At 47.8% G+C, this 71,522-nt stretch overlaps 1 protein-coding gene across 1 annotated transcript; it reads left to right on the forward strand.

Annotated features, from left to right (window-relative positions):
• The first annotated feature begins 34,651 nt into the window (after positions 1-34,651).
• On the forward strand, positions 34,652-39,213 carry NPPC (natriuretic peptide C). The gene is made up of 3 exons (XM_010354569.2): positions 34,652-34,883; positions 35,332-35,642; positions 38,708-39,213. Exons 1-2 carry the CDS (start codon positions 34,794-34,796, stop codon positions 35,620-35,622), a joined length of 381 nt encoding a protein of 126 aa, XP_010352871.1. The 5' UTR covers positions 34,652-34,793; the 3' UTR covers positions 35,623-35,642; positions 38,708-39,213.
• The last annotated feature ends 32,309 nt before the right edge of the window (positions 39,214-71,522 follow it).

The raw sequence follows: 71,522 nt of genomic DNA on the forward strand, positions 1-71,522 counted from the left end.
GGAAGACCCAGAAGAGGAAAAGAACAAAGGTTTGAAATAAAATCTGCGGCTGGACGAAGTGGCTCACGCCTATAGACGAAGTGGCTCACACCTATAATCCCAGCACTTTGGGAGGCCAAGGCGGGCTGATCACTGGAGGTCAGGAGTTTGAGACCAGCCTGGCCAACATGGTGAAACGCTGTCTCGACTAAAGATACAAAAAATTAGCCAGGCATGGTGATGGGTGCCTGTAGTCTCAGCTACTCGGGAGACTGAGGTAGGAGAATTGCTTGAACCTGGGAGGTGGAGATTGCAGTGAGCCTAGATTGGGCCACTGCACTCCAGCCTGGGTGACAGAGCAACATTCCGTCTCAAAAAATAAACGAAATGAAAATCTGAGATTTCAGGACTAGAAATAGGAGGTAAAGCCAAGGAAACCAAAAATAATTAAAAGTAGGAATAGAGGAGCAAGGACACGAGCAGAGGAAGTAGGGCTGAGACCATTATTTTACTTAAGTTCAACGGACAAATCTCATTTTGATTGGTCATTTGTCAAAGTGTGATGCCTGCCTGTGTATAGGCTACAGGTCTAGGGTGGACATATCACTGTGCCCTCATTTTTTTTTGTTGTTGGGGGTGGGGGTACGAAGTCTCACTCTGTCGCCAGGCTGGAGTGCAGTGGTGTAATCTCGGCTCACTGCAACATTTGCCTCCCAGGTTCAAGCGATTCTCCTGCCTCAGCCTCCCAAGTAGCTGGGACTACAGGCACATGCCACCACGCCCAGCTAATTTTTGCATTTTTAGTAGAGACGGGGTTTCACAATGTTGGCTGGGATGGTCTTGATCTCTTGACCTCGTGATCCGCCCACCTCGGGGTCCCAAAGTGCTGGAGTTACAGGCCTGAGCCACAGCACCCAGTGCACTGTGCCCTCTTAAGTGATGTGAGCCCTGGCTTCCTCACGTGGGCTAAAGGAAGATCACAACATACTCTGGAGTACACTTGGGGCAGGAGGCTTGTCCCACTAGCATTCGTTCAGTCCATTACTTCAGTATGTTCCTATTATAGCAGGTATTACAATAAGTTCCCTGAAAAGAGATAGAAGTAATGCTCTCTGAAAGACAATAGATCTCTCCATAACAAATGTGACAGGTTATCTGTGTCAGCAAACCGATAAATTCAAAATGTATGGCTGAAGAATTTAGAAACACCCAAATATGGGACAAGGGAGTTATCTTGGTCCTTTGGGAGTGCTATAACACAATACCATGGATTGAGTGACTTATGAACAACAGAAATTTGTTTATCATGGTTCTGAAGGCTGTGAAGTCCAAGATCAAGACACTAGCTGATTCCATCTCTGGTGAACCATTTCCTGGTTCATAGATGACCTTCTTGGCCTGTTGTAGCATAACAGGAAGAGGGCTAGCTGACTGGTCTCTCACAGGCCTCTTCTTAGGAGAGCACTAATCCCATTAGTAAGAGCTCCACTCTTATGACCCAAGTACTTCCCAAAGTCCCCACCTCCAAATACCATCACACTGGGATTAGGGTTTCAACATGTGAACTTTGAAAGAACACAGACATTCAGTCCATAACAGTCTGTTATGAAGTCCAAGGCTTTCTGGAAGTTTAGGGCTTATACACAGTTATGGTTGCCCCAGAACCTCTCAGTCCCAGTCTGACCTGAATTCCTAACCACCACCACCCCAACCCAGTCTTCTGGACTAACATCTACCCAGTCACAAAAGCAGACACCATGGGGTCATCCCTGACTCCACTTTCACTCATCACCATGCCCACACCCTAACAATCCAGTCCCTGAGCAGGTTCTGAGGATTGTCTCCTCCCCACCCAATTCCACTGCCACCAAGGACGGTGAAAGAAGCAAACAACCAAGCAACTCAGGGTCAATAACAAGTGTTGCAACCTCAGAGATGAGTCAAGGTGATAAAGGTGGGGTGTGTGTGTGTGAAAGTGTAATAACCAAATCAAACACCAAAACTCCAAGGAGATAAGATAGAATACATTCATTCAACATATTTTAGTTGCCTTTCACATGATAATTTTATCATAAAGGCAGTAAAAGATAATGAAAGGACTATTAAAAAGGGTAAAGAAAAACTAAGAATCAAACACATTCCAAGAACCAAAGTGAAGCAGGATTTGCTGGCCTTTTCAAGTCCCCGGTTCTGTTGAAGGATATGTTAAAGTGCCAGGAGCCTGGCCTTCACCATGGCTGAGAGTGCCATGGCAAATAGAAAAGGTGTCTCATCATTCCCATATCCACTTGTTTTTGGCGTCCTCAACTACAACAACTACACCCACCCAGACCACTAATTCCAACGTAAATTTTGGTCTGATTAAAATCTATTTTTGCTCTTCTCTCAATTTAAACGTAATGTTTAAAAAAAATACATTTTCTTTTTTCTCTGTATAGTGTTCCTTTTTCTCTTAAAATTTTTTTTTCTTTTTTGAGACGGAGTCTTGCCCTGTCACCAGGCTAGAGTGCAGTGGCGTGATCTCAGCTCACTGCAACCTCTACCTCCCGGGTTCAAGCTATTCTCCTGCATCAGCCTCCCAAGTAGCTGGGACTACAGGTGTGCACCACCATGCCCAGCTAATTTTTGTATTTTTAGTAGAGACAGGGTTTCACCATGTTGGCCAGGATGGTCTGGATCTCTTGATCTCGTGATCCGCCTGCCCCAGCCTCCCAAAGTACTGGGACTACAGGCATGAGCCACTGCGCCCAGCCTTAACTTTTAAAATCTAAATCCTATGAGAATATTTCTTTTTCTTTGGCTTCTGAGATCTTAGCTTAATTTCTCTTTTACCTTCTAGCTCCTATTTAAAATGTCATCTTTTTAAATATTTTAACCTGTTAATTTTATTTTATGTGGATGTTATCAACATATTTCGCTTAACCTTTTAGGTTTAATTTTTTGTTTGTTTGTTTTCTAGTGCTTTCCTCTTTATTTTCTTTTTAATTTCATATACACTACTTTAAAAGTGGATTTTATGCTTGAACCCAGGAGGCAGAGATTGCAGTGAGCTGAGATTGTGCCATCGCACTTCAGCCTGGGAGCCAGAGCTGTCTAAAAATAATAATAAATTAAAGTGGATTTTAGAAAATTCCCTGATTTACAGTGTTGTCCTGTCTATGTTTTTATTCACACGTTTTTAGCTTTAAATCTGTCTTAATTTTTATACTCTGTCATCATCCTATTTTATCTTTTCTTTCTCCTGTCTTCCATCTTGCATATTTTTTCTGGTTTTGAACTTTCTCTTTTAATCACAGATACATTTCACCAGCTACAAGTGGCATCTAATAACTTTTACACTTTAAAAGAGAAAAAAAAAATGGCATTCAATTCACAAAACCCAGAATGCTTGTACCTTTGTTTTGTTGGGGAATTCACTGAAACGGGAGGTACGAGATTTTACTTTCTTCTGTACCTTACTGCCTGCCAGAGACCAGCCTCATATGTAGCTGGTATAACAAAAAGGGGTTTCTTGTGTTGCAAATTCAATATAGCAGCAATTCAGCGTAACAGTTAGGACAGAGGGAGCCAAACTGCTGGGTTCAAATCTAACTGAACCAGTTACTCACTGTGTGTGACCTTGGACAAGTTACTCGACCTCTCTGCCTGTTTTCCTTGCCTGTGGAATGTAGATAATGATAGTCGTATCACCTCATGAAGTTGATAAGAGATTTAAATGAGTCAATGCATGTAAAGTACTTAGAACAGTGCCTGAGCACATTATGAATATATATTTGCTAACATTGACATTTAATAAGAAGTAGTCACTCTTAGGAGTGAAAAATGACTGCGTGGCCAGGCACAGTGGCTCACTCCTATAATGCCAGCACTTTGGGAGGCCAAGGTGGGTGGACTGCTTAAGCCCAGGAGTTCGAGACCATCCTGGACAACATGGCAAAACCCTGTTACTACCAAAACAATAAAAAAATTAACCAGGCGTGGTGGTGCAAACCAGGCTTGAGCCTGGGAGGCAGAGGTTGTGGTGAGCCAAGATCACGCCACTGCACTCCAGCCTAGGTGACAGAGCGAGACTCTCTCAAAAAAAACAGGACTATGAATTGACCATCCATAGGGATTGACCTATTTATTGATCCTAATTGACCATCCAATCCCTAATATGGATTAGGGGCCCACTGGAGCCAATCAGTTGAGCCAAGGAAACAGATTCACTTAGGGGAATTATGACTGCCCAGGTTGTAGGGACTGGGGGGTGTGTATGTATACTTATCTGGAGGGAGGTGGTAATTTCAATGAAGGGCATGTAGGCAGGGAGAAATAATAGTTGTATGTAGCATAGCCTGATAGCTCCACAAACGTGCATAGTCCAGTCTGAAAGCAGGGATATATAGTTGTAATAAAATGTAACAATCATATTTTAAAGCTGAATTTGCTGGTGTACAAAAGAAGGAAAAATAATAAAATATTTAACTGGAGAGAAAAGTTTTCAGAATACCCAAACAAAACCAAATGCAACCAAGAGGACCCGGTTAAGGGTTAAGAAGAGAGAGGATGAGTAAATGACTCCCAAAATTCTGTATTTCTATATAAGAAAGGAAAATGGTTTTGAGTTAGAACAGATAAGAAAAATGGGCGGGCGCAGTGACTCAACCTGTCATTCCAGCACTTTGGGAGGCCAAGGTGGGCAAATCACCTGGGGTCAGGAGTTCAAGACCAGCCTGGCCAACATGGCGAAATCTCATCTTTACTAAAAATACAAAAATTAGGCAGGCATGGTGAGGGGCACCTGTAGTCCCAGCTACTCAGGCGGCTGAGGCAGGAGAATCACTTCAACCTGAGAGGCAGATGTTGCAGCACGCTGAGATCACGTCATTGTATTCCATCCTGGGTGACAGAGCAAAACTCTATCTCAAAAGAGAGAGAGAGAGAGAGGAGAGAGAGAGAAGAGAGAGAGAGAGAGAGAGAGAGAGAAAGAAAGAAAGAAAGAAAGAGAAGAAAGAAGAAAGAAAGAAAGAAGAAAGAAAGAAAGAAAGAAAGAAAGAAAAGAAAGAAAGAAGAAAAAGAAAGAGAAGGAAGAGGAGAGAAAGAAAGGCGAGAGAAAAAAGAAAAAGAAAGAAAGAAGGAAAGAAAGAAAGAAAGAAAGAAAGAAGAAAGAAAGAAAAGAAGAAGGAAGGAAGGAAGGAAGGAAGGAAGGGAAGGAAGGAAGGAAGGAAGGAAGGGAAGGAAGGAAGGAGAACGAAAGAAAACGAAAAGAAAGAAAAGAAAAGAAAGAAAAGACAGAAAGAGAAAGAAAGAAAGAAAGAAAGAAAGAACAGAAAGAAAGAAAGAAAGAAAGAACGAAAGAAAAGAAAGAAAGAAAGAAAGCAAAAAGAAAGAAAGAATAGAAAGAAAGAAAGAAAGAAAGACGAAAGAAAGAAAGAAAGAAAGAAAGAAAGAAAGAAAGAGAAAGAAAGAAAGAGCAAGAGCAAGAAGGAAAGAGCACAGGCTGTTTGGGGGTAGGTAAGTGAAGACAGAAAAACACGAGGAAATTGAGTTGTTCAAAAAATGTTACATTCGGCTGGGCACGGTGGCTCACACCTGTAATCCCAGCACTTTGGGAGGTCGAGGCGGGTGGATCACAAGGTCAGGAGTTCAAGAACAGCCTGGCCAACATGGTGAAACCCCCTCTCTACTAAAAATACAAAAATTAGTCGGGTGTGGTGGCATGTGCCTGTAGTCCCAGCTACTCGGGAGGCTAAGGCAAGAGAATCATTTGATTCTCCCTGGAGGTGGAGGTTGCAGTAAGCCAAGACCTCACCATTGTACTCCAGCCTGGGCGACAGAGAGAGACTGTCTAAAAAAAAAAAGTAAAATTCAATCTCACGTAAATGAATTTTTAAAACACTTAAATGAATTTTTAAAATGGAAATCCTATGTTAAGTTAAAGAGTAAACAAATAATTTTATTAACTGAGAAAAATACCAGAAAACAAAATTACAACAATTATAAGATTACATGTAAATGGACTGAATTCTCCTATTTAAAAAATACAATTACAAACTAGATTAAAAAGACAAAATCCACACATGCATCTTATTTTAAAACACACAGGCCGGGCGCGGTGGCTCAAGCCTGTAATCCCAGCACTTTGGGAGGCCGAGACGGGCGGATCACAAGGTCATGAGATCGAGACCATCCTGGCTAACCCGGTGAAACCCCGTCTCTATTAAAAAATACAAAAAACTAGCCGGGCGAGGTGGCGGGCGCTTGTAGTCCCAGCTACTCGGGAGGCTGAGGCAGGAGAATGGCGTAAACCCAGGAGGCGGAGCTTGCAGTGAGCTGAGATCCGGCCACTGCACTCCAGCCTGGGCGACAGAGCGAGACTCCGTCTCAAAAAAAAAAAAAAAAAAAAAAAAAAAACACTTAAAGAAAAAAGAGAATAATTTAAAAGCCTCGCATAGATAAGTCATGTTTGCACAAAGCAAGTGTGGTGAGTCTCAACTTGACTGATTAAGTTATTATGTTCATCCCAGGAGTCCAGCATACCTAAGCAAGCCCAAAGCACCAGTGGGAGGACCCACTGGAGGTCTATTTGCATGAGGAGCCAGGCCGCTAGGAAAGAATTCCTTCTTCAGACAAAGCCAAACAGAAGACCAAGGTTAACAGGTCAGCATGATGTTTTGTGAAGCAGGGAGGCTGCAGAGAGGGAGAGCCCCCAAAACAGGATATTTGGCTTAAGGCAGCCCTGCTCTGTAGCTTTTCAACAGAAAGGAGCATTAGCAGGGGAGAGTACTGTTGGAGCGTGTTGGCATAAACTCTCAATAATACTCCATTCAATGGCCCCAACCACAGGCTCTGCCCCAGCTCTACTGAGGAATCACCAGCAAGTCCCTCCACCTCAGAGGCCTCCATTTTTTTCTTCTACAAAGAGATGTGATTGGACGAACTGCTCCAAAGAGGAAAAATTGGGAAACAAACAGCTTTCTCAAGTGTACCTGAAGCTTTTACAAAAATTAATTGCAATTTTGAAGACAAAGGTATTATTAGAAAATATTTCACACATTGATTCAGACTGCAATTCAATAAATTATAGAGAAAGGCAGTATACCACCATTTTGCACATGGCCAGATAAGAATGGAAGAAATACTCCATGATAGAACAACTGAGTTGAAAAGGCAGTGCGAAATATAGAGACATTAAAACCAAAAAAGATAAGAGGTACGTGGTCAAAGCTGTATCAGAGGAACTTTTGTATCTTTTCTTCCTATAAGAATAAGAAAGAAAGAGAAAAATAACTAGATCTACATCTAAATTTTTAAAATATATATAACAAATTGTAAAGGGCAGTAATAAATATGAAATCATAGAAATTAGAAAATATGCCAAATATGCAAAACTAAGATAAAAAGTAATATAATATTTACAAACCGCTAATACTGAGGTATAATCAACTACGTACCCAAAAGAATATAAGGGAAACAAAATTTGAAAACTACATAATCATTAAAATTATTGGGAAATTCTATTCAAAGTTAAACTTTAATGAGTTTGAAATGTTAAAGGAAGTGAACAATTTTCCATGAAAAGTAACACAAGAAGAATAAGAAAACTCAGGTAGAACAACAGAGAAATTGGTAAAAGGGAAAGTTCAAGGAAGAAACAGAAAACTTATGCTATGAATATTTATAGAATGAATGAGTGGCTTTTCAGAAAAAGGTGCCTAGACATGATAATCTTATCATTAACATTTTCAATATTGAATAAATAAACAAAGATCCATTTCATTTTTGAGGCAAATGTGGTCATTTTCTATCTACCTGTAAACATAAAGATTACAGTAAAAATTTTTTTAATTTTGAAATTCATACATAAAGTCACCACTTTTGCATACTTATTTTTATTTTATTCTATTTTCCTGTACTAGGACCATATATTTATGTTACATAGTTGCAGGATGCGCTGCTATTTTATATCCCTTCTTTTAGAAAGTGGTCAATATCTTCCATGTTAATTTTAGACTTTTAAAAACTTTTTTATTTTACAAATTATAAATACTCATTCGAAATAACTTCGATGATACATTTAATTATGAAGAAGCAACTAAAAATGTATGTGTAATTTTACCACCCAGAGATAGATGGACAGATAAATAAGTAGGCAGATAGACAGATATGCATACATACACATACAAACATTTGGATTGGAATATTCTTTCTTGAAATTTTAAAATTGAGATATAATTCACACAACATAAAATTCACCATTTTATTTTATTTTATTTTACTTTATTTTATTTTTTGGTAGAGGCAGGGTCTCACTCTGTCATCCAGGTTGGAGTGAAGTGGTGTGATCTCGGCTCCCTGCAACCTCTGCCTCCCAGGCTCAAGCAATCCTCCCACCTCAGCCTCCTGAATAGCTGGGATCACAGACTGCGTGCCACTACATCTGGCTAAATAGTTTTTGTATTTTTTTGGTAAAGACAGATTTCATCATGTTGCCCAGGCTGATCTCGAACTCCTGAGCTCAAGTGATCTGCCCACCTCAGCCTCTCAAAGTGCTGGGATTACAGGCATAAAGCACTACGCCTGGCCAAAATTCACCATTTTAAAGTACACAATTCAGTGCCTTTTAGTATAGTCACAGTGTTATATAATCATCACCACAATTTTAGAATACTTTCAATCACATCATAAAGAAACCCTGCACTTATTAGCAGTCACCAGTCACTCCTCAGTTGCCTCCTGTCCTCCCAGCCCTAGACAACCACCAATCTACTTTCTGTTTCTGTGAATTTCCTTGGCCTGGACATTTTATATAAATAGAATCATATAATATGTGGTCCCTTGTGACTTGTTTTTTTCACTTAGCATAATGTTTTCAAAGTTCATCATGTTATAGCATGAATCAGTGCTTTATTCCTTTTTATGGCTGAATAATATTCCTTTATATGGGTACACCACATTTAGCTCATTCATTCATTAGTTGATGGACATTTGGATTTTTTTGTACTTTTCGGTTATTATAAATAATGCTGCTATGAACATTCATGCACATGTTTTTGCATGAGCATTTTTTTCAGTTCTTATGCATTCCATACCTAAGAGTGGAATTGCTGGGTCATATAAGCTGGATCATATGGTAACTACACCATTTGACATTCCCATCAGCAATGTATAAGGGTTCCAATTTCTCCACAATGGCAACAATTGTTATGTTTCATTTTTTTGTTACAGCCATTCTGGTGAAATGTAAATCATCTAGTAAAGTAGTATTTCACTGTAGTTTTAATTTGGACTCCCTAATGGCTACTGATAGGGAACATCTGTTGTTTCATGTACTTACTGACCATTTGTATATCTTTTTTGGAGAAATGTCCTTCAAGTCTCTCACTCATAGTCTCATATTTCAGTTGAGTTATTTGTCTTTTTTATTGTTGAGTTGTAAGAGTTGTTTATATATTCTGGATACTAGACCCTTATCAGATTTGTAAATTTTTTCTCCCATTCTGTAGGTTATGTACAGTAATTACATTCCATTTTCATTATCTATCTTGACTGCTGTCCTTTGATGAAACAAACAAACATTTTACTTTTGATGAAGTCCATATTATTCATTTTTTTTGGTTGCTTTTGCTTTAAGTATTATATCTAAGAAACTGTTGCCTAATTCAAGGTCATGAAGATTTACAATTGTTTCTTTCTAAGCGTTTTATCATTTTAGCTCATACATTTAGATCTTTGATCCATTTTGAGTTCATTTTTATGTATGGTGTGAGATAAGAGTTCAACTTCACTCTTTTGCATATGGATATCCGGTTGTCCCAGTACCAATTATTGAAAAGACTCTTCCTTTCCCATTGAATGGTCTTGAGATCCTTTTTGAAATCAATTGACCATAGATGTATGGGTTTATTTCTGTCTCTTCATTCTATTACAGTGATCTATGTATCTATCCTTATGACAGTACCACACTGTTGTGGTTACTATAGCTTTGTACTAAGTTTTGAAATTGAGAAGTGTGGGTCTTCCAATGGAATATACTTTAATACTCCTTTATAACTTTTTCACTCCAAAAGTGTAGAAGTAGTCGCATCTACATATCAACAAATGCAATTCTGTAGCACCAATTTAAATAAACACATAGTATCCCACATTATGAATTTCCATTATTTATTATTTATATTAGTTATTTGAAAAAATTACACTATATTGTTGGACACATAGGTTATTTCCAATCTTTTATTATCATAAACAATGCTTAGTGAATATTCATGCAGATAAATCTTTGCACATGCATTAAATTACTTTCTTCAGAAAAATGATTTTTGTTTTCAAAGACTGTTATATTCTATTAAGTTTACTTCCAGTAGTTAACGTTCAATTTTTTAACATTATAAATAATGGGGCAATAATGGTTTTTGTATATTTGGTTCAGGTTCATTTGGACAATTTCCTTAGACATGTTATACAAGCTTGAGATTCCTCAATCAAAGGATATGAAGGTATCAATGACAATTGATATATATCAGTACCTATTTCAAATGCATATTGTATCAATTTAATGCTGCCTCAAAACACCACACTTTTGTCAGAATTGGGTATAGTGTTTTTTTAAAACTAGTGATTAAAAATAGTGCCTCATTTACATTTTAATTACATTTCTATGATTACTACAGATGTTTGACTTCTCCTGGGTGCTGTAAAAGTATTTTCTTCTGAGTATATTTTTTTTTCATGATTTTTACCCAATTCTCTGTTAAGGCCTTCAATTCAACTAATTTGTAAAGTCTCTTATTAAAGTGCAGTGTTGCAAATTAAAACCACAATGAGGCCTGGCGTGGTGGCTCACACCTGTAATCCCAGCAGTTTGGGAGGCCAAGCCTGGCAGATCACTTCAAGTCAGGAGTTCAAGACCAGCCTGGCCAATATGGTGAAACCCCATCTCTACTAAAAATACAAAACTAGCCAGGCATGGTAGTACATGCCTGTAATCTCAGCTGAGGCAGGAGGATTACTTGAACCTGGGAGGCAGAGGTTGCAGTGAGCCGAATCATGCCACTGCACTCCAGCCTGGGCGACAAGAGCGAAACTCTATCTCAAAAAATTAAAATAAATAAATAAATAAATAAATAATAAAATGGTATATATACCCAATAGAATACTATTCAGCCTTAAAAAAGAAAGAAGTCATGTCATTTGCAACATGAATGAGCCTAGAGGATGTCATACTGAGTGAAATAAAGCAAGAGCCAGGCACGGTGGCTCATGCCTGTAACCCCAATACTTTGGGGGGCCAAGGCGGGTGGAGTGCTTGAGCCAAGAACTTCGAGACCAACCTGGGCAACATGGTGAAACCCCATCTCTACAAAAAATTCAAAAATTAGCCAGGTGTGGTGTTGGACGCCTGTAGTCCTAGCTACTCAGGAGGCTGAAGCGGGAGGATCTCTTGACCCTGGGAGGTGGAGGCTGTGGTGAGCCATGTTTGTGTCACTGTACTCCAGCCTGGGTGACAGAGTGAGACTCTGTCTCAAAAAATAAATACATACGTAATAAAGTTTTAAATAGCAGGCACAAAAAGACAAATACTTCATGATCTTACCTATATGTGTAATCTAAAAAAATTGAACTCATAGTTGTAGAGAGCAGAATGGTGGTTACCTGAGGTAGGGGTTGGGGAGGGACTTGGGGAGATGTCAGTTAAATAATACAAAATTTCAGATAGGAATAAGTTCTAGAGATCTATTGAACAGCATGGTAACTACAGTTACTATGTATTGTATACTTGAAAATTGCTGTAAGAGTAGATTTTAAACATGTTCTCTTCACAATAAAATAAGTATGTGAGGTAATGAGTATGTTAATTAACTTGATTTTGTCATTCCACAATGTGTACATATATCAAACATCATGTTGTACACCATAAATACATACAATTTTTATTTGTCAATTTAAATGTAAAATTTAAATAAATTATAAAAATAAAATGAAATAACATGTAATACTATGTCCTATCATTCTTACTGCAAACAATTTCCTGCCCAATTTTTGCCTCATTTCTTTGTAATGTACAAGAATGGGGCATCAGCAGTCAGGGCATCGTACTGGCCTTAGAATGTTTATTTTTAGAAAAATGAAAGCAGGAGCTAAGCTGATTTTAGATGCTTCAAAAGCGGTCTTTTATTCTGCTTGTAGGATAATAGTCCTCTTTGTCATTTTCTGTATTTATTTTAGAAAGAAGCACTCAGTGCAGAACTCAAAAGGCACGAAAGAATAGCCAGCAAAAAGACCTGTCCCCATTCCCATTCAGCAGCACCCATCCTGGCATCCACTGTCCGTCCATCTGTCCAACTGGCATTTTCTTGGTTTCTAATCTATAGAGGTAATAGGTCCTGTGGTTCAAAAAGGTTGAAAACCCACCTCTAGCACCTGACAGGCTTGTCCTTGGGTCAAGCCTTGGTTTTCTTGGTTTTCTCCAAGGCTTTCATTTCTGCAAAATGGGGACAGTGATCATTACCTCATAATGATTGAGAAGATGTATATAAGGTGCTTGGCAGAGACCCAGGTCCTATGGTACCTCTGTGAACAAATCAGGCACGGCCTGTCATCAAGAGCTCTGCTCAAGCGTCGCTTTCAGGTCTACATCTTGGTTGCCCCTTCTTTTGTCCCCAACTATGGATCAGGCTATTTCTCTTGCTGCTGACCTAGAATCCTCCACGTCACTGCCTCCCGTGGTAGGACCAGGCCCCTCAGGCCCCTATAAGATAGAAGACTGGAGCTTTCTGCTGCCTCACACTGGCCGTGAAATTTGTTTTGTTTTGTTTTGTTTTTGAGATGGAGTCTCGCTCTGTCACCCAGGTTGGAGTGCAGTGGCAAGATCTCAGCTCACTGCAACCTCTGCCTCCCAGGTTCAAGCAATTCTCCTTCCTCAGCCTCCCAAGTAGCTGGGATCACACGCGTGCACCACCAAACCTGGCTAATTTTTGTTAGTTTTAGTAGGGATGAGGTTTCACCCTGTTGGCCAGGCTTGTCTCGAACCCCTGACCTCAGGTGATCCACCCTCCTCAGCCTCCCGAAGTGCTGAGATTACAGGCATGAGCCACCGTGCCTGGCCCTGGCCGTGAACGTTTTAAACCAACTTCTCAGACTTCATATTCACCAGATTTATCTTGTCAGATGCAACAAAAACAGTTATACTCTTGTCTCAACTTTATGGATGACAAGTGATCAGCCAGGGGGAAAATAAGATAAATAACAAACTCATTTGCCTTATGCTTGTGTTCTCCTTGAACTCTTCCTAAAAAACTGGCTGACATCTTCCCCACCAACTATGCCTCTCTCTGCAGACAAGAGTGCATCTTCAGCCTGAAAATACCTGTATCCAAACACTCATTAACAAAATGTTCTCATTGCGTTCCTGAACACAGTGAGGAAACTTGAGGGAGGGGAGCCTTCCGAGGCTGGAGGGGTTCTTGGAAGAGGCTGAGGAAGGGATGCTGGTGCACCTGACTTGGGGCAGTCCAGAGGCCAGTCTCTCCCTCTATTCCTGACTTCTATTCCTGACCAGGGAGCTACCACGTATGAGATGACAAAGCTGTCCCCAAACTTCCCAGCCTCAAGAAGAGGCTGAGGGCTTTCCCCACCTCAACCCCAAGTCTGTTCCACCCACATATTCAATATCTGAAGCGCAGGCAGCCCGGCCAAGGAGGGGACCACCTTCAACCTCTGCAGGCACAGGAGAGTCGAGCTTTCTCCAGGTCACAGGAACCGGACCAGCGGGATCTTGGGGAACAGCTATGCCAAGAACTGGGGGCTTAGTGGAAACCCAGCTGCAAAGCCCATCACCCTGTGTATACCGCCAGGACATCGCCAGAGTGGTTCCCTGAGCCTGAGGTTTTCTCTGGGACTGGCTGTGAGGGTGCTTCCTAGAGGGGAAGCTTGTTCATCTTGGCTCACAGCCTGGCCTGTGACCCGTGTGACTCTGGCCGGTGAGGGGGGAATCCTCAGTGCAGCAGCAGGAGGCACCCACCGGCGACCTGGTTGTTCTATCCAAAAGATGCCTTGTGAGTATGTGTATGTTAGCTCTGATTCGTGCATGGGACTTTTTAACAATGCACTGGTTTTATTTATTTATTTATTTATTTATTTATTTATTTATTTATCTCCCAGGTTCAAGAGATTCTCAACCTCCACCTCCCAGGTTCAAGAGATTCTCCTGCTTCAGCCTCTCCAGTAGCTGGGATTACAGGTCCACGCCACCATGCCTGACTAATTTTGTTTTTTGTATTTTTAGTAGAGACGGATTTCGCCATGTTGCCCAGGCTGGTCTCGAACTCCTGACCTCAGGCAACCGCCACCTGCCTCGGCCTCCCAAAGTGCTAGGATTACAGGTGTGAGCCTCTGCGCCCAGCCCTCACTGGTATTATTATTTTAAATATAGTAATCAGGTCCAGTTCTCTGAGAACTGACTCTATCAACCTGGCCTTTGTCAGAAACTCCTATTTCTTTCCCCTTATCTATTCCTTCACCAGAAACACATCCTAAATTAGTATTATAACATTTTTTCAATCTAAGAGGATAAATATGTCTTAAGACTTTAAAAAACCTTCTTGGTTATTTGCATGTATTTATTATTCCCGAGAAAATTTAGAATCAGATTTTCCGCATTCACAAAGCCATTGAGATTTTGTCTGGAACCATGTAAAATTTATGTAGTACTTTGGGGAGAATTACTTCTTGATAATAGTACATCTTCCCATGCAGGCACGTGCTCCAGTTCTCTGCTTAGTTAAGTGTTCTTTTTTGTCCCTTTGGTGTTTAATTTCTGACATTGCTATTGGTAATGGAATTTTAAAGATGTATTTGCTAATGGGTAATTGTTGTCAGGTAGGAAACGTTTTTATTTTTATTTAAAATTAAAAATAGGCTGGGTGCAGTGGCTCACGCCCTTAATCCCAGTACTTTGGGAGGCTGAGGCAGGTGATCACTTGAGGTCAGGAGCTTGAGACCAGCTTGGCCAACATGGCGAAACCTCGTCTCTACTAAAAACACAAAAATTAGCCGGGTGTAGTGGTGTGCACCTGTAATCCCAGCTACTTCAGAGGCTGAGACAGGAGAGTCACTTGAACCTGGCAGGCAGAGATTGCAGTGAGCCAAGATTGCCTCACTGCACTCCAGCCTGGGCAACAGAGTGAGACTCTGTCTCAATAAATAAATAAATAAGTGTTTTTTAAATAGGTCCACTTGTATATGTTCTGTAAAAGACTATTTCATTAAACGCAATTATAGAATTGGAAAATAGGAAACCATATCACCATTATTAATTAGTCAATGATTTGACTGTGCATCAAAAAAAGGCCCCCCAACAGGTCAGGCACAGTGGCTCATGCCTGTAATCCCAGCACTTTGGGAGGCTGAGGCAGGCAGATCACTTGAGATCAGGAGTTCAAGACCAGCCTGGCCAACATAATGAAACCCCGTCTCTACTAAAAATATAAAACTTAGCTGGGCATGGTGGCTGGCACCTGTAATGCCAGCTACTTGGGAGGCTGAGGCAGGAGAATTGCTTGAACCCAGGAGGTGGAGATCACACCACTGCACTCCAGCCTGGGTGGCAGAGCAAGAGTCTGTCTCAACAGAAAAAATTTTAAAAAAGGAGACGGACTACTTAACTCACGGTATTTTGCAAACCATTTTGTTTAAACATAACCTGATATTGCTAAAGGGTAATGGTTAGACAAACCTGGGGATAAGATGAGGCTACGGTGGAATGCAGATTTCCCTTCTATTTTGTGGTAATGACAATGTTCTAGAATTGATGATGAAATGGTAGTACAACTCCAGGGTGAGCCCTTGGAGTTCTGATGCACAGGTGCGCCTGCTTCCCACCATCTTTAGGTGGATCCTTCTCCTTCCACACGTGTTCTTTGCCCCCTCCCCCAAACACACAGCTCTGTGTTCACCCATGGCAAAGCCATTCTGGCTACAAACCACCCTTGGCTTGGTAGAACTGGTGAGATGACTGTTTTGAGGAGACCGAGATGGACAAGCTACATTTAAATTGTTAGGAAGTGTTTGCCTACAAAGATTTCTTAAAACTCTTTCTAGACACACCTCAAGGGAAGTATTTTCTCCTCTCACCTCTTATCAACAGATGGTCGGTAAATTGAACACACTTTGCTCTGAATATGAGATCTGCCCGTGAAAAAAGCTATTAGGCAGCCCAGGTGAGCAAGTGAGAAACTCTAGTGAGAGACGAAAGAGCACATGAAACAATTCAGAAGCTGTCTGGCTCTTGCTCTAAACTCATTACTACCTTCTCTGTCCTGGGAGAAAACCTCCATTTGGGCCCCTGGGTATCCATAGTGTGAATTTCAGCAGTTTTCAGTGATCCTTGGAGGCTCACTTGTCACATCTTTATGTAAGGGTTTGGTAGGCCAGGTGGCTTCAATCAGCACAGCAGACACATTTGGTTCGCCTTTGTTAACCTCTCCAATGTATATGACACAGACATTTTATTGAGTACAAAGTCTAGAACTGGACTGCCCGAGTTTGAATTCTGGTTCTGCCATTCCCAGCTATGTGACTTTGGGCAAGTTATTCAACTTCAGTGTGCCTCGGTTTCCCCATCTATAAAATGGGAATGAAAATAGCCATTAGGATTAAATAAGTTAATAGCTAGTGGCTAAGCAAGCACTTAGAATAGCACCCAGTATACAGTAAGCACTCTACGGGTATTTTTTTTTCCACATCCGGTTTGATAAATTGTTCCTTCTGATTTTCCCCTGTACTTTATTCTTCACTAGTAAGGGAAGGAATAATTTATCAAATTTAATCATAAATATATATTCAAGAAAATAAAAACATATGGGTGGGTTTTTTATTACATGGCTCATGCCTGTAATCCCAGCACTTTGGGAGGCCGAGGCGGGTAGATCACTTGAGGTCAGGAGTTCGAGACCAGCCTGGCCAACATGGCAAAACCCTGTCTCTACTAAAAATACAAAAAGAATTACCCAGGGGTCGTGGCACACACCTGTAATCCCAGCTACTCGGAAGGCTGAGGCACAAGAATTGCTTGAACCCAGGAAGCAGAGGTTGCAGTGAGCTGAAATCATAACACTGCACTGCAGCCTGGCATCAGAGTGATATGTCTCAAAAAATAATAAAATAAAATAAAATAAAATAAAATAAAATAAAAACATATATCCACCCATACAAAAATGTGTACATACCGGCCGGGGGCAGTGGCTCACGTCTGTAATCCCAGCATTTTGGGAGGCCAAGGTAGGTGGATCACGAGGTCAGGAGATTGAGACCATCCTGACCAACACGGTGAAACCCCGTCTCTACTAAAAATACAAAAATTAGCTGGGCGTGGTGGTGGGTGCCTGTAGTCCCAGCTACTCGGGAGGCCGAGGCAGGAGAATGGCGTGAACCTGGGAGGCAGAGCTTGCAGTGAGACAAGATCACGCCACCACACTCCAGCCTGGGGCACAGAGCGAGACTCCGTCTCAAAAAAAAAAAAAAAAAAAAAATGTACATACCTGCTCATAGCAGCATTATTCATAATAGCCAAAAAGGAGAAACAACCCAAATGTCCACCAACTACTGAAAAGATAAAGAAAACGTGGTGTTATTCATACAGTGGAATATTATCTGGCCGTAAAAAGAAACAAATGACTGATCCATGCTACAACATGGAGAACTCTTGAAAACATTGTGCTAAGTGAAAGAAGCCAGACGCATAAGGCCACATCTACTGTATGATTCCATGTATACAAAAGGCCCAGAAAAAGCAAATCTATTGACACAGAAAGTAGATTGGTGTTACCAAGGCCTGGTTGGGGGGGATTGGAGGTTGATGGTTAAGGGGTACAGGGTTCCTTTTCAGGGTGATGAAAATGTTCTAAAATTGATTATGGTGATGGTAGCCCAACTCTTCGGCTAAACTAAACACCTTTGAATTCTGCATTTTAAGTGGGTGAATCGTGTAGTATGTGAATTATACCTCAAAAAGCCATCACAAAATAAATTTACTTTGTTTCAAAACAGGTGAAATGTGTGTGTGTGTATTTAAGTTCATTTATTTTAACCCTCAATCCATTGTATTTACTGATCCTTACAAAATCATGACACTAAAGTTTATTTTCATGCTGACCTTTAATATGGGATCTGAAACAATTTATTGAACTAGATTCAACAAATTTGGAAGAGTTGGTTCTTTGTTGACTAAATATTTCCATCTTTCAAGTGACTTTATCTTTTCCAGAGATATAAACTTGTCCAAGGCATTGACTTGCAATAAAAATCTTGAGGGAAACCCGAATTTTCTTATGAAGAAAGTTTCTTGTGAAACTCAAGCACACAACCAGATAAAGTGAATTTTCACTGTGAGCCTCCATGCACTCGTGGCTGGCTTTGGTACCTCCAGCCCTGCAGCCCCAGTGTCTGAGGTGGCCCCAGCCCATAGCTCTGCTGGCCGCAGGGCCGCTGCCGGTCCAACCACAGTGAAATCTCCCCGGGAGGCTCAGAAACAGCCCCTACGGCTCTGGTGCTGCTCTCCGCTGCCTCTGCTGCCGCCCTGGAGACCAGCCCCTCCCTCGGTGGTCCCTTAGGTGACAGGGGAAGAGAGGCAGCCTCCCGCCATTTCCAGGTGTCCTGGGAAAGCATCAGGAACTCAGGACAGCACAGCCTTCCTCATTCACATTTGGCCCAGCACCCAGGGCTCGCCCATAGAGCCACGATCACAAGACACAAGACGGGAGTAGGCTCCTCCCCATGAGAAGCGGATTCCCTAGACCAGGGTGAAGAGAAACACCAGTGCTGGTTGTTATCCACACCTCTCTTCAGCCCCCACATTCTCTCTCTTTATTCTCTGTGCTGCATGGTCGTGGTTCCATGAGGGGTTACTTTCAGTGGATAAAGGTCCGGTCGGGAGGCTCCGCTATCATGCTCTCAGCTCTCTGCCACAGTCCCCTATTAGTTTTCATAACATGTGAATAGTCCTGTCAAGAAATCCCCCAGTAAAACCCTCTGAGTTGCCACAATGCTGACTCCAACGCCTCTCCCCACCAAGACTGTTGGAGAATCCTAGGATAGAGAAGTAGCTCCCCAAAATGATGAAATTGACTATTCTATCATTAGGACAGCTCAAGGCTGAGCCATATTTAATCCGGTTTGGAAAAAGTTTTAAAGGTGACATTTCTTTTGCCTTAGTGTTGCTGAGCAAACCCATACCGTGATGCAAGTATGGACCCCTGTGTGCGATAGGGCTCCCTATCACCTGTCCACTGGAAGTCCTTGTCTATTCGTCATTTTGTAAAGAGAATTTAGATGCATACCACCATTTATCACCTTGATTAAAGCTCCCTTGGCTACTCCATTCAGAGCTTGGCACTGGCCCCTCCTCTCAATCCACCAGCAGAGCAAAGGCCAGGCTCTCATGGGTGTCTGAGACCACAGGGAAGCACGGCACAGGCAGCAACGTCACTGCGCATGCCCAGACCCAGCTCAGCTGGCTCACAGGGAAGCACCTGCTTCCTGGTGGCCAGGGACAGCTCACTGCTGCCTCTGGAACTGCCCCAGTGCCCCTGTTATGGCAAAGCCAGGCCCAGTTGACCCAACCCTCAGCTCCAGAGAGAGGATCTTTTTCTGCCATCCTCATCAAAGGCCCCATCCACCCTATTCTTCCTGCCCCAGGACATTATCTGACAGTGGAAAAACCGGATCATGTGGGACCAGGATGGGGTTGGCTTGTCTGATCCCATTAAAGTAATCACAGTATATCACAAGATCTAAGGTATTCACATCCATCTGTGGTCAGTTTGTTATATTTTAGTAAAAATGTGGAAACAACCTAGAAGTTCATCAATAGGGAAGTGACTGTTTAAATAAATTACGAGAACTCCATTCAACAGAATGCCATGGAAAATGATGACAGAACCCTAGATATAGTCATGTGGAATGGAGCGGATGGGAGGATTCCATGAATAATTCAGGTAAAGTGCTTACAATTGTATGGGCCACAAAGAAATGCTCCAGAGGTGAGGGTAAGTAGAAAAAAAGGCTACAAAACCATATTAGAATGCAATTGAATTGTATTATTAAAATAGATGCACCTTTATGTATTTATATACATAGAAAAATTTCTGGAAGGATATTGACCAAAATATGAACAATGACTGTTTCATGTTGAGGGGCCTGGAGGTATTCTCCTTCACATTCAGTTGTATCATTTATATTATCTGTGTGTGTGTGTGTGTTTTTTTTTTTTTTTTTTTTTTTTTTTTTTTGAGACAGGGTCTCACTGTTGTCCAGGCTGGAGTGCAATGGCACAATCTCAACTCATCACAACCTCTGCCTCCCAGTCTCAAGAGAGCCTCCCACCTCAGCCTCCTGAGTAGCTGAGACTACAATTTCACACCACATGCCCAGCTAATCTAATGTTTGTAATTTTTTTTTTTTTTTTTTTTTTTTTCGTAGAGACAGGGTTTCATCATGTTGGCCAGCCTGGTCTCAAACTCCTGGGCTCCAGCAGTCTGCTCACCTTGGCCTCCCAAAGTGCTGGGATTACAGGTGGGAGCCACCATGCCCAGCCCTGTATTATCTGTATTCTAATGACTGTGATACCTTTTTAAAAATAATTCAGGAAATGGTCAAGAAAACAGATTTTTAAGAATTTTCTGCTCAACCTTATCTTAACATGAGAAATCTTCACATGAACTTGGTAATGCAGCCCAAGTTACATAATAGGAAAAAAAGCGATTTTTATTTTTTTAATTAGAATAAAATAAAGTAAAACCTTTCATATTTTAAAAAATCTAGTTACAATGCTTGAGGCCTGCATGGTGGACTGGAACCTCAGAAGTCATCCCCCACCATCCCCTGGTGAGGAGACCAAATTGCTTTCTGCGAAATGATCAGCTATCCCAAAGTGCTGCCCTCGGTTCAGCCCCCCTGGGTTTAATCTGACTCAGCCCCTTAATAAATTGTCATCTAGGGCAAGTTACACAGGACACAGAAGGTCACTTTATATTATTAAGTATAAACTGTGGAAGGAAGGCATAACAGTACTGCATTGGGCAGGTCTCTGGTTGCAAGCAACAGAAACCCAAATCCAATCTGCTTAAGCACAAAGGGAACAGAGTGGTCCTTGGCTCAAAAAATTGACACAACAGGAGTATGACTGAACTCAGAGACTGAATATGCCCATAGGCAGCTCCAGGCCAACCACCTAGCATTACAGGAAAGAGATTTCACCCTTGCCAGCTCCACGGAGAGAAAACAAATCCCTGGAAGTTCTTTAATTGGCTGGCTTGGGTCACATGCCCATCCCTGAACCAATCGTATAGCCAGGGGGTGCAGCCCATTGTAGACACCTGTTCTTCCCTTCCTGACACCCTTTTCCCTGATCCTTTTGTTAACAGTAATCCATTTTCCTTTAGAGATTCATCCCTTCTTCATTCTCCAGGGTTCTGCTGGGGCAGGCAATCTCTATATTTCACCTCTGGGGCCCCAGAGATGGGTGCTTGAGCTAAGTCTGGCCAATCTATGAAAAACCATCTCCCTGGCCACAGTGACTGGCCAAGTCAAACACGTCAAACAATGCCAACAACGCCAGTTGGTCCTTCCATAAGATTCTGTCTAGACATCAGAGGAAGACATCTGAGGGCATCACTCTCCCTGCCTGCATCCCCTACCACACAGAGGAAGACCCTGTGTAGTAGGAGACAGTAAGGCCATCACATGGAGACAGAGAAGTTACCAGGAGAAAGTGAGAGGCTCAACATCACTTGAGTCATTGAATCTGGTGGCCTCTGAGCCAGCGAATAGCCCCCTGCCCTGGACTTCCTGGTTATGCAACCAATAAAGTTCCTTATAGCTGGGGTTACGTTTCTGTCATTGACCTATTGGGGGCTTGGGTCCGGCCGGATCTGGGTCATGTGCTTGCGTCTATAATAAAAGAGATGGGTTATTGAGATTGGTAGGCCACAGTAAAACAGGGTTAGAGTGGAGGGAGAGTTCCCAAATGAAGTTGGTACTGCACAGGAGAAAGCAATAATAACGTCCAGACAAGTATTGAAATAATCAGTTACCAAATATATGGGGGTTTTATCCAGTTCTATTAGCCTTTACAAATCAATTGCCGAAAAATAAGTGTATAGAAAATAGTTAAGAAAATTGTATATATTAAATTTTGTGCCCTACACATAATAGTCATATTTTTAATGCACATGAGATAGTTATAAAAACAACAAATATTCAGGCACAAAAGAAAATCTGGCCAGGCATGGTGGCTCATGGTTAGCCTGTAATCCTCACACTTCAGGAGGCCAAGACAAAAGAATTGCTTGAGCCCAGGAGTTCAAAACTAGCTTGGGCAACAGAGTGAGATCCTTGTCTCTACAAAAAATTAAATTAAGGCCAGGCGTGGTGGCTCACGCCTGTAATTCCAGCACTTTGGGAGGCCAAGTCGGGCAGATCATGAAGTCAGGAGATCGAGACCATCCTGGCTAACATGGCAAAACCCTGTCTCTACTAAAAATACAAAAAATTAGCCCAGTGTGTTGGCACGCGCCTGTAGTCCCAGCTACTCAGGAGGCTGAGGCAGGAGAATCACTTGAACCTGGGAGGTGGAGATTGCAATGAGTCAAGATCACACCACTGCACTCCAGCCTGGGCCACAGAGCAAGACTCCATCTCAAAAACAAAAACAAAAAGTAAATTAAAAAAAAAATTAGCCGGCTGTAATGGTGTGCGTGTATAGTCCCAACTACTTGGGAGGCTGAGCTGGGAGGACTTGAGCCCAGGAGATTGAGGCTATGGTGAGCCATGATCATACCACTGCATTTCAGCCTGGGTGACAGAGTAAGACCTTGTCTTAAAAAAAAAAAAGAAAAAGAAAATCTCAAGAAAGTTCAAATCTTATAAATATTACAGTTTGAATATCCCTAATCCCAAACTTGGAAATCCAAAATGCATAAAATCCAGAACTTTCTGATCACCAACATGACGTTCAAAGGAAATGCTTATTGGAGCATGCTGAATTTCAGAGTTTTGGATTAGGAATGCTCAGCTAGTAAGTGTATAATGCAAATATTCCAAAATCCAAAAAAATCCAAAATTAAAACATTTCTGGTCCAAAACATTTGGGATAAGGGATATTCAACCTGTATAAGTTATATTATCTGACCACAATACAATAAAGTTAAAAACCCATAATAAGAGTTTAATGAGGCCGGGCGCGTTGGCTCATACCTGTAATCCCAGCATTTTGGGATGCCGAGGCGGGCTGATCACTGGGAGGTGGAGGTTACAGTCAGCCAAGATCGAGCCACTGCACTCCAGCATGGGCAACAGAACGAGACTCTGTCTCAAAAAAAAAAGAAAAGAAAAGAAAGAGAGTTTAATGAAAATGAAATGCAACTAATTAAAGTTAAAATTACTTTTATAAAAGTTTATAAAGTAAAAATAACATTTATATAAGAAATCAGCTGCTTGGGAAATTTTTTTATTTTAAGGCAAAACCAGGGGAAATGCCTACCAGTCTATAGAACATATGCAGTAGCTCTCAAAACTTTATGGAAGAACAGAACATATTTATCTGAGTTGAATATTTACCATGAATCAAGTGAGAAGAAAACAATGAAAGAAACAATTATCACTACATCATATGGGAAATGGGTAATTGTGACATGTGAGTAACAGGTCTTTACTCACCATTTACCACAGAACATTCCAGACAGGTTAAAGTTAAATACACACACGTATACACACTCACACAACCATTTTTTAAAACCACAACAAAAGAATATAAAAGCATATGCTCCCCCTATCTATGGAGACATCTGTGTCAGGACAAAGTGTGGGTTTCAGGGCAGACAGACTTCTGAGTTTCAGTCCCAGCCATGGTGCTTACTCAAGTACTTAACATTTCTGAACTTAGTCTCCTGTCTATGCAATGTACGTGAAAATACCCAGTTCGCAAGAATCAAAGCCACTGTGTGGTCCCCACTTTCAGCCTCTATAGTGGACTCATCCAGGCTGGGTGCTAGGGCAGCAGAGAGCAAAACAAACAAGATCCCTGCTCTCCAGGAACAAATGGCCCCTGGGAGAAATGGCCTGAGCCAGGCAACCACACAAGCATGTAGCAAAGAAAAGTGCAGGAGGCTATGAGCACTCAAAACATCTCAAAAATGTGTAAACATCTGTATATGAGCATAGAAAAGCCATGCAGTGAAAGGCCATCTCATAGTAAACATGAAAATGATAATATCAATATATCTAACACTCTGATAAAAATACTTAAGAAAGCCCATATACCAGGTCATGTCCATTAGCACAGGGCTGACAAAAGTCAACCAAACCACAAAGAGTGCTCATGCTATCAAACCATTTCAACCAGCAATCAGAAAGAAAGAGACAAAAGAAGGAAGGAAGGAAGGGAGGAAGGAAGGAAGGAAGGAAGGAAGGAAGGAAGGAAGGAAGGAAGGAAGGAAGGAAGGAGGGAGGGAGGGAGGGAGGGAGGGAGGGAGGGAGGGAGGGAGGGAGGGAGGGTAGGGAAGGGAGGGAGGGGAGGGAGGGAGGGAAGGGAGGGGAGGGAGGGAGGGGAGGGAGGGAATGAAGGAAGGAAAAAGGAAGGAAGGAAGGAAGGAAGGGAGGGAGGGAGGGAAGGGAGGGAGGGAGGGAGGAAGGAAGGAAGGAAGGAAGGAAGGAAGAAAAGGAAGGAAGGAAGGAAGGGAGGGAGGGAGGGAAGGGAGGGAGGGAGGGAAGGAAGGAAGGAAGGAAGGAAGGAAGGAAGGAAGGAAGGAAGGAAAAAGGAAGGAAGGAAGGAAGGGAGGGAGGGAGGGAGGGAGGGGCGGGGAGGGAGGGAGGGAGGGAGGGAGGGGAGGAGGGAGGGAAGGAAGGAAGGAAGGGAGGGAGGGAGGGGAGGGAGGGAAGGAAGGAAGGAAAAAGGAAGGAAGGAAGGAAGGGAGGGAGGGAGGGAGGGAGGGTGGGAGGGAGGAGAGATGAAAGAAAGGTAGAAAGGAAAAGGGGAGAGGAGGAAAGAGGAAGGGAGGGAGGGAGAAAGAAAGAAAGAAAAGAGAAAAACTCTGTTTATATAGAGATGTTTTTACCTGCGATATTTGTAAGCACATGACACTAAAAACGGCCCAAATCCTGACTGTGAACCATTATACTGCAGACTATGCAGGTTCATGGAAAAGGTTTTATCAAATCATATTACATGAAAAAGTTGATCACAAGATATTATGTGCACTTCCAATCCAACTAGACATAAAAGTTGCCTGGAGGATCTGAAAACCAGGAAAGTAGTAGGCAAGCCATGTTATATCAGTGGAGCTGTGCGTATTTTGCTGTTAGTTTGACTTTTCTGTTTATCTTGCACTGTAACACTGGATAAATATTCTATACCAAATTTCTAAGAAGCATTGATTTTTAAGGGGCCATTCATCATTCCACCCAAATAAGTTCAGCATCGCCAGGTCATCTTCCTTGGGCTCAGCCTGCAGTTTCCAAGAAAATAAGAGAAGGTGTGTGCAGGGCAGAGGCCTGCAGAGCCAGCAGATGCAACTCCTCCTACAGAAGCAGCTGCCCATGAGCCCCTGGCCTGGCGAGGCCTGGGAGCATCTTATCACATGAGCTCATGCGAAAGGCCCACACCTCCAGCTCTCCAGCAAACATATGCGGTTCCTTTCCTGTCAATGCCTAGCTCTGCTCCAGTGCGCATGAGCTCATTGCTGCTGGGCAAGTCCTCCTGGGGTCAGATAACCGCCAGGGGCAGCTCCTTTCCCAACCCCCAGCCCCTGCTCTGTGCCCCCAGGAGACACAGGGCTGCCCTGATTCCCACTCTGTGGTTGCAGGCAGAACAGAGAGCTTTGTGTGAGCTTAGCCTCCATCCTGGGGGGCTGAGCCAGTTCTCTCACTCCAGCCCTGCCCCCTAGTGATGGCCTGGCCTTAGTCTGTGACCAGGTGGACCCTGCCTGGCCTCCAGGCCCTGTCCAGGCTGAACCGCTGTCTTGTTTCTGTCTCTCCTGTCTCAGTCCCAGAATCTGCAGCAACCCTGAGCCCAGAGGCCATCTCCCAGGTGGGTGTCAACCAGAGGAGTCATTGAGCACTGGAGAAGGGGCAGAAATGGAAGCCCTGCCCTCAGGAACCCTGGGTGGCTGGATGGGGTGAGGTTTCTCCCAGAAGGTCAGATCTGGTTCGTTCATTCAGTCTCACAAAAGAGGGCCTCCATTGTGTGCCAGGTCCTGCAGCAATGGAGTCCCAGGTGAGTCCCAGCAGTCCTGATCTCACAGACAACTGGAGAGAGAATGTTTGAGTTTCAGTCCCAGCCATGGTGCAGGGCCTGGCCCTGCTCTATTCCTGTGGGCAGTGGTCCTCGTCTAGGCCTCAAAACCCTACCCCTCCCACTTCCTATGTTCTGGCCTCAGACCACTGCACACTGGCCACGGAGAGTGCTGGTGTTCTGAAACTAGGGCTCTTGCCTTCCTAAATCTTCCAGCCATAACATTCCCAATCAGTCTGGCCTCATCCTTTCCAGACTTCCCAGAATTTAAAGGGAAAGAATGGGAAAAGGGACAGTGAGGACCTAGAGAAATGGCCACTAACAGATATGACAGAGGCCCCAGGGCTCTAAACTGCCCCCGACCCTGAAAAAGGCCACAAGTGGTGGAGGAGCTGTGTCCGTTTGTCTGCCAAGCCACACACCACATTCCCGCAGGAGCCCACTGCGCGCGGGGTGGAGACAGCTGTTCCTCCGGGCACATGTGCTCTCAGGGAAGCAGGGTTGCTTGCTCCCCAGCCCGGTCCCCGTGGCTGGCTGGATTTCAGCCCACTCACTCATGTGGCTGCAGCAGCCTGCTGAGCCCATGTGGCTGAGGGCAGACCATGAAGCCAGCGGGGGCCTCCTCCACAGCCCCGTCTGCAAAATGGGGTGGCTGGTCACTTTGCCAGCACCTTCTGTCTGAGGGCAGAGGTGGCCTGTCCCTGCTGTGCCTGAGGCCCAGCGCAGTGCTGGGAGTCAGTCACTGTGCGTTTACTGGGCACCTACCAATTTAGCAGGCAGTAGGCTGGGGGCTGGGGCTACTGAGGTGAACACAGGGATTCCCTGGAAAAGCTGGTGGAGGGAGAGAAGGAAGCTTTGATGCCACTAAGGCTGTGACAACAACATGCTCGGGAGCTGAGGGACTCTGCGGCTGGATCCTGGCTGCCTGTGCTGAGCCAGGGGAGCAGCCTGTGGGAGCGACGGGCACAGTCCCAGGGAGGGCAAGCCTCAGGGCTCAGCAGAGTGGGCGCACCCTGGAAAAGATTCCCGGACTCTCTCACTTCCCTTCAGGTCCTGGCCAGGCCCGTCTGCCAGAAGCACTCCTGAGGGTCACACACTCCTCCAGCAACCTCACCTCTTGGGAGGTTCTCAGGGAGCAACCCAGGCCCACCACCCATCTGCCCGCTGCTCTGCTGCCCAGGGAACTCAAGGGGGCAGAGAGAAGGTGGCATGCCTGGGGTCCAGGCAGGGTCTAGCATCTGGAGTCTGGGGACAGGCTGCCCAGAGTCTGACACAACTTCTCCGACCCTGCAAAGTTTCCTCGGGTCACAGGAAGGAGCCGGGCTCCAACGTCTGGGCTCTGTCCTCTGAAGCCAGATGTCCTGTCTCCCACCCTGCAGACTCCAGGCCTTCCCCCGCCCTCCCTGGTTCAGCTACCACCCAGCTTTCCGGATTTTCTTGTAACACCTCACTCGCCACACTGTGTCTGCGAGCTCAGTGATGCCTGTTCTGCCTGAGGAACACATTTGGATCTAATGGGTAAGAAGGTGCTGAAGTTAGAAATATTTTCTTGATTTAGTAATGCATATGAGCTTATGTCTCATTCATTTTATCTACGTGAACGCTCCCCCTTCAGGCTGCAAGCTGTGGTCAGCAACTCATTCTTTAGAGGCAGTGTGATCATTAGAATCATCTCCATCAAATGATATTGAATATGGTTTTTAAAGACAGCAGTGCTAGCAGTCAGCCTGGGCCATCCTTGAACACTGCCCTGAGGATTTGCTTTGTTATTTTCATAGGGGAACAATCGGGGACTCCTAATTTTGCCTCTCCACATGTTGTCTCCTTTGCCCTTCTATCCATCCCTGAGGGAGGAAGGCGAGAACACCCCCAGATGTCCTCACTCTCACATTAGGGGCTGTCTGTGAGGGCAGTAGGGCTCTGGCAGAATGGTTATTCCAAGAATGGAGTGTGGGGGAGGTCAAGCAGTGGGCACCAAGGGCATGAAGATGCCTACGGCTGATGTGTAAGCAACAGAAGCCGACTCTGGCTGAGGGAAGTGGAAAGGAACGCATTAAAAGGGCCCTGGAGGCCCAGCGTGGTGACGCACGCCTGTAATCCCAGCACTTTGGGAGCCCGAGGAGGGTGGATCACCTGAGGTCAGGAGTTCGAGACCAGCCTAGCCAACATGGCAAAACCCCATCTTTACTAAAAATACAAAAATTAGCTGTGCGTGATGGCACAAGCCTGTAATCCCAGCTACTCGGGAGGCTGAGGCAGGAGAATCGCCTGAAGCTGGGAAGCAGAGGTTGCAATGAGTGAAGATTGCACCATTACATTGGGCAGTCAGGAAGGCTTGGGAATAACTCACCCTGGGTCAGTTTCCAATATCAAGTGCAGAACAGGTGGAGGGAGGACTTTAGTGCAGCCATTGGGGCCAGCCTTTATGTGCCAGCCTTTATCAATGACAACTCTGTCACAGAACAGTGGGTGCTACTGCCACCACCACCCTGCCCAGGAACTCCTCTTGTAGTATGATTCAGAGCATTCCCTGAAGACCTGGCTTCTCTGAGATGATGGCACCCAATTTGAAACTCAGGGCTGGTGCAATGGAATTGGGGCAATCCAGGTCACATACCCAGGCACTGGTTGCAAGGGTGCCCAAGAAAGCAAGCACATGATGGTTCGGCTTCTCCAGTGGGCTGTGATGCCAGGCAGCAGCAACCATGGATGGACACGTGCCCACATCACACGGACACTCGCCTCTACCCCTTACCACCTCTGTGGACATCAACATCCTTAATCAACTGCTTCCTGGGAAGTTCTGAACCCTCCACAACTCTAAGCTGGGACTTTATCTCGTAAATTATTTCTCCCACAAGGCAAAACAGGCCATCATTTCAGGAGAACGACCTTTCTTCTCCTTGCCAAGTGTACACTGGACATCAGGGACCTTCTTGGGCAATCCTTGGGAAACGTCTGTTGTGTAAGGTTACACACTGGGCCCAGAGGCAATTCACACAGGCATAATGCTGGTTTTTCGAACAATTTATGGCTTTGGGCTTAAAAGTGTTTTCCAATCCCTGTGGAGCCCAGATTGCAAAAAGTTTGTTCCCTCCATCCCTCATCAGCATCTGGTTTGGTCAGGTCCACTTCTTACAAGTGTTTTCTGGTCATTCACATCTTAGAAATTGACCGTTCACCAGAAGGCAGTGGGTGATGACACACTCACGGGGCAGAAGTCTGCAGAGAAGTTTCTGGCTTGGAAAAATCCAGAGACATGGCTCCCTTGAGATGACTGGTGGTCCTGGATCCTAGCAAGTCCATTCCATGATCCCTTCTGGAAAGGTGCCAAGTTAGGGGGCTTCTGTAAGATACATAGGGGTCCCTTCTATCCATAGGGAGAAGCCCCCTTCTCCTTGGAGACTGTGGCCACTTTCAAATCCGAAACAAGGTCTTCAAAACCAGACAATAGACATTCTCCTCCAGGTACAGACCAGGAAGGTGGGCTCACTGCAGGGACCCCCGGAGCAGGAAAAGAGTGGCTCACTGCTTGGAAAAGCTCCATATGACCAACATTTTACCAGAGTCTAGCCAAGACAATCTCTTGTCCCCAGGGCAAGAATTTGGCAGCAGATCCATTTGCTCTGCAAACATCTGGTGCAGGCTCTGAGCTGAGGTTGGTGTGCTGAGCTCTTTTCTGCTGGGGAGGCCCTCTTGCTCACTACCCTGCTCACTTTCTCAGGGCTGAGGCTTCAGTCTCTGCCCTACTCACCTGCCCGTTGACAGCCAGATGGAGAGCTGTTGATTCCCCCAGGGAGCTGAGCCTATTTGTGGAGGACCTGTCTTTTCTTTTTGGCAAGCAGGGGAAAGGAGGAATGAACTCTGACGTCATGGACTGCGTAGGACAGTGGGGTTGGAGGCCATCTGGAGCAGGTGCTGGCAGGGCCCCTGGGAAAGGGAAGGAGGGCAGCTGGCTCATCAGATGGGGGTGTCTTGGGGTCAAAGACTCATGGTACAACGAGGTTAAGCTTTCCTGGAATCTCTGGCCCATGAAGGATGAATGACGCTTCCTTGGCCTCTAGCTCCTCTGGTACTCCAGTCCAGCCCCATGGGTGCAGGACTCCTGGAGGAAGGTATCAAGCTCAAGGAGACCTGGTCATGGCCCAGCCTCTGTGTCCTCTGAGGGGCTGCACCACTAAACAGTCCTGGGGAATTTCGGGGACTGCAGGGGTCCTCCCACCCAGAAGTACAAGTATACATGCAGTGACATTCAGATCTCTCTTCCGCCTCAGCTGCTTCCTGCTGCGTTTGGCCAGGGAGAGGTTGGAAGCCTCTTATCAGGCCCCAGATTCACTCTGCCCTGTCTAGAAGGCAAAGACGGTGTTTTTCTAATTACAGGTGATGAAACTAAGGGCCCCACGCAGACACAGGACTTGGCCAGGGTCCCACAGCAATTTCCCTGCCTGGCCTCAAGACCTGCTCACTGCCTGTTTAGTGTCTTCTCTGAGAAATTATGCAGCTGGAAGGAGGCCCTGGGATAAATAATTGCAGAGAAACAGATGGGCGGCTCTACAGTCCTCCCCTCCAGTGTGCCTGAGCGCCCTCCCTGCAGCTCTGGGGCCAGGAGGGGGCGCTGCTTCGCGGGGCTCCTGTTCCTCCCTCCTGGGGACCTAGGCTGGACAGTCCTGTCTTAGCTGCTCCTTCTCCAGCCTCCCAGCAGCCCTTCCACACACCTTTCTCCCACCAGGCATCCTGACCAGGGCCCACTCTCATTTTCCATCACGTCCTGATTCCGGGCCAGACATCACCTGTCCCAAGGAAGGGCCCTTCTCCAGTAGGTGTGAGAGTCGCACCTTGTCCTTCTGGGAGGAGAGAAAGAGTGAAGAGGGGCCCACAGAATGGGGTCCCGCCCTTCAGAGGACCAGAAGGGAGAAAACAGTCCCACCCATGCATCTCTCCGATGCTGAAGGCCTTGCATACCCCCAACCTACTGTGGCAGAGCCGACACCCTGGACTTACCCATGCAACCATCTGACACTGAAGGTTCTGCATGCTTCAGGCTGGCTCTGTCTCCTACTTCCTGCGCCCTCCCACTCCCCCCACACCTAGCTGACCCCCTTTCCCTTGCCTCATCTTCAGGCACCCCCAATAAGCTCACTTGCCCTTCCCACCTCCAAGAGCTCAGCAGGTTCCCCTCTCTCCATCACACCCCCTGCCTCTAGAACACCACCGACCTCAGAATTGCCTCTCCCCAGCCTGCCTCCTCTGGGCACCCCTGCCTGAAGCACTCCACCCTCCCTAGGTCTGGGCACGTGCAGTTCTGCAGTCTCACCGGCCTCCCCTGCCCTTTGCGTTGCCTTTAGTGAGGTGTCTCATTTTGTTTTTCTCAAACAGAATCCCTCTAGGCCTGACTCTAGTACATTCCACTGTTAGCCTGGTTTTCTATCGAGGTTTTCCTCTTCTCTTCCCTTCTCTTCCTGTGTTTCTAGGCTCAGCATGGACTTTTCCTTCTCCAGGAAGCCCACCCTGCTAGTCCAGGCTGGAGGAGGAGCCCTCCTTGGGTGGCCTCAGCCCAAGCTGTCCCCTTCCCTGTCATTGTCCTTTTCAGCCTACAAAGTTCATGTCTCTCTCCTGGGGGGGTCTTCCTGGCTGGGATGGAACCCTGCAGGCTTCAGGGATGCTCAGTAGATACCGGGAGATCAGTGAGATCAGTGAAAATGACAGGATTCCTTACAGAATTACCGGGGCCTTGGGACCTTTTCTCCCTCTTTTGCCATTAGGAGGAAATTTAAAATTGAGCAGTCAATAAAATGATTTGAATAGCTCATATTCAGCTGCTCAGTGAGCTCAACTTTCCCAGGCCATGCCCCTGGGGCCTGGGGGCAGAAGAAGCAGACTTCATGAGGGAAAAGCATCAAGAAGGGGCCTGAGTTCCAAATCTAGGCTCAGGAGGAAGAGAGGGGCCTCCTCTGTGGTTCCCCAGGCAAGGAAAGCGAAGGGAGAGGGGAAATCTTCATCTCCAAGGCAGTTACGTGCTGATGACGCACCTCCCGGCAGTCCCTCCAGCCCGGGCCTCTGACTCTTACCCACCCCACCTCCCAGGCCCCAGCTAAGTAGAAGCTGATCCACAGCCTGCCCTGGGGAAGCCTCCCTCTGCAGATGACCACCTCCCAGTGGTCAGGAGTGGCAGCTCACCAGATTTCCCTTCCAAAGAGGGGAAGGTGAGTCCAGGGAATCGGCTCTGCCACAGTAGGTTGGGGGTGTCCGTTTTACTAATTTAGCCTCAAAGCTCAAACAGAGAGGAGACCTAGATAGTCACTGGGCAATCATCTGGATGAGAATGTATCTAGGAACATAGAAGACAGGAAGGACCAGCCTAAGGACGTTCAGGCAGAAGGAAGCAGCCATGAACAGCAGCCATGAACAACAACATGCCCTTAATAAGGCCTTAGAGGATGTACTGCTGGCCCCTGGAAGCCAGCCCAGTGCTTGACTCTGGAGTCAATCTGTGTGGCTCTGCCTGGCTCCTTAAACAGGTATGAAGAAAGTAAGTGTTAGAGAAGTTCCAAATAGTAACATCCTTCTTTACACAGCAGACAAAAAGCTGAGGGAACTTTCACAGCCCACCTGGATACCCCTCCCTACTCCACCTTCTCGTTCCTCTCTTCCTTTCTCCTCAAATGAAAGAGTGATGCCACTCTATGGGTGTTAGCCCAGAGAGGAATTGGGGGGCTGCGTGGAGGTGGTGAGTCAACTCATCAGAACCCACAAAAGGTGCCCTGTTGATGTCTGGATCTTCCTGGAGATCAGGAAACTTTGCTGCCCCAAACTCAGACCTCAGGTGTTAGCTGTTTCCTAAGCCAAAGGACCTGTGGAGTGGTTGCTCCAATGTTGTGAGTCAGGGTATTTGAGTGGGAAGGGGTAACCTGAGAAAAGGGCCTACAGAGCAGACCAGGACCCCGCTGTCTTAGCAGCTCTGGGACCAGGCTCACTACCACGGAGGGAAGAGGGAGGTCTGGAGGGAACCTGGTTCTCAAAACCCTTCTTCACTCCAGCCGCCTTCCTGCCTCAGGCACAGCTTCCTCTCCCTGGAAAAGCTTGTCTGGGCTACTGTCTCCACGGAACCCTCTTCACGCCTGGGGACAGCCACTGCACTCCTGCGGCAACATTTGTTCTCTCTCCAGCCTGTGTCCTGCTCAGCAGCAGCCAGTCATAGATTCGTGCACCTCACTCATTTTGGGGGATCTGGGCTCTCCGCCTCTGCGGCCCACACCGCAGTGCCCAAGTGCCCACCACACTCCTTAGTGCCCAAGGGACCAAGAAGCCCAGTGCAAGGAGAGCAAGTTTGTGAGTGGTAGGGATATGTGGCCGTGTCCCGAGAGCCACGAGGACCTCTCTACAGTCAACAGTGGGAAGTTGACCACCTGTCACGGCTGGCAGAGGCTGGACTGGGCCGCTGGTTAGGAAGCTCCCTCCCCAGCCTGTGAAAGTGCACAGGATACTGGAGCGGGCTTCCCCCAGCAGCGGATCCTCGCGTGGGTGCAGGCAAGGTCAGGTGCGCATTGTTCCCACAGACGGAGTTCACCAGCGGAGTCAGACCCAGGGACGTTCTGTGTAGTTGAAACCGGCTGAACGTGAACCTAGAGCCATAACTGGCGAGCACACGATGCCGCCGAGCACACGCATGAACGTGAATATCTTGGTTCCGCGCTCGCAGTCCCCTCGTTCCCGCCTCGCGCTCAAACACTCAGGCTGGCGACAGGCTTGCACTCTCCAGTGTGGAAGACTTGCGCTCCCCGCCGCGGCCCAGGCGAACCCCGCTCTCCCTCTGCCTGCCACCCCAGTCCTCCAACTCCATCCTCTACCTCCCCAACCTAACGACATCTCTGTGGTCTGCCCTCCCGCCCTGGCGAGCAGGTGAGAGGCGGAGCTGCAATGCCCATCCCGCGGCTATCAGGTGCCCAGGGAAGAGTTTGGCGACCAGCAGGGCTGCGTGGATTTCGGGCAGCGCCAGCTTTCTGCCTGTATTACTTTGGGCAAGTAATTTCATTCCTCTGAGCCTGTCTTTGCACCTGCAAAGAAAGCTACAGATCCCTTCTAGGTAGAGTGAGTGTGGTGAGGACCCAGCGGGTGCACAGGGCACCAGGCGCACGGGTGCTCATCAGGCCAGGACGCGCGCTCGCTGCAAATGGAGTTCCCCTGTGCGCGCTGCTCTGCAGCTCCAAGTGCAGCCTGGAGCCAGCCGGCCGGACCGCGGGATCCCTCCGGGGTGGGATAAGGGAGGGGAGCCCCCGCGGCCCCCTCCCGGCCCTCGGCGCGGCCGCGTGCGTGGTGTCATTGGCCCGGGCAGCCCGGTGGGCGGGAGGATGACATCAGCGGCAGGTTGGATTATAAAGGCGCGAGCGGAGTCACGGGCTCAGAGCGCACCCAGCCGGCGCCGCGCAGCACTGGGAGCCTGCTCGCCCTGCAGCCCCAGCCAGCTTGCTCCGCACCAGCCTGCTGGTCTGCCCGCCGACCCGCGCGCCCTCGCTGCCGCCCGTCTGCGCCCCTAGACCCCAGCGGCACCATGCATCTCTCCCAGCTGCTGGCCTGCGCCCTGCTGCTCACGCTGCTGTCACTCCGGCCCTCCGAAGCCAAGCCCGGGGCGCCGCCGAAGGTGGGTGCTGTCGTGGGGACGCCGAGCCTGAGAGAGTCGTGGGAGGCTGAGGGCTTGGAGAATGCGGCGCGCAGGACCCAGGAGAGAGGGAAGGCAGGCGGCTCTCTCCTCCGAGATGCGCGTGGGCGAGAGCCGGGGAGCCCTCGAAGCGCGGACTCGGGGGTCCACTCCCCCAGCCTCCGGAGAACGCTGGCCCATGCGCAGCCCCCTGCCCCAGCGTGGCCTGCCCGGCGAGCAGCAAAGGAGGGGAGGGCAGGGGGCTTCCAGAGGGAGCGGAGAAGGTGGCCGCGTGGCAGGTGGATGCGGGGCCAAGCTGGCCGGCATCGGTGGGGGTGGCTCTGGGCTCAGGAGGGACACCCCGCGCCGGCGGGCGCGTGGGGCTGGAGCATCAGAGTCTCCCGTGCTGCAGCCGCACGTCCCTTCACCTGCCCGCTCTTTCTTCGGACAGGTCCCGCGAAACCCGCCGGGAGAGGAGCTAGCCGAGCCGCAGGCTGCGGGCGGCGGTCAGAAGAAGGGCGACAAGGCTCCCGGAGGCGGGGGCGCCAACCTCAAGGGCGACCGATCGCGACTGCTCCGGGACCTGCGCGTGGACACCAAGTCGCGGGCAGCGTGGGCCCGCCTTCTGCACGAGCACCCCAACGCGCGCAAATACAAAGGAGGCAACAAGAAGGGCTTGTCCAAGGGCTGCTTCGGCCTCAAGCTGGACCGAATCGGCTCCATGAGCGGCCTGGGATGTTAGTGCGGCGCCCCCTGGCGGCGGTGAGTACCGCCGACCCCGCGCCCAGCCCCAGCCCGGCCCGGCTTTGCTCCAGTTGTGCCAGGCGTTTGCCGGCCGCCCCCTTTATTATCCCCCTTTACAGACAAAGAAAGCGAAGGATAAAGTGATCGGGGAACTTTGGCAAGGTCAGAAATGGCTCAGCCTGGTTGAACCCACCAGGCTTCTTCTAGAGAAGCAGAAACAGGCTTGGTGGCGTCTCTCCCACCCCTGCACCTTAGCTGAACTAGCAGTACTGGCCCCAGCTGGCCAGCTGGTGGGGGGATTGAGGGGAGATCATGGGTTTGTGGGAGCAGAGAAGGAAGGTTATACCCACAAGTCCAGGGGACATTGATCATCTGCCGGCCACCATGCCCCCTGTAGCGAGAGTAGCCCTCTGTTGGCACCGTCAGGGCGCCCTTCTGCCTGGGGCACTCCGATTCCTGTCCCTTCTCTAAACCCAGGCAGTGGGCAAACTGGTCTGTCCAGGGTCCTGTCCCTTCTCTAAACCCAGGCAGTGGGCAAACTGGTCTGTCCAGGGAGCTGCAGCCCGGTGGCTTCAGGGGTGAATCTCAGTGCTTGTGGCACTATTTCAGGGACTAGGAAAGATACTAAATATTTTTTGCCCCACCCTCAAACTCGACATGTCCCAGAGTCCCTCACCAACCCTGTCCCCCGCCCAACCGGTGCTCTGGGCTCCGTTTCTGATGTGGGATCTCACCCCGCACTAGGGCTGGAAACCTCTGCCCTACCGTCACCCCCTGCCGGGTGCCGCATGGTGGTAATTTACTGCTGCAGAGAGCCTCACCTCTCCTCTTTCCCTCCTCTCTATTCCTGCCGCCTGCCTGTGCCCACTGAATAACAGCATCCCAGTCTCTGACATTGACAGTCATGTGCGTTAGGATCAGGCTCACTCGGCTTTCTCGCTTTCTTGCCTCCAGCTCAGCAGCTGCCACTGCCTGTCCCACACTTTGACTGTCCCATCCCAGGCTATGGGAAAGCTGCTGTCTCCACCCCAGAAACCCTTGTCAGTGTTGGGTCTTCCCCCGGAGGTAAACAAGAGCGCCTCTCCAGCACACTGTCTCTTTCTCACAGTTTGTGAACCCATTCACCTCCCTGTATTGAACAGCTTAAGGGCCAAGTGCTGGCCTAAGGCACTCTAGGGCCCACTACAGGCCATACAGACTCAGAAATATTTGTCAATGACCAGAGAAACCAGCACACCCTAGCCCATGGCCACTCCCACCTGCCCTAGGTTTTAACCAGTGCCCTTCCTCTCTTTGCAGCCAGACCTCCCTCGGCTGTGGGCTTCTCCCCAGTTCTGCAAAGGCTGCAGTTGTCTGTGATCTTGACTCTCCCCTGCACAGGGAGAAAAATGATTCTGACACTTGGGGACCAGCCTTCAGTAGCTACCCTTGGAATGCCTTTCCTCTCTTCTCTCCTGTCTAAACAACAAAGAGACGGAGTCTGAGGCCTCAAATTTTCAGTTTGATTTAAGCACCAAGTTCAAACTTTAGAACCGGAACAAATGTTAGCGACTCTTCCATGGGTTTGTACCTGGAATGCGCATTCCCACAGGGGCCTTGTTCTTGGGCCTGGCTGTCTGTGGTCACCAAGTGATGACCAGACGGGTGGTGAAAGATGCTGTGTAGGAGGAATCCACATTGCTAAGAATTCTTGATGGCTTTGATCAGGGGTTCATTAATCTCCTACTAGCTCTCAGCATAGATGAACACTTATCATCAACATCCTCAACACCGGCTTATACCCAACACCAGCTGTTTTACTATTATTTGGGAAAGGGGGTGTGGATTTATTATTTGGGTTTTCTTAAATGAAAAATAAAAACGCTACCCTCACTGCCCCCCATTCCCAGTGAGAGAGCAGAACATCCTTCCTGCAGGCTGCTGGTGGCGATGCCCAGGATATATCACTGGGGTTAAAGAGAAAGACAGCTTATATTTGTCACATTAATGAAAACTCTTTGAGGTTGTGGCCGTTTCTCCACGCAGGGGGTGACTTGGGCTCTAAGCCACCATAATGATGGTCGCTGATGGTTCTAGGTGTTGATTGTAAAATGCTAATGACAGAGACCAGCTGTGGGTGAAACCTGAATGAATACTTTGCCCCTGGGGCCCAGCAACATCACAGACAGCTGTCATCTGTGTAAACTCATGGCAGAGCCAGAGAAGGGAGTGGGGGAGGGTTCATCAAGCCATTCTGGCCCAGGTCCCCCCTGTGCATGCTGTCCTTTGGGAGGGCACTGAATGCCCCAGAAGGCTACCTTCCTTGGGCCCCAGGGCACCCACACACCCATTAGCAGGGAGTTTTCCCTGACAATGCTCAACCCAGAGCCCATGACTATGCATTTCCCCAAGGCTGGTGTGAGACACCATTTCCTCTGCTTCTGAAGGGGACCTGGACCCACACCCTTTCCTCTGCACAACCAGCTAAGGAAGGAGGTGCTGTTTACTGGGTGGTGGCTGTGACCCAGACACTGCCGATGCCCAATCCGAGGCTCCCTGTTGAATCCAAAAGCCAGCCCTGGGAGGTGGCTATTATCCTATTTTATGGGTGAACACTCCCAGCTATCCAGGGTCATCCGGGGAGTCTATGTCAGAGTAGAGATTTGAGCCCAGGATGCCTGATCCTGAGATGTCTCCCTTCTCCTTCCATCCACAGTCACTCAGACACACGAACCCAGGGCGAGCACTGACTGAGGGTTTGTGTTGTAGCAAAAAGGATGGGGGATTTTCCATTCTCTTTCTCTCACTGCGCCTCCCTGAGTGCCAAGGGCAAGGCCTGTGGTTAGACTGGGGGAAAAAGGAGGGCTGCAGACACTCTGGTTCCACCTGTGCTGGGGCAGCAAAGCAGAAGGGGCCTGGGGAGTGTGTAGTGGGAGGCCCCTCCCGTCTGCAGGAAGGCCTGGTGGGTTGGGGGTTGTGGAGGTCGGGGGACATCCCTCAAGCTGCTGGGGGAAGGGGAGGAAAGCTTCTAGAACCACCCTGCCTGCTAGGATTTCTCAGCTAAGGGGCCAGAACTGAGCGTCTGTGTTCACTCTGTGTTTCAGGATTGGGAACTGGCTCCGTTGTGCTGAGGTCACCTTTGGTCATCAGCTCCAGCATCTGGAAACACCTCCAACGCAATGTGGCTTTTACATTTCTTTCTTTCTTTTTTTCCTGGTACTGGGAATACACAACACCAGCTGTTTTATTATTATTTGGGGAGGGGGTTGTGATTTTATTATTTGGTTTTTTTTAATGAAAAATAAAAAGTTATATATTATATATATATTATATACATGAAACACACACACTACACCGACTTGATGACAAGGGACAGTTTTTAAGAGACTGACAGAACCAGCTGTAAAACATTGCTGTTTGTAAATTCATGTCATGCATAAATGTATTTATGTTGTAAAGCTATTTATATTGTTTATAAAGAGATATTTATAAAAATTTTATTTATGTAACTAAATGAAAGAAGTCAATCGTTGTAATGTTTTTGTCCTAACTAGTTGAAAAAAATGTAAAAAAAAAAAAAAAAAAAGTCATTCCATGAATATCTTGAAAACTGTCTTTATTTACTTGTTGCCTTTATTTTTTAAGACTTAGGCTGAGGCAGAGGGAGAATGTGAAGAAAAGGCATTTGCCTCCAGATAGACGTGACAGCCAGATACCCAATTCTGGATTTCTCTGTGTCAAGGCCTGGAGGCCTTGCTAAAAATACAGATTCCTGCTCCCTCCACCCTCTGATCTACCGAATCTGATAGGACTAGCTGTGTAAGTTTTGTCCAAGTGATTCTGACCAGTTCAGCCACGTCAGGAAGCTCTGCTCAAACACCTGACTGCTAGGAAGTCAGATGTTATGAATTAAATTAATAACGGCCGGGTGCAGTGGCTCACACCTATAATCCCAGCACTTTGGGAGGCCGAGGTGGGCGGATCATCTGAGGTCAGGAGTTCAAGACCAGCCTGGCCAATATGGTGAAACCCCATCTCTACTAAAAATACAAAAATTGCCGGGTGTGGTGGCAGGTGCCTATAACCCCAGCTACTTGGGAGGCTGAGGCAGAAGGATCGCTTGAACCTGGGAGGCGGAGTTGGCAGTGAGCCGAGATCACAGACTGTACCCCAATCCTGGGCAACAGAGCGAGACTCTGTCTCAAAAAAAAATTAATTTTGAATTCAGCTGACTTAGGGTCCTGTAAATTCTACTCCATCTTCTGCTATTAGTGGAAGAAATAGCTGCTAACTCCCTCTCTGTTTAGGGGAAATTTAGAAGGTTTCTGCGTATCTTGCAGAATTGGCCAGATCACCTTACGAATCTCAGCAACTCTGTTTTCTAGACTTGCTCACAAAGTGTGGAATGGATGATAGTTTCTGCCTCATAATGAATGCCATGGTCAGCTGGGAGCCAAGACCTCGGAGAGAAGGAAAAAGCGTTATCAAATTTCATATCTGTGGTGTGCTGTGCTTTGTGGGAGGGTTGTGGGTTTTCTTTTCACCTGAAGCCACTAACAATTACATTTCTTATGCCCCATGGAGCTATGAGTGTGGAATTATGAATATAATTTAGAATTTGTGAACATAATTTAGATTAGAATCTCTTCTCCTAAAACCAGCAGGAAACTTTGAAATAATTCCAAGGTACTCTCACCACCTGTTTGGTTGGATGATAGCCCTGTGCAGCTTTCCCTGTCATCTGCCCCTGTTAGGGGAAGGTGGGGACATACCCTCTTGAGCCAGTAACATCAGTGGACTGGGGGCACCCTGCTCAGGGGAATTGGGAGCAGGGATGCCCTGTGCGCATGGGTCCGCAGGCACCAGAGGAAAACCCACTGGGGAGGTAGCCAGTGGCACCTGGTCTTTCTGTGGGTGTTTGAGCCCTGGGACCTTTGTTCCAGGTAGCCCTCCAGCAGCAACCTCTCGAGTGTGTGAGTAGCTAACACAGTGACATTGCCCAGGTGAGAAATTCCCTTTTAGACATGTTCCTGGCTGGGCATGGTGGCCACACCTGTAATCCCAACAGTTTGGGAAGCCGAGGTGGGCAGATCACTTGAGCTCAGGAGTTCGAGACCAGTCAAGGCAACTTATCAAGACCCCTATCTTTACAAAAAATAAAAAATTAGCTGGGCATGACGGTGCCCACTTGTAGTCCCAGCTACTCAGGGGGAGGCTGAGGTAGGAGGATTGCTTGTGCCCCAGAGGCCAAGGCTGCAGTGAACTGTGATCACCCCTCTACACTCCAACCTAGGCAACAAAGACTGTCACTCACACACACACACACACACGAAAGACATGTTCCAGCTTCTACAACTTCCCTCACAAGTTCTCTCAACTTCTACAAGAGCCCCAGAGGACATTTCCAGTCCTCCTTCCTTGGGGACACCTGTGGAAGCCACCCAGGGCATGGCTACCTTCCTCTGTCCCACTCCCACCTCCGTGGCTGGAAGATCAGGGGCCCGCATCACTGATGCTGTGGGCTCCAGCACCCGAGCCTCGCCAGTGAGTGCCCCAGCTCTCTGTGCTGTCTGCAGACCCCTTACAGACCAGGGAGGGAGCAGGGGGTGTCAGGAGGTGACACTGCCAGCTTTGCTGATGGTGAAGCAGGCACGTCTTCCCAAGGCCCAGAGGCAGAAGAGACGGCGAATTCTGGGATCTAGGGAACCCCCACTAGAAGCTAAAGGGTTTTCCCTGTGGACAGTGCCTGGGCTGCCAGTAATCTGGGTCCATACGGCCTCTAGGGCCCAAGCTACACACGCTGTCCTCCTAAGTGCTCTTGTCCTGAGTATTTGCCTGCAAACAAAAAGTACAGCCCTCCGCTGTCAAGGCCAGCCCCTCCGCCTGTTGCTTTAGGATACAGCCACACAGCCAGTCCTCCTCTTTTACATCCAGACCTGAAGTCCTGCAACTGCTTCCTCAGCAGCGACTGGAATATGTTGTCCCAGCCAGAGATTTCTGCGGGAAAGACCGGAAGGATTGACGAATATTCAGTAACTAACAGGAAGTGTTTTAACACCTGCAGGGATGGCCCAGGCGCTGTTACCTGAGAGCTGTCAGGCTTGGGCCTCTGTCCTGGCCTCCTTCCTCTTGGGGAGCCTCTAATCTCCAAGCTGCCTGGAGCACCTGTGGCTTCTCTCCCACCTGAGGTGACAACAGCCTGGGCCAGCGTGGAGAAACACCGCCCAGGCGGGGCTCCCTGGAGTCCCGATCCTCTCAAAACGGGCACCTCTGCAGTACGGGAAGACTCACCTTGATTGCCTCTTGGCCTTTAGCAAAGATCAATTGTAGGTGAGTCCCTGGGAAACGCCATGAGACTGGGCAGGCCAGAGCGCAACAGAGGCAAAAAGAGTTTCGGGGGCTGGAGGACCTCCTTCCCTTTCCAGCAGCGCAGCCACTGGGGGAGTCAGGGAGCCCACGGGGAGGAGTCGCCCAGCCTGCTTGTTCCCTGGTGCCACAGCTGTTGACATGTGGAAACCCTGGCCTAACAGCCCGAGGCCCAGGAAGCCCACCTTGGGCCCCCACACACGCCTGGAGGAAAGGCCCAGTCTGTGAAGCCCATCTGAGGACATCACGTGGAGAGGCAGCACCCGTGAGGCAGAGGCGGTCGGTGCACCTGCCATGGAGGCGGTGTGGGCCCTGGCCAGGTGGGGCAGTACCACTAGGCCTACAGCAAGTGGTCTGGAAGCCTGTCTTCCCCACCAAACAAGCAAGAGGGTCTCCCCTGACAGTCACCACCTGGCCAGGGTGGTGGGTGATAGGGTTCTGCATGGGTGGGACGCCCTGGGGCTGATCAGAGAGGCCTCAATATCCAGACCCTGTTAGTGCCTTAGGAAGAGCCCTTAGCCGAGTCAGGAGGAAGGGGAGTGGGGAATGCTGAGCGGCCCCAACCCTCAGTTGTGGGGGGTAAGTGGGGAGGAAGTATCAGTCGGGGAGCCCATCAGAAATGGGATTTGAGGCCCAGCACAGTGGCTCATGCCTGTAATCCCAGCACTTTGGGAGGCCAAGGTGGGCGGATCACTTGAGGCCAGGAGTTCAAGACCAGCCTGGGCAACAGGGCAAAAGCCCTTCTCTACAAAAAATACAAAAATTAGTTGGACATGGTGGTGCCCATCTGTGGTCTCAGCTACTTGGGAGGCTGAGGTGGGAAGATCACTTGAGCCCAGATTGCACCACTGCACTCCAGCCTGAGTGACAGTGAAACCTTGTCTCAAAAAAAACAAAAAAAAAAAACAAAAAAAAAAAAAAAAAAAACGAGATTTGACTCCGATGGTTCACATGAAGAGCTTTAAGGAAGTGACAGTTTCCAGAGTAGGGGGCAGCTGAGAGGGAGGTGCCTAATGGGAAGCCAGTTTCTTCCCTGGGGCCGAAGGGAGGGAGCCATCCTCATAGCTGAGCTGGGTGGGGGGTCGTCCGGCAGCAGCTGTGCCTTGGGGCAGGAGCTCCTGCAGGGATGTGGAACGAGAAAGACCTCGGCTTCTTTCTCCCCTCCCCTCCAGCCTCCTGCTGGTGCATCCAATTGGCTAGAAACCAAGCAGCAAGCAGGAGGGGCCAGGGCAGGGCTGTGAACCACCAGCAAAGGAGGGCCTTGGTTGAGGTGTCAGCCAGCACTCCCTCTCACAGGATGAGGCCAGACAGCAGGGCAGGGGCAGATACCACCTCTCTAGAGGCAATTTCTTATCTTGGTTGCAGAAGACAGGAGTGACCGCATCAGAAGTGTGGGCATAGCGTAGCTATTAGGTCTGATCCTGGGAGTGACCTCACATTTATAGCTGTAATGGGCTTGCCTGGTGGGTCGCTGGTCCTCCCTCCCTGTCCCAGAGAGTGCTAGTGGACAGTGTCCCCTCCCTGATGGCAGAGTGTCTGATGTTCTCTATCCCATCCTGGTCCAGGCCCTGGACGGAGGTCATTTGTTGTCCAGTGAAGGGACAGTAGCAGAAATGTTTCCTGGCAAGCTCCAGTCAGTTCCTCTCCGGGACAGACCAGCCGTAGAGCAGCCCGCCTCATCCCCACCATCCCCACGGTCTACTCTGTCCTGTTCGAGAATTTCAGTTTGTTTTTCACACCTCTGAGTCAATTTTCCACTGCATTTTCTATCTCTTTGTAAGTTTTCTGTATCTGATCCTTTTTGCCTTTTGTCTTAGCTGGTTCCCTTTTGATCTCACTCTGTTGCCTTTTCATTTTAGCTCCTGATTCACAGAGACCACGTCCTCCCGCATCCAACATCGAATGTAGCACAGTTTACTGAGACTTTCTTCTAGATCCTTTTGCAGATACATTTCAGACATCTGTTCTCTGTGTATCCTGAAGGCATGTGTGAGCACCCCATCTCACCTGGCCATTTTTGTGATTTGCAATCTGTGCTTAGTTGGAGAAAGATGTTGGGAAAATGGCAGAATATCAGATGGCAGGAAAAGAGCTTGCCCATCTCAGGGAGCATGAGAGGAACGGCTGGCAGCCCACCAGTCCTGGGGCTCTGAGTGGAGACCCCAAGAATGGAGAAGTGAATGCTTTTACTCATTCCTCATTGCGGCATTTGGTCCATGAACCAAAACCCAAGGCAGGGTTAGCTGTTCCTCTCCGGCTCCTTCTAGTCTCAGTCCCTCCTCTTCCTGACTTGGCATTGTCTGTCGGTCTCACTTTGGAGTGTTCGAGTTTGAGTCCACATCGATGCCTCCCTGCATGGAGCCCCCTCCAAAAACAGCTTTGAGGCTGGGTGCAGTGGCTCACACCTATAATGGCAGCACTCCAGGAGGCCAAGGCAGGTGGATCACTTGAGGTCGGGAGTTCGAAACCAACTTGGCCAACATGGTGAAAACCCATCTCTACTAAAAATACAAAAATTAGCTGGGTGGCTCAGCTACTCAGGAGGCTGAGGCAGGAAAATTGCTTGAACCTGGGAACCTGAGGCTACAGTGAGCCGCAATTGCACCACTGCACTCCAGCCTGGGCAACAGAATGAGGCTCCATCTCAAAAATAAGTGCATAAACAAATAAACAGCTTTGGAGCCAGAAGCCGCTTAATAAATTACATTCCAATTTGTGAGGGTGGGAAGTTCAACCATTTCATTAACTTTCTAATTATTTATCAGAATATAAGTTTTTAGTTGTTTTATTTTGTTATTGTCTAATCTGTTTATTTTCACGTTTATTACTTCATAATTTTATTTATATTGGTTTTAATTTTCTGAACCTTTTCTAAATGCTTAACTGAACACATTCCAGAGTATGATTGTACTGATATTCCAAAGTTTTGATATGTGGCAGTTTCACTGCTCTTAGCTTCTAAATAGTCTGTTGATCTCATTTTTTTTCCTAACAAGTGGAGTTTAATTTTTGTTTAATTCATATTATTAATTTTAGTATTACTGAGGTTGATTCAGTGCTTGTACACGATTACTGGTTCAGTGCTTGTATACTTTCTGCGTTATTATTGATTCTTATGTTTTAATGAATTTCGTAACTAGCACACAGATCGTTTCAAAATATGAAGACCTACTAACACAGTTCACAATTCTGTAAATATTTCATCCATTTTACCCTTTATATCACCACGACCCTATCTTCTGGCCCTGTTTTTGATTCACTGAAGACTGATAATGATGTTGGAAAATGCACTGTGATTTTTTCCCATTTATCCTCACATTCATAGTTAAATAGTTGTTATTCGCTACAGAAGGTTCAGTATTAATACGTGTATTAGGAGATGAGGGATTATGCTGTTCTATCAAGCCACTCCCAAAGCTCAGTGGCTTAAAAGACCAAAGGTTTGTTTCTTGCTCATGCCTGGAAATGGAAGAGACCTAGATTTCAGCAAACAGGGATCATGCCTGTACCCATGTAGCCTGCGCTGAGAGAGTTCCTTCATTTTATGCCAAGTACTTCCCAGTAAGTTCCATTTTTGTCTGATGTGAACATTATCAGCCCTATTTTATTTTTATTGGTGCTTGATATCTTTTCCCAAGCTTTGATCCTTTCCCTTCTTGTGTGTGGGTTTTTTTTTTTTTTAATTTAGGTGCATTTATAATATATTAGGTTAAAATGTATGTAATTTGAAAAATTGTGCCTTTTTTTTTTTTTTTTTTTTTTTGAGATGGAGTCTCGCTCTGTCTGTCGCCCGGGCTGGAGTGCAGTGGCCGGATCTCAGCTCACTGCAAGCTCCGCCTCCCGGATTCACGCCATTCTCCTGCCTCAGCCTCCCGAGTAGCTGGGACTACAGGCGCCCGCCACCTCGCCCGGCTAGTTTTTTGTATTTTTTAGTAGAGACGGGGTTTCACCATGTTAGCCAGGATGGTCTCGATCTCCTGGCCTTGTGATCCGCCCGTCTCGGCCTCCCAAAGTGCTGGGATTACAGGCTTGAGCCACCGCGCCCGGCCAAATTGTGCCTTTTATTAAGGAGGCCTAAGTTGTTCACACTATTGCTTATGCTTGGACCAATGTCTTCATCTTAATTTTGACTTTCTGTTTTTAAGGTGCTTTTCAATTTTTTGTTCCATTTTACTTGTTTTCTGTAGACTGTTGTGCTTGCTTTTTTATCTTCTGCAATGATTTGGAAAATAGACATCCGGTGTTCAATTCTGTTGGAGGTTCCTTAAGCCTTTTCATGAAAGTTATTAAACACACATTTATGTTGCTATCCAAATGAAAATCACACACAATAACTTCAGGCTCCTTCAGAAGAAAGACAAGGAATTTGGGCCATTTGCTCCTTCATGGCCTCCTCTGTCCTTTCTGGGCCATTAACATAATCTGAGGACTTTCTCCTTACCTAGTTAAAGCCACCAAACCTCCTTTTCTCGCATGTGGCCCCATTCCACACTCATCTTCATCTGGGGCTGGTTCCCCTGCCCACTGCCTGTCCTCATGGCAACCCGGCTCTCTCCCAAAGTCTCTGGGGTTTAGACTTCAGCCCAGCCTATGGGATGTGTGTGTGTGAGTGTGTGTGTGTGTGTGTGTGTGTGTGTATGTGTAGGGGTGGTTTGGATCATTCTAGGCAGCACAGACCAATTCTCTATGGAGTTTGATGACTATTTCATTTCTCCAGCATGAGGGCAGAGCGGTTCTCTGAAGCATCCCCAGAGAAACACACACCTGTAGCGACTGCTCCTCCCCTCGAGGAGCCAGCAGGGAGTTGGAGAAGGGGCAGGCCCGTCATCCCCAGGCCTGTGCACAGCCTTGAGTCTCCAGATGTGAACAGGACAGAAACAAGGTTCCCAAGAGTCCTGCTTATACAGTCAAGGAGGGTGGACAAGAGTCTTGCCACACGTGGAGGGACACCATGGGGCGGGACAGCTCTGCAAAGGACTCAAGGACTCCCCTGGGACAAAGGCAGACAAGGTGGAGGGGGCCAATCAGAAAGCACAGGCATCAAAATGAGCCGGGCATGGTGGGGCTGTCTGGGTTGGGATCCTGGCGTTTGGATGCTGGGGTGAGATACAGAATCTCGGGTAAGCTTTGAGCCCTGGGAAGGCCTGCGGGGCTCCGTTCCCTCCCGTCACTCAGTCTTCCCATCAGTGGGTCTGTGGACATAGCACAGGCTTCCTTCCTGGACACTGAGGGGCCCAGTGCTGGTGTGAATTCTGAGTGCAAGCAAAGAGAGTCAAGGTGAGCAAGCTGTGGCAGTGGCTTCTAGGCTCAGATGGACTGGACGCCTCTGGACAAGCCATTCACCGTGGGAGGGCTGCCCTCAGCACATGGCGGTCGGCCTCCTTCACACGAGCCACAGCAACAGTGGTGCTCAGCACCTGGATACAAGCGGCCCAGCAGGAAAAACATGGGTATAGATTTATGTCTACATTAAACATAAGCACATCAGTATTATTATTATTATTTTGAGATACAGGTTCACTCTGGTCACCCAGGCTGGAGTGCAGTGGTGCGATCTCGGCTCACTGCAACTTCCGCCTCCCAGGTTCAAGTGATTCTCCTGTCTCAGCTACCCAAGTAGCTGGGATTACAGGCACCTGCCACCACATCCAGCTAATTTTCATATTTTAGTAGAGATGGGGTTTCACCATGTTGGTCAGGCTGGTCTCAAACTCCTGACTTCAGGTGATCTGCCTGCCTCAGCCTCCCAGAGTGCTGCGATCACAGGTGTGAGCCACCATGCCCAGCCCACGTCTGTATTATAAGATTACACACGCACATATCCATATCTGCATGATCTCCATCTATGCTCGTACTTTCTTCCCAGGCCTGGAGATTGTCTTGCACACCCCCCCGCAATACAGAGACATGCCCTGCACCCATGAACCCACATTATTTGCAATGAAGAGGTAATTCACACACAATGTTCATAGCAGCATTATTCATACATAATCAAAAACGGAAAACAACCCAAATGTCCATCACCAGGTAAATAAATAAAATGTGGCATCTCCACGCAGTAGAATATTATTTGACAATAAAAAGAAATGAAGTACTGATTCATGCCATAACATAAATGAATCTTAAAAACATCATGTGGGCTGGGCACAGTTATTCATGCCTGTAATCCCAACACTTTGGGAGGCAAAGGTGGGAGGATTGCTTGAGCCCAGGGGTTTGAGACCAGCCTAGACAATACAGCAAGACCCTATCTCTACAAAAAGTTTTTTTAAAAATTAGTCAAGCATGGTGGTGCACGCCTGTAGTCCCAGTTACTCAGGATACTGAGGCAGGAGGGTCACTTGAGCCCAGGAGGTTGAGGCTGCAGGGAGCCGTGATCACATCCCTGCACTCCAGCCTGGGTGGCAGAGCAAGACCCTGTCTAAGAAAAAATCAAAAGAAAAGAAAAGAAGCTGGGCACGGTGGCTCATACCTAGTCTAGTCTCACACACAGGGCAGGGTTCTGTAATCCCTGCACTTTGGGAGGCCGAGGTGGGTGGATCAACTGAGGTCAGGAGTTCGAGACCAGCCTGGCCAACATGGTGAAACCCTGTCTCTACTAAAAATACAAAAAATTAGCCAGGCATGATAGTGCATGCCTATAATCCCAGCTACTTAGGAGGCTGAGGCAGGAGAATCAGTTGAACCCGGAGGCGGAGGGTTGCAGTGAGCCGAGATTGTGCCACTGTACTCCAGCTTGGGCAACAAGAGGAAAACTCCATCTGAAAAAAGAAAAGAAGGGAAGGGGAGGGGAGGGGAGGGGAGGGGAGGGGAGGGGAGGGGAGGGGAGGGGAGGGGAGGGAAGGGAAGGGAAGGGAAGGGAAGGGAAGGGAAGGGAAGGGAAGGGAAGGGAAGGGAAGGGAAGGGAAGGGAAGGGATCATGCTAAATGAAAGAAGCCAGACACAAAAGGCTACATACAATTACGAATCCTTTCATATGAAAGGTCATGAACAGGCAGGTCTGAAAACCCAGAAAGCACGTCGGTGGCTGTCAGGGCTGGAGTGGGGCGGGTGAAATAGGGAGTGACTGCTGATAGGGACAGGATTTCTTCCCAGGTTAGGAAAACAGCCTCAAATTGATCATGGTGATGGTTGCACAACTCTCTAAAGATACAAAACACAGGCTGGGCGCTGTGGCTCACGCCTATAATCTCAGCACTTTGGAAGGCTGAGGCGGGTGGATCACTTGAGGCCAGGAGTTCAAGACCACCCTGGGCAGCATGGTGAAACCCCATCTCTACTTAAAAATACAAAAAAATTAGCCAAGTGTGGTGGCGGGTTCCTGTAATCTCAGCTACTCGGGAGGCTGAGGCAGGAGAATCACTTTTGCCTGGGAAGTGGAGGCTGCAGTGAGCCAAGATCGTACCACTGCATTCCAGCCTGGATGACAGACCGAGACTCTGTCTAAAAAGAACAAAAACAAAAACACAAACAAAAAAATTGAATTATTGAATTGTACACTTTAAATGAGTGAAATGTATGGTGTGTGAACCATATCAAAATAAAGCCGTGATTTAAAAAAAAGTTACTTCAAAATGGAAGAAAGACTCTCAGAATAAAGACTGCTGCACCCAGACCCCGCCCTGTGTGTGACACTAGACGTTTTCCAGGAGCAGTGTTTCCTGAGCTGCATACAGAGGAGGGGGACCCTCACCAAGGGGTCAGGTGGCCAAGTCATTCCTGGCACCACTCCTGTTTCTGGGGAATCTTGGCCAAGTGAAATCTCAGCTTCTGTAAACTGGAAGAAATCATAGTACTACCTCGTGGGAGCTGCCACAAGGATGGCATGAGACGACCCGTGTCCTCACTCTAAGCCTGACAGGTAGAGAGCTGTGGTCACAATGAGACCAGTCATGCACCTCTGCCACCCAAGTGCCTGCGCTTCCCAAACTGCAAGCAAAATCTCAGTCCCATGAACAGTGATACCCAAATCACAACAGCCTGGAGGACTGTGCCGCCTCCTCACAGTCACCTCCATGGCTTCAGGGGAACACCAGAGGCACCTCACCAGTGAACAGGACAAGCCCATTCACTTTCTTCCCTTTTCCTTCAGGTTGATAGTCCATGGCTCACAGCCCTCAGAGAGGACCCTGGACCCCACATGCTGGCAATTCCCCCCAGGGACGCTGCCCTGCACTGGGTCCTCCTGAGCTCCCAGGGTGCCCAGCTTGGGGCTGCAGTGGGGGAGGATTCTGAGTCTCATGCTGTCTAAGTGGTGCTGCTGGGCTGAATCTGTGGTCTTCATATCACAAGAGCTGTCGCATCAGCTACTGCCACCAGCTGCTGTGGCCTTTGAGCATGAAGTCAATACATGTGGGTGGGGAGGGGCAGAGGCGGAGGATGGCAGATGACCCCAGGCCACCCCCTCCTTCCTCCTCAAATGCTTATTTCTGTCTTTACATTGTTCTCATTCCCCACCCAACACACCTGCAAACTCTCCACCTCCACCAGCCAAGCAACACAGGTCCTTGTGCTTGTCAACGCTACGAAGAGCCATGAGCTCCCTGGTCCATAAAAGTGGTCCCATTTGGGCACAGCCAAGATGCTCTGCTATACCCGAAAGGTGGTTGCAACTCCCTCAAGGGCAGGAATGGGGCCTTTCTTGTTTTGGTGTTCCCGACATCTAGCCCAGCTCCTGGAATGTCCCAGGTGCTCCTCGGAAGTCTGCCGGAGGGTTGTTTGCGGAAGAGGCAGAGGACCACATTCTGTTATCAGCAAGTAAAACCAACGTGGCTGGCCTAGGAACATTGGCTTCTGTCCCTCGATGGATGCTGGCCACCCCACCTTCCAAGACGCTGCCCAGAAGAGGTCTCTTCTAAGGGAGGGGCTGGCACATGAAGAAGGACAGACCCCCCCCGCCAGCCAGGAAGTGCTCCTTCCCACACCAGCCTTCCTCCCCGCACATCTTCATGTCCAAAAGCCACAGAAATGGCTGCTCAGGGCTGGGCGCGGTGGCTCATCCCTGTAACTCCAGCACTTTGGGAGGCTGAGGCAGGCAGATCACCTGAGGTCAGGAGTTCGATACCAGCCTGGCCAACATGGCGAAACCCCATCTCTACTGAAAGTACAAAAATTAGCCATGCATTGTGGTGCATGTCTGTAATCCCAACTACTAGGGAGGCTGAGGCAAGAGAATTATTTGAACCTGGGAGGCAGAGCTTTCAGTGAGCTGAGATTGTGCCACTCACGCCAGCCTGGGCGACAGAGGAAGACTGTCTCAAAAAAAAAAAAAAAAGCCACAGAAATGGCTGTTCAATTTCTGTCATTGTCATTATCAAAGTTTTAAGATTTCTTTTATGATCCCGCAAAGCCCATTTCCCCTAGGGCGCCACATCCATCTGTCTTCGGCCAGCATTTCCCCTCTGTGGTCCCTTCCTGTAATGAGAAAGTCTCTCTGATCCTTAGGCCTGAAGACAAACATCTTAGAATACATTTGGTTAGACAAACATCTTGGCCCGTCTGAGCCGCAGTTTCTTGTCTGTCAAATGGGGATAATACCTAATTCAGAGGGCTGCGAGTGGGGATGGGGAACCAGATGCTGGATTCTGTGAAAAAGTCTTTGCTGTTGGCACAGTGAATACTTAATAAGTGACAAAACCAACAATAGGATGCACATGGCTTTGGGAGGCCGAGAAGGGAGGATCACTTGACGTCAGGGGTTCAAGACCAGCCTGGCCAACATGGTGAAACCCCGTCTCTACTAAAAATACAAAAATTAGGCATGGTGGTGCATATCTGTAGCCTCAGCTACTCGGGAGGCTGAACCTGGGAGGTGGAGGTTGGAGTGAGCTGAGATCGCACCACTGCACTCCAACCTGGGTGACAGAGTGAGATTTTGTCTAAAAAAAATAGTACTTGCATAACATGCATGGGCTTCTCTGGCAAAGTATACTGCATACAGGGTGAATAGGAAGCTACGGTCTTTCCTAGGTGACCATCTTTTCAATAATATATATCACCAAAAAAGAATTTTAAGGAGAATAGCTGAAGCCACCAATACCTAGAGAGGTTGTAACTCACATAATGCAGACACGGATGCTGGCCACCCACCCTCCAAGCTCATCCTGGATCCAGCCACATCTTGCCCCTCCTCTGCTCCACCCTGCTCCAGCCACCTCCATCTCATGCCTGGGCAACTGTAAGCCTGGGCGTGGAGAGGGGAATCTCCCTGCTTCCAGTCTTGCTCCCCTCTCTGCAAGCCTAAGGGATGATTCCTACTGCGGGGCCTTTGCACTTGATGTTCTCTCTGCCTGTACAGCTCTTTCCCTAGACATTCTCAGGATGCATTCACTTACTTTTTCATTCAGATCTCCGCTCCAATGCCAATCCCCCAGACAGGCCTTTTCCAACATCTTCTCTGGAAAACCTTCTCCCCGCTGCCCACGCCCTGGTAGGACCCACTCTGCTTTCTTTTCCTTCTGATATCATTTTCTGTGCTTATTTGTTTGTTTGTTTGTTTGTTTGTTTACTCTTTTGAGATGGAGTCTTGCTCTGTTGCCCAGGCTGTAGTGGAGTGGCGCAGTCTCAGTTCACTGCAAGCTCCGCCTTCTGGGCTCAAGTGATTCTCATGCCTCAGCCTCCCAAGTAGTTGGGACTACAGGCGCCCACCACCACATCCAGCTAATTTTTGTATTTTTAGTAGAGACAGGGTTTCGCCATGTTGGCCAGGGTGGTCTCGAACTCCTGACCTCAGGTGATCTGCCTGCCTCAGCCTTCCAAAGTGCTGGGATTACAGGTGTGAGTCACAGCACCCGACCCCTAGAACACTTTAAATGCTCAATAAGTGTTTGTTGGCTGTGCGTGGAGGCTCATGCCTATAATTCTAGCACTTTGGGAGGCCAAGGTAGGCCAATTGCTTCAGCCCAGGATTTCAAGACCAACCTGGGCAACATAGGGAGAACTTGTCTCTACAAAAAATTTAAAAAATTAGCTGGCCATGATGGTGCAGGCCTGTAGTCCCAGCTACTTGGGAGACTGAGGCAGGGGGAAAGGATCGTTTGAACCTGGCAGGTCGAGGTTGCAGTGAGCCATGATTGCACCACTGCAGTCCAGTCTAGGTGACAGAGCCCAGACTTTGCTCCCCACCACCGCAAAAAATTTCAGTGTTTGTCAAATGAATAAATCGTCATGTCTATGGCTGAGTTTTGGATAACAGCGCAGTTACAATAAAGAAAAAAAAAACTATGGAGTTTAATGGAAGTGTCTTTTAGGCAGTTCTAAAAAAGTCTAATCTGTACTTTTGATGGTTTATTGTATTAAAACCCCCACAAAGCTCTGTGAGTGGGAAGAGCAGCCCAGGGATCTCAGGGAGGTCCTTGGCACACATGCTGCGGGCTTCACAAACCACTCAGAGAAATTGCTGAGGTCAGTGAGGTTCTCAGAAAAGGGCACTGGGGACCATGAAGAAGAAAGTCAAATGCTCCAGGAGGGGGCAGGAAGCTAGATCACCCAGGTCTTTCCTAGACCCCTGGGAAGCTTGAGGAGGCCCAAAGGCCACCTCCAAGGGAGCCTTCCCTGCCTGGAGCCCACTGTTCTGAAGGCACTTTCTAAGACCATTGGGTGCTAATGCAGCACCCAAACACTGTTTGAAGCAGGTATGGGAGGAGACGCAAATACCTGTATCTATAATAAGGTTTTTTTTTTTTTTTTTTTTTGAGTTGGAGTCTTGCTCCGTTGCCAGGCTAGAGTACAGTGGCGTGATCTTAGCTCACTGCAACTTTCGCCTCCCGGGTTCAAGCAATTCTCCTGCCTCAGCCTCCTGAGTAGCTGGGACTATAGGCGTGCTACCACGCCCAGCTAGCTAATTTTTGTATTTTTAGTAGAGACGGAGTTTCACCATGTTGGCCAGGATGGTCTTGATCTCTTGACCTCATTATCCGCCCACCTCGGCCTCCCATAGCGTTGGGATTACAGGCGTGTCCACAGTGGAACTGTATTTTGCCTTTTATATAACTTTTTTTTTTTTTAGACAGGATCTCACTCTGTCACCCAGACTAGAGTGCAGTGGCACCATCTCAGCTCATTGAAGCCTCCACCCACCCTCCCACCTCAGCCTCCCGAGTAGCTGGGACTACAGGCACGTGCCACCACGCCCTGCCAATTTTTGTATTTTTTTTTTTTTTTTTTTTTGGTAGAGTCAGGGTTTCGCCATGTTGCCCAGGCTGGTCTCAAACTTCTGGGCTAAAGCGATGCACCCACTGCGGCCTCCCAAAGTGCTAGGATTGCAGGTATGAGCCATCGCTCCTGGCCATGTAGAATACAAATTTTTTTTTTTTTTTGAGATGAAGTTTCCCTCTTGTTGCCCAGGCCAGAATGCAACGGTGCGATCTCGGCTCACTGCAACATCCGCCTCCCAGGTTCAAGCGATTCTCCTGCCTCAGCCTCCCGAGGAGCTGGAATTACAGGCGACTGCCACCATGCCCGGTTAATTTTTTGTATTTTTAGTAGAGATTTCACCACGTTGGTCAGGCTTGTCTCGAACTCCTGACCTCAGGGGATCCACCTGCCTCAGCCTACCAAAGTGCTGGGATTACAGGCGTGAGCCACCACGCCCAGCCATATAGAATACAGACTTTTAATAGGAGACTGTCTTTGTTTCTGACCCCAGTGCTTTTACATTTCTTTTTTTTTTTTTTTTTTTTTTTTTTTTTTTTTTTTTTTTGAGACGGTGTCTTGCTCTGTCGCCTGGGCTGGAGTGCAGTGGCCGGATCTCAGCTCACTGCAAGCTCTGCCCGCGAGTTTACGCCATTCTCCTGCCTCAGCCTCCGGAGTAGCTGGGACTACAGGCGCCCGCCACCTTGCCCGGCTAGTTTTTTTGTATTTTTAGTAGAGACGGGGTTTCACCGTGTTAGCCAGGATGGTCTCGATCTCCTGACCTCGTGATCCGCCCGTCTCGGCCTCCCAAAGTGCTGGGATTACAGGCTTGAGCCACCGCGCCCGGCCGCTTTTACATTTCTTTATGTTCCGAACAAAAGAAGCGCTACCAAATGCGTTCCACCACTACCAAAAGACACTGGCTCTGCAGTTGGGCAAGGACTAACAACAGTGACAGTACAATTTGGTCCAAACATGGTGGTATTTAACGTTAGCCAATAATTCTCAACATATCGTCCGTCATTCTTTATTTTTAAAGTCTAGGAAGGTCTTAGTAGTATCTGTGGCACACCCTGAGAATCTAAAAGCTGGCAATTTTAAGGGGAAAACCACAGCCTCCTGGTGCCCTCTGGTGGTTAAGCAGTAGGACTGCATGACATTACAAAGTGTTAAGTCAGTATCTCCCAAACTAGAACACATTCAGATCTGTTAAAACACAACTTGCTGGACCTCACCCTCAATTCTAATTTCGCAGGTCGGAGGTAGGGCCTGAGAACTGGCATTTCTTTTCTTTTCTTTTTTTTCTTTTTTTTGAGACGGAGTCTTGCTCTGTCACCCAGGCTGGAGTGCAGTGGCGCAATCTCCACTCACTGCAAGCTCCGCCTCCCGGGTTCACGCCATTCTCCTGCCTCAGCCTCCCGTGTAGCTGGGACTACAGGCGCCCGCCACCACGCCTGGCTAACCTCGTGATCCACCCATCTCGGCCTCCCAAAGTGCTGGGATTACAGGTGTGAGCCACCACGCCCGGCCCAGAGAACTGGCATTTCTAACAAGTTTCCAGGTGCTGCTGCTGCTGTTCCTGGGACTGCACTTGAGAATCACTGGTTTAGGTTACCTAGGCCAAACCTGCTTCTATCACCGTATTAGACTGCATGCTAGAACATTTTTTCCCTTTTTTTTTTTTTTAAATGGAGTCTCACTCTGTTACCCAGGCTGGAGTGCAGTGGCACAACTTCGGCTCACTGCAACTTCCGTCTCCCACATTCAAGCGATTCTTGTGCCTCAGCCTCCCAAGTAGCCGGGACCACAAACACGCACCACGAGGCTCGGCTAATTTTTATATTTTTAGGACAGACTGGGTTTCACCATGTTGGCCAGGCTGCTCTCAAACTCCTGGCCTCAAGTGATCTGCCCTCCTCGGCCTCCCAAAGTGTTGGGACTACAGGCATGAGCCACCACACTGGCTAGAAAATTAACTAAAAAGCATTTTTCTACACTTGAAGAGGTTTCTGGGGATTTTTTTTGTTGGTTTTCAATCTTCCAAATGTTTGCAATATTGTTATAATTTTTTTTTTTTTTTTTTTTTTTTTTTTTTTTTTTTTTTTTTTTTGAGACGGAGTCTGGCTCTGTCGCCCAGGCTGGAGTGCAGTGGCCAGATCTCAGCTCACTGCAAGCTCCGCCTCCCAGGTTCAGGCCATTCTCCTGCCTCCGCCTCCCAAGTAGCTGGGACTACAGGCGCCCGCCTCGTCGCCCGGCTAGTTTTTTGTGTTCTTTAGTAGAGACGGGGTTTCACCGTATTAGCCAGGATGGTCTCGATCTCCTGACCTTGTGATCCGCCCGTCTCTGTTATAATTTTTTTAAAAGCAAAGCAAGGCTGGGCGCGGTGGCTTATGCCTGTAATCCCAGCAGTTTGGGAGGCCGAGGCGGGTGGATCACAAAGTCAGGAGATCAAGACTATCCTGGCTAACACGGTGAAACCCTGTCTCTACTGAAAATACAAAAAATTAGCCGGGCATGGTGGTGGGTGCCTGTAGAGTCACAGCTACTCGGGAGGCTGAGGCAGGAAAATGGCGTGAACCAGGCAGGTGGAGCTTGCAGTGAGCCGAGATCACGCCACTCCACTCCAGCCTGGGTGACAGAGCGAGACTCTGTCTCCAAAAAAAAAAGCAAAGCAAAACACCCAAAGGACATCATTCTTGTTGGAGAACTATTACCACGGGCCTTCCAAGAGGCAGGCACAGACCCCTGTTTGCAAAGATGGACTGGGCCTTTGGATCATGGGCCCCTCTTTGCCTTTTTAACAGCTTTCTGTCCAAGTCCCTGCTGCTCCAAAGACCACACCGGGTTGTGCCCAGACTCCCTGTGGGGCTGGCTCCCCAAACACAGCCCTAGACCCTGGAGGGCCCACTTCTCCCTGGAAGCTGGACTCTCCCTCTGCCCAGGGGACTCCAGACCCCTCTCCTCTTGCCAACGCCAGGTGCTCGCTCTTGGCTGCACCCTGCTGCTCCTCAAAGAGCTCCTGGGAGAGGAGAGTCTGGCTTGGGTCCAGCCCGGCCCTGCCTGTCTGCTGAGGGGGCAGGGTGGGGCGTGCAAATGAGACGCTCAACTCCCATGGCTCTGCTAGAAGAAGCTAAGCCCTCAAGCACCGGGAGAAAAGTGCCTTTGGGGGTGGCAGGGGCTTGGAATCAGCGTCACCAAGGCCACAGGGACTTCGTCTGTACCAGCTCTCTGGCTTAGGGAGCAAGGGTCAGCCACATTCTCTCAGATCAGCTAAAACCATGAGGCTTCTCACCTCCCAGGATGTAGATCAGAAAGGGAGTGAAGGGGAAAAGGCGCTCCAGATTCAAACAAACAAACAAACAAAACAGAGGTGGACCCAGTTGACCTAGCTGGGGTCAAGGACCCACCCCTTGGCCAGTCGACTGTAGTACATGGGTCCTGGGATGAACACCCCCCACCCCCAACACAAAGGCCCTTGATGGGCTTCATCCTAAATGAGGCTGGGCAGACCGAGTGAGTGTCACAGAGCTGGATGGGGACCGGAACATGATTGCCGCAGAACTTGGCTCCCAGGGCTGGAGCAGTGTCCGTGCCTGGCTCCACCCCCGCCAGGGTAAACAGAAATTGCCTGGGCTCTACACACAGTGGCACTGTGCTTCCTGCAGCCAGGTATTGTGTGAGGACACTGGAGCAGGGGCAGTGCCTAAGACAGTCAGGCCACCTGACTAGCGCACAGTGACCCCAGCACTGCAGGTGCTGCTGGGTAGACCCCCCAGAAGACAGAGCTCCTGGAAGGCCTCAAGGTGGCCAAAGTTCCTGGAACTGCCAGAGTCCCCTATTGCCGCCCCTTCCACAGGAGGCCACAGCCACTTTCTCCTCCTCCACTGAGGCTGGGGAGGTGAGAGAACTCTGCTCCAGCCGATGCCCTGAAGACAGCCTCCTGCTAGTGACGGCTGGGCCCTGACTGGGGCAGGGAAGAGCTCTGGGCTGGCAGGCAGCTGGGTCATCAAAATGCGTGCACCTGCTGGGCATCCTTGGGCCCTGCCAGGCTGTACCCAGTCCCAGGCTGACACCCTGTTCTCACTCCCAGCGAGGAGCCTTCCCTCCTGGATGCTTGGAGGTTCCAGCCTGCTATGGTCTCAATATGTCCCCCAAATGTGTGTTGGAAACTCACTCCCCAAAGCAGCAGTGTTGGAACATGGGAAGTGGTGAGGTCATGAGGGCTCTGCACTCCTGAATAGATTAACGCCATTCTAAAAGGGCTTGATGGTGCCATTGACTCCCTCATCAAGAAGGGAGTTTGGTTCCATTTTGCCCTTCCAGCTGCTGCCATGTGAGGACAGAGCGCTCCTCCCTCCAGAGGATGCAGCATTCAAGGCACCCTGTTGGAAGCAGAGAACAGACCTGCACCAGACAATGGACTTGCTGGCACCTTGCTCTTGAACTTCTCAACCTCCAGAACTCTGAGAAAATACATTTCTGTTCTTTATAAATTACCCAGGCTCAGGTATTTTGTTACAGCAGCACAAAGTGGGCTAAGACATAGCCTCTTCCTGGACGTGCAGGTGAAGCACTGGTCATCTCTGCCAACCAGCCCTGCCCATGAGGCCCAGCTCCCAGCCAAGGCCTCCCCATGCACATGGCTCATGTCCACAGACACCTTGCTGGACAGCATGTGAAGAGGCAGGTGCTGACCTTACCCAAATGCCCACGTGCCCCTGTTCAGTAGCGGAAACCCACATTCTCCCCTTCAGGCCAGGCTGGGCTACCATGAAGCCAGGCCTTGCCTGGATCTTGGATAAACCTCCTTGGAAGAACTCTGGGGGCCAGGTGTGGTGGCTCACACCTGTAATCCCAGCACTTTGGGAGGCTGAGGCAAGTGGATCACTTGAAGTCAGGAGTTTGAGACCAGCCTGGCCAACATGGTGAAATCCCATCTCTACTAAAAATTTTAAAAAATTAGCTGGGTGCAATGGCAGGCACCTGTAATCCTAGCTGCTCAGGAGGCTGAGGCAGGAGAAGTGCTTGAACCCGGGAGACAGGTTGCAGTGAGCCAAGATGGCACCACCGCACTCCTGCCTGGTGGACAGAAAAGATTCTATCTCAAAAAAAAAAAAGAGAGAGAAAAGAAAAAAAGAACTCTGGGGCCTGGAAGCCAAGGAGTAACATCCATGCTAAGTGTAATCAATCCCAGGCCCTCAGCAAGGTGTGGGTCCCAAGTGCAGTTGGCTGTTGGGGATGGAGTGGGGGCTGGTTATCAACAATTCCAGATTCTTCCATCATTTGCCGGATTGGCTCAGCAGTCTCACAACGTGTGAGAGGCAGAACACTGACTCCCCAAAGAAGCCCATGCCCTAGTCCTAGAGTCTGTGAATGTGTCACATGACATGGCAAAAGGCCTGCGGGGGTGAGATTAGGGATACAGACCCTGAGGTGGGGAAACGGCGCAGGGTGGTCTGGTGGGGCCTGATGTCATCACAAGTGTCCTTAAAAGTGGAAGAGGGAGGTAGATGAGTCCATCAGAGGAAGAAGTGGCTGCAGAAAAAAGGGAGATGCAACGCTGCTGGTTTTGAAGACGGAGGAAGGGAACCCAAGTCAAGGGAAATGTGGGTGGTCGCTAGGAGCCGGAAAAGGCAAGGAAGCAGATTTTCTCCTGGAGCCTCCAGAAGGGAGCGCAGCCTTAACAACACTTTCATTTTGTCCATGAAACCCATGTTGGACCTCTCATCCACAAGAACTGTCACATAAATCTGTGTGGTTCAAAGCCACGACGTTTTGGTAACTTGTTAGAGCAACAGTGGGAAATTCATATGCCACGACAGCCTGGCTGGTCTAGGGAGGACAGTGCTGAGCTGCCAGGGACATTTTTATTTTTTATAATAGCTCAACTGAGATATAATTCACATACCACGCACTTTACCATTTTTTTAGAAGGGATCTTGCTGTGTTGCCCAGGCTGGAGTGCAGTGGCGTGATCATGGCTCACTACAGCCTTGAACTCATAGGCTCAAGCCACCTTCTTGCTTTAGCCTCCCAAGTAGCTGGGATTACAGGTGTGAGCCACTATACCCCGCTAATTTACCATTTAAAGTATATAATTTACTATAGAATTTTTTTTTTTTTTTTTTTTTTTTTTTTTTTTTGAGACGGAGTCTCGCTCTGTCACCCAGGCTGGAGTGCTGTGGCCGGATCTCAGCTCACTGCAAGCTCCGCCTCCCGGGTTCACGCCATTCTCCTGCCTCAGCCTCCCGGGTAGCTGGGATTACAGGTGCTGCCACCTCGCCCGGCTAGTTTTTTGTACTTTTTAGTAGAGACGGGGTTTCACCGTGTTAGCCAGGATGGTCTCGATCTCCTGACCTCGTGATCCACCCGTCTCGGCCTCCCAAAGTGCTGGGATTACAGGCTTGAGCCACCGTGCCCGGCTTTTTTTTTTTTTTTTTTTTTTGGAGACAGAGTCTCACCCTGTCGCCCAGGCTGGAGTGCAGTGGTGCAATCTCGGCTCACTATGCAACCTCTGCCTCCCAGGTTCAAGCAATTCTCCCCGCCTCCTGAGTAGCTGGGATTACAGCATGCGCCACCACGCCCAGCTAATTTTTGTATTTTTAGTAGAGATGGGATTTTGCCATGTTGGCCAGGGTAGTCTCAAACCCCTGAACTCAACTGATCCTCCCACTTCGGCCTCCCAAAGTGCTGGGATTACAGGTGTGAGCCACCGTGCCTGGCCCAATTCACTATAGAATTTTAAGGGTTGTTTTGTAACCTCTGGAAATGGTATTCACCTTTTAACCTCTGAAATATCCATCACTAACAAACCTCCAACTGCATATCCAGAGGCTAAGAGAAAATGTTTGTGCATATGACCAATGGTTATGAAGTAAAAGATTGATATCAAATAGCTCATCCCTAATGAACTTACTTCAAAGATCTGGCGTTCGGTGAACGGCAGTGAATGTTATTAGCTCAACAGTTGGCAGCTGGGATCCTCTAGGAGGGCTGCTGTCTTGAAGTAGAAACACCTGGAAAAGGCGAGGTTTGCAAACGTGTAAGGGCACAGGCACCCAGCCATCAGAGAGGCAAACGGAGTTTTCTGCGAGATGAGGAGACTGGCTCTGCTCCGGAGAGGGAGAGAGAACAAAGAGCGGGGGAATAGGGCAGCCAGGGGAGGGGACACTGGTGAGATGGGAGCGTAGGAGGGTCATCCAGGGACAGCAGAGACCAAGAAGGAGGTGGGATCCTGGCACCAGGTGCATCTCAGGGATGTGGTGGTGAATTTGCTGAAATGTGAGCCCCCTTTCCTGTCAGGGTGAGCCCTCTGGGGGACGGGAGATTAAGGAGAGCCTGAGCCTCATACTTTCACTCCTGCCCTCAGAGCCACACTGCCCCCAGGGGCCACACTGCACGGTGACATGGGGCAAGCCGCTGCATTGGGCGCTGCTGAGATCTTGGGCAGGGCTTGAAACTCCTCAGGGGGTGGAATGGGGCCCCAGGCTGAGCTTTTATCAAATCCAAAGGGCTGAGAGACACCCCCACCTCCCACCAGCACACACACCCCAAGCTCACATATGCTCGTATACAGGTGGGAAAAGGTCGATAATATTCTAGCTGTGTCACACAGCTTTTTGCCTTGAGTCAATAATTAGTGGCCAGCTCAAAAAATATAATCTTTTCAATCACCAGATAAGCAGTGTCCTCTCACCCCCTTCCGTGCTCTCACCCAACAGACAGGTGCTTGGGTCCCCAACAACCACGACTGTACCCTCTGGGTGATCCCTGGGAACGTAAGCGCCGGCCTTAGCCACTGCTGGTCCTGCGGCCTCTGGCACCAGGCACCAAGGCGCCGCCTGGCGGTCAGAATGGGCGTGGACAGCAGAAGAGGAGTCCGTGCTCTGGCCAGCTGCTCCTTGAGCCAGCAGGGTCACTAGGGCCGGCCTCTTTGTGGTGCATTCGCACGACCACGCCCCAGGTGAGCTGGCCCTGGACACCCAGAAGCTGTTCTAAGCCCAGCTTCCCAGAACCAAAGCTAAGGTTCGCTGTTTCTCTCCACATTGTTGGTCAGATTTTTTTTTTTTTTTTTTTTTTTTTTTGAGACGGAGTCTCGCTCTGTCGCCCGGGCTGGAGTGCAGTGGCCGGATCTCAGCTCACTGCAAGCTCCGCCTCCCGGGTTTACGCCATTCTCCTGCCTCAGCCTCCCGAGTAGCTGGGACTACAGGCGCCCGCCACCTCGCCCGGCTAGTTTTTTGTATTTTTTAGTAGAGACGGGGTTTCACCGTGTTAGCCAGGATGGTCTCGATCTCCTGACCTCGTGATCCGCCCGTCTCGGCCTCCCAAAGTGCTGGGATTACAGGCTTGAGCCACCGCGCCCGGCCGATTTTTTTCTTTTAAACCTTTTGCAACAAAGGGGATCTAATTACCTGCCCCTGACCCAGGCCATTGTCACATTCCTTTCAACGCCCACTTGCCCTTCTTCTTCTTCTTCTTTTTTTTTTTTTTTTTTTTTTTTTTTTTGAGACAGGGTCTCACTCTACTGCCCAGGCTGGAGTGCAGTGGCACAACCACAGCTCAATGCAGCCCCAACCTCAACCTCCCAGGCTCAAGTAATCCACCTCAGCCCCAGGTAGCTGGGATGACAGGCAGCACCACCACACGCAGCTAATTTTATTGTTTGTAGAAATGGGGTTTGCCCAGGCTGGTGGCACCTTCTTGATAGGGGAGGGGCTGAGTATGGTGACTCATGCCTGTAATCCCGGCACCTAGTTGGGGGGATCCCAATGGCCACTCAAGGCAGGAGCCCAGGAGTTCGAGACCAGCCTAGGCCACAGAGTGAGACTGGTCTCCATACACACACAAAAAAAAAACACCACAAAGAAGAGGAGGAACAAAATATAAACTTAACCTCTAGCAGGATACCTTAACACACCTACAATCCCAGATTTAATTTTCAGGCAAAGCTAGTGAGCATCTTTGTGTACTTTTAATTGCAATGTGTGCTTATTGAATTATCTGCTTTTTATCTTGTTTGAATTATATAAAATATTAGCGGTACAGTCATGTATTTTATACTTCGACTAGCACAAACATTATTTTATCATATGCCAAAAATAAATTTAGAAGCTCAGCTCCCTGCAGACGGCAGTTTTGCCTGTTTTGCTCATCTCTGCATCTGCAGGGTCAAGAAAAGCACATGTCCCGCAGTAGAACCTCAAAACATACTTGTTGAAGGAGGAAATTAACCAATTAATTAATCAACTTCACAAATCTTTAAAATACATTAAAATGTCTGTGGTCCTATAACTCACCGCTTCCTTGTAATACTAAAGAAGTAATATAATGCTGTCATTTTCACATTCCTTTTAGATATTTAAGCTATCAATTGTGCTTTACCCTGAATAGATGGTTTCATTAAGAAACAAAATTGGAGATTCCTAAGACATTAAATGTATCTTCCCCTGAAATGAGAGCATAATATGTTAGCATCGATAATTCTGAAACTTTTGAAGTAATGGAAATTCATTGAAAAAAGAGTTAATCATGATGGCCCAAAGAAAGTGATCATGTAATAAACATTCAGCAAACTACAAGTTAACCCCTTACTATCTCCATTACATTGGGAAGGTAACATCACTGAATCCAAAACTCCTCATTTGTAAAATGGGTAACATCTCACCTTCCTATTTCATGGAATTGCTATGAAGATTAAATGGGATCATGCATGATAGCATTTTGCAGCCCTTTGTAAAACACCACTCAGCACTAAGCCTTCGTTAAAAAATATGTGTGGGTGTCTGATTCTACATACCAAAAATGGATATTTTAATGTTTTAAAAAGTCAATCAGATAAACAATACTCAACCAGATATTTGTGATCATGTGTGTTCCTTTGAGCTCCATTGCTTGTGTTTACTGGCCATCTGAATTTCTTCCTCAGTGAATGACTTGTTCTTTGACCATTTTCCTCTAATTGATTTAAAGTAGTTTTTTATATATTTGGCACATTTACTCCTTGTCTGTCATGTATTTTGCTATTATTTTGCCCAGATAATGTTATTTGCCATATTGAAGTTTTAGATCTTTGTATGTATATGTATACACGTATAAATTCAACTAGAACATTATTTTATTGTTTAGCCATGTCTAATTTTCTGGTTTTGTTTTTTGTAGAGACAGGGCCCCACTGTGTTGCCCAGGCTGGTTTCAAACAGTCCTCTCACCTTGGCCTCCCAAAATGCTGGGAATACAGGTATGAGTCACCATATTTGGCCAGTCTAAGATTACATCGAGGTTTTTTTGCTTGTTTTTTGTTTTTGTTTTGAGACAGAGTTACGCTGTTGTTGCCCAGGCTGGAGTGCATGGGCGTGATCTCTGCTCACTGCAACCTCCGCCTCCTGGGTTCAAGAAATTCTCCTGCCTCAGCCTCCCTAGTAGCTGGGATTACAGGCGCCTGCCACCATGCCCACCTATTTTTTTGTATTTTTAGTAGAGACAGGGTTTCACTCTGTTGGCCAGGCTGGCCTTAAACTCCTGACCTCAGGCTATCCACCTGCCTTGGCCTCCCAAAGTGCTGGGATTACAGGCGTGACCACCATGCCCAGCCCACATCAAGTTCTTGATAGCAATTGTGTTAAATGTATTTACTAATTTGAGGTACAACTGACACTTTTATATTAGCAAGATTTTCCAACCACAGAAAGGACATTGTATCTTTTCATTTAGTCAAGACTTTGGTAAAAAGTTTTGCCATTTTCTTTAAGCATGGCATAAACATTTCTCATGAAGATAGTAGAACATATATATGGCTTCCATTGTCAAATAGTTCTATTAAAAATAGTATTTCCTAACTTATTTCTGACATACGAAAAGGCTCAATTATTTATTTTGCACTGGCCACATTGTATACGTTTTGTATTGCTTCAATACTCTATTAAGTGATTTTATTTACTTTTTAAGAAGATAATAATCCTATCTGGAAATCATATCTTTTTTTTTTTTTAGACAGAGTCTCGCTCTGTCGCCAGGCTGGAGTGCAGTGGCACGATCTCGGCTCACTACAAGCTGCGCCTCCCGGGTTCATACCATTCTCCTGCCTCAGGCCTGAGCAGCTGGGACTACAGGCGCCCACCACCACGCCCAGCTAGTTTTTCTGTATTTTTAGTAGAGACGGGGATTCAGCATGTTAGCCAGGATGGTCTCGATGTCCTGACCTCGTGATCAGCCCTCCTCGGCCTCCCAAAGTGCTAGGATTACTGGTGTAAGCCACCACACCTGGCCTTTTTTTTCTTTTTGAGAGAGAGAGTTTCATTCGTGTTGCCCAGGCTCTAGTGCAGTGGCATGCTCTCAGCTCACTGCAACCTCCACCTCCCAGGTTCAAGCCATTCTCCCACCTCAGCCTCCTGGAGTAGCTGTGACTACAGGTGCGTGCCACCACACCTGGTTAATTTTTTTTGTATTTTTTTATAGAGACAGGGTTTCACCACGTTGTCCACGCTAGTCTCGAACTCCTGGGCTCACGCGACCTGCCCACCTCGGCCTCCCAAAGTGCTGGGATTACAGGCTTGAGCCACGGCGCCTGGCCTCATAACTTATCTTTTATTTTCTAACATTTATATCTCAATTTCCTTTTTCTTATCTAATTTTATTGCCTGTAACATCTAGAGCTATTGGATAGTTGAAAGTGATAGTGGGCCGGGCGCGGTGGCTCAAGCCTGTAATCCCAGCACTTTGGGAGGCCGAGATGGGCGGATCACAAGGTGATCAAGAGGTCAGGAGATCGAGACCATCCTGGCTAACACGGTGAAACCCTGTCTCTACTAAAAAAATACAAAAAACTAGCCGGGCAAGGTGGCGGTGCCTGTAGTCCCAGCTACTTGGGAAGCTGAGGCAGGAGAATGGCGTGAACCCGGGAGGCGGAGCTTGCGGTGAGCTGAGATCCAGCCACCGCATTCCAGCCTGGGCGACAGCGATACTCCGTCTCAAAAAAAAAAAAAGAAGAAAGTGATAGTGGACATGCCTGTTTTGTTCTTGATTTAATAAAGTTATCTATTTTTCCTTGATAAAGTACAACACTGGCTGTTGGTTTCTAATACATACTTTTAACCATGCTAAGAAATCACCCTCCTTTTTGGGGGGTTTTGAGTATTTTGGTCAGAAATGAATGCTGAATTGTGTCCAGTGTCTTTTCAGCGCTTACCTAGATCAGTGGCTCTCAATACTGGCTTCACACTAGAATCACCTGGAATCTTTCAAAAATACTGTTGTCTGGATGCCCCTTCACCCAGATACTGATTTAATTGGTCTGAGGGGAGCCTAGGCACCAGTACTTTTTTCAAGCCCTTCTGGTAATTATAACAGCTACCCAGTGTTAAGAATTGTTGAGCTAGATCATTGCTTCTGGAACTTTGATGTGCGTATGAGTCATGTGGGGATCTTACTAAATGAAGAATGTGGTTCAGTAGGGTCTGGGGTGGCTGGGGTGTGAGATTCTGCATTTCTTGCTACTAAAACTGAGATCCTTAAATCAGCAGCATTGGCATCAACCAGGAGCCTTTTAGAAACGCACACACTCGGCCGGGCGCAGTGGCTCACGCCTGTAATCCCAGCACTTTGGGAGGCCAAGGTGGGTGGATCACTTGAGGTCAGGAGTTCAAGACCAGCCTGGCCAACATGGTGAAACCCTGTCTCTACTAAATAATACAAAAAATTACCCAGTCGCCTGTAATCCCAGCTACTCGGGAGGCTGAGGCAGGAGAATCACTTGAATTATCCTTGAAGCCAGGAGGCAGAGGTTGCAGTGAGCCAAGATTGCACCACTGCTCTCCAGCCTGGGCAACAAGGATGAAACTCTGTCTCAAAAAAAAAAAAAGAGAGAGAAAGAAATGCGCACACTCAACCCTGTCTCAGATGTACTGATTTTGAATATGCTTTTTTTTTTTTTTTTTTTTTTGAGATGGAGTCTTGCTTTGTTGCCAGGACTGGAGTGCATTGGCACGATCTCGGCTCGCTGCAACCCTCACCTCCTGGCTTCAGGTGATTCTCCTGCCTCAGCCTGCCAAGTAGCTGGGACTACAAGCGTGCGCCACGACACCCGGCTAATTTTACTTTATTTATTTATTTATTTATCTATCTATCTATTTTGAGAGGGAGTTTTGCTCTTGTTGCCCAGCCTGGAGTGCAGTGGCGCAATCTTAGCTCACCACAACCTCCACCTCCCAGGTTCAAGCGATTCTCCTGCCTCAGCCTCCCGAGTAGCTGGGATTACAGGCATGCACCACCACGCCCAGGTAATTTTGTATTTTTAGTAGAGATGGGGGTTCTCCATGTTGGTCAGGCTGGTCCCAAACTCCCGACCTCAGTTGATCCACCTGCCTTGGCCTCCCAAAGTGCTGGGATTACAGGCGTGAGCCACTGCGCCTGGCTAATTTTATATTTTTAACAGAGATGGGGTTTCGCCATGTTGGCAAGGCTGGTCTCAAACTCCTGACCCCAAGTGATCCACCGACCTCAACCTCCCAAATGCTGGGATTAGAGGCGTGAGTCACTGAGCCCTGGCATGAATATGCATTTTTTTATTCTTATATGCATCAAAGGATCCTCACATAATGCTTATATACATCAAAGTTTGAGAAGCATTGAAAATAATTATATTTTTTATAACCTTTTTCCTATTAATGCAGTAAATTACAGGACCAAATTTTCCAAATTTTTAACTTCTCTTACACTCCTGTGATAAAACTATGGCTTAAATATTGATGAATAGAATTTGCTAATATTTTATGTAGGATTTTTGTATCAATATTCAAAAGAAAGATTGACCTGGCTGGGAGGACAGTAATCCCAACACTTTGGGAGGCCAAGGTGGGCAGACCGCTTGAGCACAGGAGTTTGAGACCTGCCTGGACAACAAAATGAGATCCTGTCTCAACAAAAAATAAAAAATTTAGCTGAGCATGGTTATGTACCTGCAGTCCCAGCTATTCAGGAGGCTGAGGTGGGAGGATCAATTTATCCCATAAAGTTGAGGCTGCAGTGAGAAGTGATAATATCACTGCACTCCAGCCTGGGCGACAGAGCAAGACCCTGTCTCCAAAAAAAAAAAGAAGAAGAAGAAGAAAGAAAAGAGGCGGGACATGGTGGCTCATGCCTATAGTCCCAGCACTTTGGGAGGCCGAGGTAGGTGGATCACCTGAGGTCAGGAGTTCGAGACCAGCCTGAACAACATGGTGAAACCCTGTCTCTACGAAATATAAAAAATTAGCTGTGCATGGTGGTGGGTGCCTGTAATCCCAACTACTTTGGAGGCTGAGGCAGGAGATTTGCTTGAACCCAAGAGGTGGAGGTTGCAGTGAGCCAAGATCGTGCCACTGCTCTCCAGCCTGGGTGACAGGAGTGAAACTCTGTCTCAAAGAAAAGAGATTGATCTGTCTAATTTTTTGTGCCAACTTGTCAGGTTCTGGTACCAGGGGTTATTTCTCATTCCTAATTGTCTATACTTTTTCATGGTAAAACTTGTCAGGTTTCATATAATAGTATTGGTTTTTTTCAAGGAATGAGCTTCCTTTTCCCTTTTATTATATGTTGACTTCCTATGTATCTTAAAGTCAATTTAAAAAAAATCTATTGGAACTGCTCCTTTTTTAATCACTTCACACTGTTTCAACTATTGTAGCTCTATTGAATATTTTATTATTTTTTACCAGGAGATTTTGGTAAATCCACTAAGCCTTCTAAAACGTCCTTTTTCTTTCCAACTTTCTTGCTCCCTACAGGCTACTGGTAGAACGTCAGGAGAAAATGACATCACCTTGGAAAGTTCTCCCTTTGTGCCTCTCAGTGGACTGGTGGCTGCTTGCTGTGTAGGTATGTAGGCTCCAATCTGACGGGCCTGAAACACACTTACCTTCGCAAATGTCTTTACCACATGCTAAGCGCTCCTGAAAAGGAGCCTGGGATTCTGGGATCAATGCAGCCAAGAACACTCTGTCCCATCTTCCATCTTAATTACGAAATGCTGACTGTCTGCTAAAAGATGCACAATTTATTTTAAATATATGAGTAGGATGATTGTTTAAAAAGAGTTCCAGCTGGTTAAATGTAGGTTCCTGCAATAAAACTCTCCTCCGGCATTCTCTGGCTTCGGGCCTTGAAGGGTTGCAGGCCCTCTGCTCTGAACTGTGAACTGTGATCTTGCGTGTTCAGGTTTTCCGGTAGTGGCTTTGCTGTTCTAAGTCAAGGCGTCAGTGACCACCTTGGCCTCAAGAGGACTTCTTCCGTTATTTGAGCAATCTGCTTCTAGACCATTCTTGCCAGTTAGGAAAAGTTTTATTCAGTAAAATATTTTCAGTGAACCACTGGACAAAAACCAGGTGGCTGCTTTTCTTTGATCAGAGAGGTCCTCACTCCCTGTATGAGTCTGTTCTCACACTACTATAAAGAACTACCTGAGACCGGATAATCTGTAAAGAAAAAGAGGTTTAATTGGCTCATGGTTCTGCAGGCTGTATAGGAAGCATGAGGCTGGCATCTGCTCGGCTTCCGGGAGGCCTCAGGAAACCTACCATCATGGCAGAAGGCAAAGGGGAAGTGAGCACTTCACATGGCCGGAGCAGGAGCGAGAGAGACAGCGGGGAGGTGCCACCCACTTTTAAATGAGATCTCACAAGAATGCACTCACTATCACGAGAACGGCACCAAGAGGGAAATCCACCCCCATGATCCAACCACCTCCCACCAGGCCCCACCTCTAACACTGGGGATTATAATTCAGCAGAGATCTGGCGGGACACAGATTCAAACCATATCTTTCCCCCTGTCCTTTGAATGTATTCGTTTCTCGACATCCACTTGCCAGGGGAGAATGGCCTTCAGGAGCTCGAAGCGGCCACAGGTGTCAAGTCAGGGCTTTCCCAGGCCTCCTTCAGCAGCTTCTCAGGTTCATTAACAAACGTGGCCTGGCCTCCAGGTCAGTCTCCATTAACACTTCAAGGCTGCCTGGACTCTTCTCTGTTGCCCCTGCAAGGAAATGTTCCCTCAGCTTCCAACATCCCCCTTTGTGCCAGGAGTCACCTGGGTCCTGTTAACATGAAGGTGGACCAGGGAGGGTGCCCAGAGCTGACATGGGGTGACAAAGGGTACCAGGACTGCATGTCAGAGAGATCTGGATAAGAAGCAGGTAGGTACCACATCCTACTTCTAACCCAGAGGGATGGAGTGGAGTAGGGCGAAGGCACCAGAGTGATGGAGAGGGTGTGAGTGAAGCAGGGGTGGGCCCTGTTCCTCTCTGACAACCTGTGTTAAAAGAAGTGGGAGATGAATGGGACGGCTGGTTGTCTTCATGAAGTTTAGGAGTTAGGTGGAGAAAAGCGGTCAGGAGCAGAAATTTACACATGGTTTAAAGTATCGCTGCAATGGAAGATTTTTGTATTTGTTTTTGTTTTGGGTTTTTTATTTTTGTTTTTGTTTTTTTGAGCCAGGATCTCACTCTGTCATCCAGGCTGCAGTGCAGTAGTGCCATCGTGGCTCACTGCAGCCTCGACATCCCAGGCTCAAGTGATCCTCCCATCTCATCCTCCCGCGTAGCTGGGACTACAGGCATGTGCCACCAGGCCTGGCTAATTTTTGTATTATTATTTGTAGAGAGAAGGTCTCATTTTGTTGCCCACATTGTCTCGAACTCCTGGGCTCGAGTCCTCCCGCCTCAGCTTCCCAAAGTGTTGGGATTACAGATGTGAGCCACTGCTCCTGGGATGGAAAATTTGCTAAGGGAGGAGGGGACAGGTGGGGAAAATTTGGTTGCAATTCAAGTGAGAAGAGCCTTCACTGCAGAGCAAAGGAGAGTGGAATTAAGTATACAGGCAGCAAGGGAAAGGCGTGATGTTAGAAGTTTATTTGGATGGCAGCTTATCGGATGTCTGGAACCATGTACTCTGCTGTTCATGCTGTGATCACCTTGAGCCTAAAAACATTGTATCCACCAGGTTTCTGCTGTTATTCTACTGGATAACAAACTCCACAATCCCTGTGGCTTACAGCAGCAATTATCTATATCACCCTCACAAATGTGCCTGCTGGCCAGAGCAGCTCTCCTTAGGCCCTGATGGCATTTAGTTCTCTTCATGTGTCTCTCTTTCTGAGGCCAGTGGCTACCTGGGGTATGGTCTTCCCAAGGTGAAAAGCAGAAAGTGCAAGAGGGGTGGGTGGCAGCATTGACACTCTTTGGAACTCACATACTGTCACTCTGCCCACACTTCAATGGCCAAAGCACGTCGTACAGCCAAGCCCAACATCCATGGAGCAGAGAAATACATTCTACCTACTCCAGTGGGAGACACCTTATCGTCTTGCAGCAAAGCACATGCACATAAGACTGGAAATAAATTGAAAGGCAACAGTTCATAGAATTCCTTTCAGCCATGATGCTTGGGAGAAGCA

The sequence above is a fragment of the Rhinopithecus roxellana genome, chromosome 14 (assembly GCF_007565055.1).
Source record: "Rhinopithecus roxellana isolate Shanxi Qingling chromosome 14, ASM756505v1, whole genome shotgun sequence".
Classification (NCBI taxonomy): Eukaryota; Metazoa; Chordata; class Mammalia; order Primates; family Cercopithecidae; genus Rhinopithecus; species Rhinopithecus roxellana.

What these genes read in the sequence shown, in the direction of transcription:
- NPPC (XM_010354569.2), top strand. Translation starts at nt 34,794, where the DNA reads ATGCATCTCTCCCAGCTGCTGGCCTGCGCCCTGCTGCTCACGCTGCTG. An exon ending in AGCCCGGGGCGCCGCCGAAG is followed by an intron (nt 34,884 to 35,331) that starts GTGGGTGCTGTC and finishes TTCTTCGGACAG; the next exon opens with GTCCCGCGAAACCCGCCGGG.